The sequence below is a fragment of the Medicago sativa genome, chromosome 8 (genome assembly GCF_051527215.1).
Source record: "Medicago sativa cultivar Bolivia chromosome 8, Bolivia_mono, whole genome shotgun sequence".
In the NCBI taxonomy this organism is placed as follows: domain Eukaryota; kingdom Viridiplantae; phylum Streptophyta; class Magnoliopsida; order Fabales; family Fabaceae; genus Medicago; species Medicago sativa.
In genome coordinates, this window is record NC_140756.1 from 35311615 (window position 1) to 35383703 (window position 72089).

General features: G+C 36.4%; 1 long non-coding RNA gene, 1 other non-coding gene and 1 pseudogene across 2 annotated transcripts; 2 read left to right on the plus strand and 1 right to left on the minus strand.

Moving 5' to 3' along the window:
- Positions 1-30092: 30092 nt before the first annotated feature.
- Positions 30093-32330, minus strand: LOC146898772 (uncharacterized). Its single transcript, XR_015022926.1, has 2 exons — positions 31169-32330; positions 30093-30459 (listed from the first exon to the last, which is right to left on the minus strand). It is a non-coding gene; the product is annotated as an uncharacterized LOC146898772 (long non-coding RNA).
- A 19958-nt stretch (positions 32331-52288) lies between these two features.
- Positions 52289-58335, plus strand: LOC146898773 (plasma membrane ATPase 4 pseudogene; annotated as a pseudogene).
- Positions 58336-69025: 10690 nt separating this feature from the next.
- LOC146898774 (small nucleolar RNA R71) lies at positions 69026-69132 on the plus strand. The gene has a single exon (XR_015024396.1). It is a non-coding gene; the product is annotated as a small nucleolar RNA R71 (small nucleolar RNA).
- The last annotated feature ends 2957 nt before the right edge of the window (positions 69133-72089 follow it).

Here is a 72089-nt window from a genome sequence, read left to right on the forward strand (position 1 = left end):
AGTTTTTTATTATTTTCGAATCTTTAAGTTTTTTAGTCCTTTTAAGTCATTTTTTTTTAAAAAAAGTCCTTTTTGTCCAAAGTTTTGCAGTGGTCCTTTTTAATTTTGCAGAATAGTCCTTCAGAGTCTCAAAATTGCACAGAGGGCCCAAATCCAAATACAGCAAGGAACGAGTTTGTTACAGATCCAGGACACATGGCACTTTTTCAATGGACCTCAAACACACATGGCAGAATATAAATAGCACACAGTGTCAGCAGATACCATTCAACAGATTACACATCATCAATCACGCAACCACATTTCTCTCTTTCTCTCTCCACCGTAACAAACTCAAACCACCATCACAGAACCACCGTAACAAACCAAAACCACCACAACAGAATCAATCATCACCGCAAAAATCCTCAAATTCATATCAATTTTCTATCAGAAATTCATCATCTAGCATACAAAACAAATTCAAAGTTCCAGAATATCAAAATGGAAAAATGTGCTCAACTCAGCAAGAAGCGTTTCGAATTTGTGGAAGGTTCTCAGTGATTTTTCTGGAAAATCATCATCATTGAACCATCACCTTCGCAATTCAAGTAAGAATTCGTACGAAGACGAAGTTCCTACGATCACGAAGGGTTTTGAGTGAGAGAAAAGAGAAGAAGAGATAATCGAAGTTTGTTTCGAATCAGTGAAAGAGAAAGCAAGAAGAACTGATTTATTTTCAGTCTCTTCATAGAACTCACCAGAACGATCAAGAACAAACGCAGGATCTTCTTTGTTCGAATCTCCAAACAAGTCCAGGTAAATTCACGTAGACCTTCTCGTTTTCGTTCGTAATCATCATCGAAGGTGCTAAGTGAAAGATTAAACGGTGAATTGAAGTGGAAGTTTGAAAAGATACAAAAAAATTGAAATGAAACCCTAATTTCGAAAATCATGAAGGTTCGCCGTTTATTCTTCGAAATAAGGCATAAATTCGTCATCAGTGTAAAAAATAAGCTAGGATAGGGTTTAATTTCAAAGAGATTAGAAGAAAATTTCGAAACCCTAGGATGTAGCTTCAAGTGTAGATCTGTTCGAATCCAGGCCTCTTTTCAAAAAATCAGTTTCGAAATCGTAAGGAGGAAGCTCAGGTGAACACAGCGGTGTAAATTTTTTGCAGAAAACGTTCAGGTGTGGTGGCGCCGCCGGCGAACCACCACACCTCCGCCGCTGTGTCCATCGGAGAAGATGAAGGTCATAAGGTGAAAAACGAGAGCTTCTCTCTCTAAGGTTTAACTTAGAGAGAGAAACGAAGAAGCAAATGAAACGAACCGGTCCCCAATCCTTTTTATAAACCACTGAACCGGTCTGGTTCAGTCCTGGTTCGTTTGATTTGCATCTTAGCCGTTAGATCTAAGGCTTGATCCAATTGGATCAATCCAACGGCTGTGGTTTCTCCCTGTGATCCAAGTCTGTTAGGGTATGGGCCTGGACCTTGGTTCCTTGCAGATTTTCGTTGTTCCCTGATTTTCTTGCTATGTACACCCCTGGACTCTGCTTCCTGCACCTCCTGTGCATCAAAATTTTTTGCAAAAAATTCCAAAATATTTTCCTTGATTTCTTGATATTTTTTTTGGTGTTTCTCTAATATTTTTTACACTGGAAATTTTGAAAAAAAATATATAGACAATCTTAGTGTTATTTCTTGAATTTTATGTTAAAAAAGTGGTGAAAATTGGTTCAACTTTGTTTCTTGTCCTTGATGCATACTTGTGATACATAATATGTGCTCCTATAATTTTCAACCACTGTTTGGGCATGATTTTGATACTTGTGTGTGAAATTTAGTTAGTTGCTTAGCTTACAAGTTAGTTGTGTAGTTAGATAATGCAAATATGCTTAAAATTTGTTTTAAAATGCCAAGTAAATCATGTTGCCTTAATTCCCATTCCAAGGCTTGGTTCTAAACCTTTAAAAATGTATTGGGATGTAAGAATTATAGGTCACTTGGTTCTTGCATTTTATGAACAAATTTTAGCCATGTTTGCCTTCATTTTGCCTATGTTTTCTATCTTTTGTGTTATAATGTTTCTCTTGCTTTATTTCTTTTGATATTGCCTTATGCTACTAACCTCTTCATTTCATGTTTCATATTCATCATAAGCATCTCCATTTCATCCCATATTCATTTCTATTTTTCTTGCAATTTAATTTGTACCAAAGTTAGAATGTGACACTTAAGAATTTTGTAATATTCCTATGCTTTTAATTTCTTGGCAAAGGGGCCATAGAATGTATCTAGGGTATAATGTAAAGGACAATGGACTCTAATGATGTACACCGACACAAGCACCGACACATGCACACACTTCACTTTAGATATATAGCTAGAATATGCATGTTTAGATGTATGTTTAGGATTGTATGTTTAGATGAATGTTTAGGCTTTATACTTAGAAAAATCATTTTCCAAAAATATATGAACAACATCACTCAAACTCTTTTTCATAATAAACCTTGGGATCAAAATCCCATTGTAATTTTCCCTTTTATTTTCTTAATCAAATTTCAATGAAAGTAATCATGTTTAGACCACATTTTGCAAATGACTAATTCAACCTCACAATTTCCTAATCTCATGCCCTTGAGGCCTCTTTCTCTTATTCTTCAAAATTCCAATTTTCAAACATAAAATCAACCAACAAAAACAAAAACATTTTTTGGAAGAGAACTACGGTGGATTTGATCCCTTAAACGGGTACGTAGGCAAGGAACAAAATTCCTTCAATTCAACTAAAATAAAAATTCAAACACATTCTTCTCCCTCCAATTCTTCACTTAGAATAACTTTAGGTTTAAATAAAACTTTCAAAATAGCATTTAAAAATAAAGCGCGCACGTAGAAATTAAAGACGGTTCCTATAGGATACTATAGTCGTTATGGGTGCCTAACACCTTCCCGTAGCGAAAACAACTCCCGGACCTCGATTCTCAAGGGTTTTGCTTACTTTTTCCCTTCCCAAGAAAAAATAAGATATCACCGGTTTAAAAGGTTCAAACGTAATCAATGTTTGACACCCGAAAACCAAGATAAAACAGCTGGCGACTTCACTGGGGAGATTCGAGAGTTACGCCTAGTCTTTATTTCCACGCTTGCGCTTGTATTTTTACTTGCTTCTTTTACTTGCTTTCCTATGTGAATAAATGTTTAATTTCTTGCAAACGTGTGGGGTGAGAATATCAAAAGTCCTGCACCCGGGCTGAGTGAACTTAGGATTTAGGAGGGATATAATCGACAATTCATTCCGGGGTTGCCTCGTGTTTTGGATTATGCGATCAATCCCACATAGCTGAGGCATTTTGGGGGTGATGTTGTCGGCGCGTGTTGTCGCGTTTAGGCCCTTTACTTCTAATTGTTCTATGACGCTATGAACCGTAGATAACCAAACCCATCCATGGCCATTTTCTAGGACGTAGTGCGGAGGCTAAACCGAGTGTTGTCTCGAGCTTTAGTCGTCACGCGATACTACACTCAAGTTAGACCTTCCACGTATAATCATGGGGCGAGTGTTGTCTCGTGACACCATGAGATACGTCGGAGAGGTTGCAACTTGGGAACTTTTTTAGAACCCGGTTACTATTATCCTAAATCCCTAGATTCACCGGACACCGTGTCCACCCATGACTCCTCGACTTTGAACTTTAACCCACCATGTTTTCTCCGAACTTGAACATAATCATGCATTCATGCATACATGCATACATGCATAAAACTTTTTCCATGCATTGTTATCGAAGGGCTTAGACAAATTAAATTTGTAAACATTGTAGGAATGAAGAGGACTAATTCCTACAAGTTCAAGGAAGTGGATTTGGCTAGTTTGAGAGATTTGGCACTCAAGATTAAGGATCCGACTGGTTTCCGACGTCGTTACGGGGCTTTACTTACTATTCTTCATACTAATGTGGATGAGAAGCTTGTGCACACTCTAGTGCAATTCTATGATCGGGACTATCGGTGCTTTACTTTTCCGGACTTTCAGCTAGTGCCTACTCTAGAGGCTTATTCTTCCTTGATGGATCTGTCTATTGCTAAGGGGGTACCTTTCTCAGGACCTGAAAATCCTCCTACTCCATTGGTTATTGCTAAGGATCTCTATCTCAAGACCACCGATGTCTCCAAGAATCTTGTTACTAAGGCACGCATCCGAGGGTTCACTTCAGAGTATCTTCTTTGGAAAGCCAACCTCAATACTACTTGTCAGGACACTCTTGAGGCTATTCTTGCACTCCTCATCTATGGGCTTATTCTCTTTCCGAATCTTGATGACTTCGTGGACATGAATGCTATTATGATCTTCCACTCCAAGAATCCGGTTCCTACTTTGCTAGCTGACACATACCATGCTATTCATGATCGTTCCGGCAAGGGTCGTGGATACATTCTTTGTTGTGTACCTCTCCTCTATAGGTGGTTTATTTCGCACCTTCCGCAGTCTTTCCACGACAATCCGGAGAATTGGTCTATTTCACAGAGGATTATGGCTCTCACACCTAATGAAGTGGTTTGGCTCACTCCCGCTTCTAGGGTTAAGGAAATTATCTTTGGTGGTGGTAAGTTTCTTAATGTACCTCTTCTTGGTACCCGGGGTGGAATTAACTATAACCCGGAGCTTGCTTTGCGACAATTTGGTTTTCCGATGAAAGATAAGCCCATCAATCTTGCTACAGCTCCTTACTTCTTTCACTACTCCAATGCTCCTACAGGCATAAGAGAGGATTTCATGGAAGCTTGGACTAAGCTTCGGAAGAAAGAGGTGAAGCATATGGGTGTAAGGTCCGGAATTGCTCATGAGGCCTATACACAGTGGGTGATAAACCAAGCTGAGGAGATTGGTATGCCTTACCCCTCTATGAGATATGTGTCTGCATCTGTTCCTACCATGCCTTTGCCTCTACTCCCACCTACCCAGGAGATGTATCAGGAGCATCTAGCTATGGAGAATCGGGAGAAGCATCAGTGGAGGGCTAGATACTATGAGGCTGAGAACTTGATCATGACTTTGGATGGAAAGGATGAGCAGAAGACTCATGAAGTCTTAACACTAAAGAAAGAGCTAGCTAAGGCTAAGAGAGAGATTGAAGAGAAAGATAGGATGCTTATGAGAGACTCCAAGAGGGCTAGGGGTGCCCGTGACTTCTACGCACGATACTGCAGCTATGAGTCCGACTCTGAGGACGACGCTTCCACTTCCTATGCTTGAGGACCTCCATTTCCTGTTGTTATTTCCATTTGTTTATGTTGAGATTGTCTTGTAAAACTATATGTTGATTGTTTGTTTCCCGTTCATGTTAATTGCTGTTTAGTAATGTTTACGAGTTTATAATTTGTCTAAAACCCTTCGATAATCTAAAAAGAGTCTTTTTTGCATATACATTAACACATTTCATGCATCATATGCATTCATTGGTCACAAAATTTTTTTTCTCGTGCTCATTGCCTCCTGGTTTTGTCCGCTGCAGTCTGAAAAGTGGCTCGTGTTCGCAAAGTCTACCAACCAGATAGAATTCATCAGACAAGATTTCACAAGAGAAGGATGATGGCTAACTTTGAAGAAGAAAATGCTCAGCTCCGTGCCGAATTGGCTGCTATGAAAGAAGATTTGGCCAAGGCTCATGACGCTATGTCCGCTATGATGGCTGCACAGGAACAACCAGCCACTTCTGTTCCAGTTACTGCTGATGTAATTCCCTCTATCCCACTATCTACCGTGGCTACCGATGCTCGTTTTGTTATGCCCAACGGCCGTCCTTATGGCCTCTCAGCTTACTATTCTCCTAATACTGCTGCTGGTGTCTCTGGTTTTGCTGGTCAAGGACAGATTCCTTTATCTACCGCTATGCCTCAGGTGACTACTGTCGTTACCGATCCTATTGTCCACACTGTGCAACAGGTGATTGATGTTGACACTCCGCGTGGACAAGATCCCGCAATGGAAGCTATGAAAAGACAGTTGAGGGAGTTGGCTGGAGAACTCCGTGAGGTCAAGGCTAGCCGAGGAAACAATGGTGCTCCTGCCAAAGCTCGTGATCTATGCTTGGTATCCCGATTTGAGGTTCCTAAGAAATTCAAAGAACCAGAATTTGACAAATACAATGGGACTTCTTGCCCACATAACCATGTTATCCGGTATGTCCGAAAGATGGCTAACTACGCAGACAATGACGCACTGATGATCCATTGCTTCCAGAGTAGCTTGACAGATGATGCAGCAGATTGGTACACTAGTCTGAGCAAAGACAACATCCATACTTTTGAGGAACTCGCTGCTGCTTTTGAAGGTCAATATGAGTTCAATACCCGTCTGAGGCCAAACAGGGACTCTCTTAAAGCCCTATCTCAGAAATCAGATGAAACCTTCCGAGAATATGCTCAGAGGTGGAGAGGGGCAGCTGCCCGTGTTTCTCCTCGACTTGATGAGGAAGAGTTAACACAGACATTCCTGAAGACTCTGAAGAAGGAATATAAGGAGAGAATGATAGTCTCTGCTCCGAACAACTTCTCTGATATGGTTACAATGGGAACTCGTCTAGAGGAGGCTGTCCGAGATGGTATTATTGTCCTTGAGAAAGGTGAATCTTCAGCCAGTGCACCAAAGAAGTACGGTAACGGTCATCACAAGAGGAAAGAATCTGACGTAGGAATGGTGTCTGGTAACCCATCTGCAGCTGCTACACAATTACCTCTGCCTTATCACTACATGCAATACTCTCAACACCCTTTCTTCCCACCATTTTATCAGCAATATCCTCTACCACCGGGTCAACCACCAATGCCCGTCAATGCCATTCCTCAGCAAGCACAACAACAGCCTCCTGCTCAACAGCAACGGCAGCAACAACAGGGCCCCTGACCCAAACCTTCTTTTCCACCAATACCAATGCGGTATGGTGAGCTGCTCCCAACTCTGCTGGCAAAGGGACACTGCGTCACTAGACCAGGCAAGCCTCCGCCTAATCCATTGCCTCCCAGGTTCCGACAGGACTTAACATGTGAATTCCATCAGGGTGCTCAAGGCCACGATGTTGAAGGTTGCTTTGCTCTGAAATATATTGTGAAAGACCTGATAGAAAAGGGACGGTTGACTTTTGAGAATAGTGTTCCTCATGTTCTTGACAATCCACTCCCAAACCATGCTGCTGTTAATATGATTGAGGCTTTTGAAGGGGTCCCCGTTCCTCAAGAGGATCCCATGTTGGATGTCCGCAATGTCGTTACTCCCTTGGTGCCATTACATGTCAAACTTTGCCAGGCTTCTTTGTTCAATCATGATCATGCTTCCTGCTTAGGATGTCTTCAGAATTCCATGGGCTGTTGTGTGGTGCAAAGTGATATTCAGAGCTTGATGGATGACAAACACTTGATTGCCAGTGACATATGTGTGATTGTGCCAGTGTTCCATGACTCTCCTGTTGAAAGTGCAAAGAATGTTGAACCTTTGGTGATCAGGTTACCTGGTCCGGTATCTTATACCTCTACCAAAGCAATTCCCTACAAGTACAATGCAACCATGATTGAGAACGGAGTGGAGGTGCCTCTGGTATCCCCAGCTACAGTTGACAATGTTGCCAGTGAAGTTACAACTCTGAGAAGCGGAAAGGTCCGTCCACCCTTGTTTCAAAAGAAGGTAGTTACACCCATTGCCACGGTAACTCCACCAGTTGTTCCTCCTGTTGACAAAAACACTGGCCCAGCAGGCCAATCTATTGAAGAGTCCAATCTGGATGAAATCCTGAGGCTTATCAAGAAAAGTGACTATAAGATCGTTGACCAGCTGCTACAAACCCCATCAAAGATATCCATCTTGTCTCTACTTATGAGCTCAGAAGCTCACAGGAAGGTGTTAATGAAGATACTGGAGCAAGCTTATGTTGACCACGAAGTCTCTGTGGAGCAATTCAATGGAATAGTGGGTAATATTACTGCTTGCAACAGTTTGGGATTCGGTGATGATGAACTCCCCGAAGCAGGGAAGTATCACAACTTGGCTCTACATATCTCGGTGCACTGTGGGTCTGATATGATATCCAATGTTTTGGTGGACACTGGATCGTCTCTGAATGTAATGCCTGAGTCCACACTAAGGCAATTAAGCCATCATGGAATTTCCCTGAGGGGTAGCAGCTATCTGGTTAAGGCTTTCGATGGATCTCGCAAGGATGTTCTCGGGGAAGTGGACTTGCCAATTACTATCGGTCCTGAGACGTTTCAGATTACTTTCCAAGTTATGGACATCAATGCTTCCTACAGTTGTCTCCTCGGAAGACCATGGATCCATGACGCTGGAGCGGTAACTTCCACTTTGCATCAGAAGCTCAAGTTCATGAGGAATGGTAAGATTGTCACTGTGCATGGTGAGGAAGCATATCTAGTTAGCCAAGTATCATCGTTCTCTTGTGTTGAAGCAGGGTCCGCTGAAGGGACATCATTTCAAGGATTGACTGTTGAGGGTGCAGAACCCCGGAGGGCTGGTGCTAGCATGGCTTCATTGAAGGATGCCCAGAAGGCTGTTCAAGCAGGGCAAGCTGCTGGCTGGGGCAAAGTGATTCAGATTCTGGAAAGCAAGCGTAAAGAAGGCCTTGGATTCTCCCCGACATCTGCTGTTTCAAAGGGAACCTTCTACAGTGCTGGGTTCATCAATGCTATTGCTGAAGATGCTGCTGAAAGAAGCCATGTGCCTACATTTGTTATACCAGGAGGCACCGTGAGAAATTGGGAAGCCATTGATGTTCCCTTAGTCATGCATGCTTCCATGTAATGTGTCTTGTTGCTCATGTTTTCTTGTTTTCAAAATAACAATCCTTTCGCTCTGCCCAAGGCGAAAGTGATGTCATTATAAGGGCGTGTTTGTTTCGGCATTGCCGTTATCAATAAAAGTTGTCGTTTTTCTCACGACTCTTTGTTTTTTTACTTTTTAGTGCCTTTTTCTTGGAAATAATGGTAATGCCAGAAAAAACCAAAACATCTGTATTTTTCTTATTAATTTCAAAAATCTGCATGAAAAACCTTTTCTAAAACCATCCCAATCATATTATGCAGATTGAACCATAATAAACCCGTTGAACACAGTGACCCTATGGTTCCTCCAAATTTTGAATTCCCTGTATATGAAGCTGAAGATGAGGATGATGATGATGAAGGGATACCATATGAGATCACTCGACTGCTTGAGCAAGAAAGAAGAGCCATTCAGCCTCACCAGGAAGAGATTGAACTCATCAACCTGGGTACTGAAGAGAACAAGCGAGAGATCAAGATTGGTGCTGCACTTGAGCCAGAAGTGAAAAAGAAGATCATTCAACTTCTCCATGATTATCCAGACGTCTTTGCATGGTCCTATGAAGATATGCCGGGTCTAGATCCCAAGATTGTGGAACATCGAATACCGACAAGACCTGAATGTCCTCCTGTCAAACAGAAATTGAGAAGGTCTCGTCCAGACATGGCTCTTAAGATCAAGGTTGAAGTACAGAAGCAAATTGATGCGGGTTTCCTCATGACAGCTGAATACCCTGAGTGGATTGCCAATATCGTACCAGTACCAAAGAAAGATGAGAAAGTTCGAATGTGTGTTGATTACAGGGATTTGAATAAAGCCAGTCCAAAAGACAACTTCCCATTGCCTCATATTGATGTGCTTGTTGACAGTACTGCTCAATCCAAAGTGTTCTCCTTTATGGATGGCTTCTCTGGTTATAATCAGATACGAATGTCACCTGAAGATAGAGAAAAGACGTCCTTCATCACTCCATGGGGAACGTTCTGTTATAAAGTGATGCCGTTTGGCTTGATAAATGCTGGTGCTACCTATCAAAGAGGTATGACAACTCTATTTCATGATATGATTCACAAAGAGATTGAAGTATATGTTGATGATATGATTGTGAAGTCAAGTGATGAAGAGCAGCATGTTGTGTATTTGAAAAAGATGTTCGAAAGATTGAGAAAGTACAAGCTGCGGTTGAATCCTAACAAGTGCACGTTTGGTGTAAGATCTGGAAAGTTGCTAGGCTTTATTGTCAGCCAAAAAGGCATTGAAGTTGATCCTGATAAAGTCCGAGCCATCAGAGAGATGCCGGCCCCTCAAACCGAGAAGCAAGTCAGAGGTTTCCTCGGACGTCTGAACTATATTTCAAGATTCATATCTCACATGACTACTACCTGTGGACCAATTTTCAAATTGCTCAGAAAGAATTAGCCTGTTGTATGGAATGATGAATGTCAGGAAGCTTTTGATAGCATTAAAGAATACCTGTTGGAACCACCTATCCTTGTCCCACCAGTGGAAGGAAGGCCCTTGATTATGTATCTGTCAGTGTTAGATGATTCAGTGGGCTGTGTTCTCGGTCAGCAAGATGAGACTGGTAAGAAAGAGCATGTTATCTACTATCTGAGCAAGAAATTCACCGACTGTGAGACTCGGTATACGATGCTTGAAAAGACTTGTTGTGCTTTAGCTTGGGCCGCCAAACGCCTGCGTCATTATATGGTGAATCATACAACTTGGTTGATATCCCGAATGGATCCAATCAAGTACATCTTTGAAAAGCCTGCTGTTACTGGAAAGATCGCACGTTGGCAAATGTTGTTGTCTGAATATGATATTGTGTACAAAGCTCAGAAAGCAATCAAAGGAAGCATCCTTGCTGAGCATCTTGCTTGTCAACCTCTTGATGATTACCAGCCAATTAAATTTGATTTCCCTGATGAAGAGATTATGTACCTGAAAGCAAAAGACTGTGAAGAGCCACTGATCAATGAAGGGCCGGACCCCAACAGCAAATGGGGATTGGTGTTTGATGGTGCTGTTAATGCTTATGGTAAAGGAATTGGGGCCATCATTGTAACTCCACAGGGGCACCACATTCCTTTCACCGCTCGAATAACTTTTGAATGCACGAACAACATAGCTGAGTATGAAGCATGCATCTTGGGCATTGAAGAAGCCATTGATCTGAGAATTAAGCACCTTGACATCTATGGAGATTCTGCACTTGTTATTAACCAGATAAAAGGTGAATGGGAGACTCATCATGAGAAGCTGATCCCATACCGTGACTATGCAAGACGTCTGTTGACATACTTTACAAAGGTTGAACTGCACCACATCCCTCGGGATGAAAACCAGATGGCTGATGCTCTCGCTACTTTGTCTTCCATGTTTCGTGTGAATCACTGGAATGATGTGCCTGTAATCAAAGTACAGCGTCTTGATAGACCCGCTCATGTGTTCACTATTGAAAAAATACCAGATCAAACTGATGAAGATGTGAATGGTAAAAAGCCTTGGTATTACAATATCAAACAATTCTTGCAGAATCGTGAATATCCACCCGGTGCTTCCAGCAGGGATAAAAAGACTTTGAGACGATGGGCTAGCAAATTCCTTCTGGACGGAGAAATCCTATACAAAAGGAACTATGACATGGTCTTGTTGAGATGTGTTGACAAACAAGAAGCTGAGAAGTTGATGCATGATGTACATGACGGCACTTTCGGGACCCATGCTACGTGTCACTCCATGTCGAGGAAACTGTTAAGAGCCGGCTATTACTGGATAACTATGGAGCGTGACTGCCACAAACATGCTAAAAGATGCCACAAGTGTCAAATTTATGCTGACAAGATTCATGTGCCTCCACATGCCCTCAATGTTATATCTTCCCCATGGCCTTTCTCTATGTGGGGCATTGATATGATCGGAAGGATTGAACCGAAGGCTTCCAATGGACATCGTTTCATTCTAGTGGCAATTGACTATTTCACCAAGTGGGTTGAAGCTGCCTCCTATGCCAATGTGACCAAGCAAGTGGTTATCAAGTTTATCAAGAATAACATCATCTGTCGATATGGTGTTCCCAACAAAATCATCACTGACAATGGTTCCAATCTGAATAATAGCATGATGCAAGCTTTATGTGAAGAATTCAAAATCGAACATCACAACTCTTCTCCTTATAGACCTCAGATGAATGGTGCAGTTGAGGCCGCTAACAAGAACATCAAGAAGATTGTTCAGAAGATGGTCACCACTTACAAAGACTGGCATGAAATGCTACCGTTTGCCTTGCATGGTTACCGTACTACAGTGCGCGGTTCAACCGGGGCAACCCCTTTCTCTCTGGTGTATGGCATGGAAGCAGTTCTCCCTCTGGAAGTGGAGATTCCATCTCTTCGAGTGATCATGGAAGCAAAGTTAACTGAGGCTGAATGGTGTCAAAGTCGGTATGATCAATTGAATCTGATTGAAGAGAAACGTATGAATGCTTTGGCGCATGAACAGTTGTATCAAGTGCGAATGAAGAATGCTTTTGACAAGAAAGTCCGACCTCGAGAATTCAAGGAAGGCGAACTTGTATTGAAAAGAAGAATAAGTCAGCAACCCGACCCAAGGGGCAAGTGGACACCTAACTATGAAGGTCCTTATGTTGTCAAGAAGGCTTTCTCCGGTGGTGCTTTGATTCTTACACACATGGATGGTGTTGAACTCCCAAATCCTGTTAATGCCGATATAGTCAAGAAATACTTTGTCTAGAAAGAAAAGAACAGCGTGGTAGGTCGAAAACCCGAAAGGGCGACCTAGGCAAAAATGCGCTTCCCGGTGGATCGAAAACCCGAAAGGGCGATCCAGGCAAAAGTTAGGGACAAAAAAAAATGAATATGAAAGAGCTCGCTGAGATTGTACGCAACTCAGGCAAGAATGAGCGCCTCGATGAGCCGAAAACCCGAAAGGGCGGTTCATGCAAAAATGAGGTTGATAAAAGACAAGTAACTATATCTGGCGAATCACCATCACCCCTTGGGGCATCTGCAACTGTCAATGATCGTCTTCATCAGAGGCTTCTGTACTTGTGAATTCAAGATTTCTATGAAATGTAGCGGTCATCGTGTTCAATGTATCACCAACCAATAAAATTACCATTTTCCAAGCTTTGTAAATCCGTGAAGTCATGCCTTTGGCTGACTCTCACTCTTTTACATCAATTTGAGCCTTTCTATTGTTTGAAATTCTATTTTCTTTCTACTTTCAATGCTTTATACAAAATATTTTCTTTCTATTTGATAATGTCAATGTCTGAAACAAACATCTTTGAAAATTGAAGAAAATCTTTTCCTGTCTATTTTTGAAAGCAAACCTGAGCAACAGGGTACATTTCAATGAAACATGCATGAATGAATGAGTGTCAATGTCTATTTCAATACATGTTACAAGCAGGTTACTCCCCAGGATGATCTGTGGTCAATGGCAAGAATGAAAAAACAGAATGAAAACGAAAAATGGAAAAATACAAATGAAAAGCTCGCTAAGTTGAAAACCCGAAAGGGCGGCTTAGGCAAAAATGAGCACCCCGCTGATTGACAACCTATGAAGGCAATTCAGGCAAAAATGGGGAATTGAAAAGAATATTTATTCCCCGGTGAATCGAAAACCCGAAAGGGCGGTTCAGGCAAAAATGGGGTTTGAAAATGAAAAATGAAAGAATGAAATATTGAAAAGCATTGACCACAGATGCGAACATCCAATGTTTACCCAGCACTGACACGCCTAGCAACGGCGACTTGTATCCAAGAACCTTCCAAGGGTCCCTCCTCTACAAGTTTTATTGCCCTCAGCCATGGTTTTGATACGTCTCTCAAACGACGGTCTCTCCAAAGAGGTTTTCCCCTGTGAATATGTTGCAGCACGAGCCACTACGTGCCCAAACTTCCAACGTTTTGTCTATCCCTGTGAAACTTTCTCTGTCAAATTACAAGCCAATCATGCATTTCAAGCATTCATACATGCATAATCATGCATTTTATGTGCTCATACATCCAATAATCTTGCTATACCATACATACATGTTGCATATCCAACTGTCAACTGTCAAATTCAATGCCAATTTCGATTTCAATTCCAAATGTCAAACTCAATTTCAATTTCAATTCCAAACCATGTCAACTGTCAAATTCGAAGCAATCTCAAATCCAATTCCAATTCAATGTCAATTCGAAGCAATTTCCAATCTCCAATGTCAATGTCAATGTCAATATCCAATGTCAATGTCAATGTCAATGTCAATATCCAATGTCAATGTCAATTTTCAATCCAATTTCAATCCAATTTCAAATGTCAATTACAACTCTCCAATCTCAATGTCAATTGCAACTCTCCAATCCAATGTCTATGTCTATGTCTCTGCTCAATCTCAATTTTCAATCTCTCTTTCAATGTCAACTTTCAATTCAAATCAATGTCAATTCTATCTCAATTTGCTTTTGGGCCAACAAAAATGGTCATGTCTATTTTCAAATCAAGTCAATGACAATTTACCCTCAATTGGTATCTTGCTAAACCAGACTTTCAATTTGTATTCCGTTACTGGTCAAGTGCCAGGTTCGATCCAAAAAAAACCACTTGTACCTGCTTATATACCTATGCTTCCGGACAAACGACAAGTTCGATCTAAAAAGAACAGTTTGTACCCAGCTCATGCTTTGTTATCAGTCAGACGGCAAGTTCAATCTGAAGAACAGTTTGTACCCAGCTTATGCTTTGTTATCGGTCAAACGACTAGTTCGATCTAAGAGAACAGTCTGCACTCTCCCACATGACGTGGTGATAATCCTACAAGCAAGTTCGATCCAAAGAAACAGCTTGTATCAACCCTTTTTGTCTATGTCTCCAGCCAAACGGCCAGTTCAACCCAAAGAACAGTTTGTGTCTGCCTATCTGTTTGTATTTTCAGTCAAGTGCCAAGTTCGATCCAAAAGAACAGCTTGTATCTGCCTATATGTCTATGTTTCCGGTCAAGCGCCAAGTTCGATCCCAAGAATAGCTTGAACCTATCTCTTGTTTTGTATTCCTCGGTCAAATGGCTAGTTCGACCCAAAGAACAACTTGTACCCTATTTTCTATCCCTGGCTTGTCTACCCTGTCAGTGTCTATCTGAATCCCCAGTGACATGATAGGTTCCATAGACTCCAGTCGTTTGTCTTGCATTCATAATCAAAGTATTGCATGGCATTCATTCTTTTGAAAATCTGAAAGCGTATTTTTATGTCCAAAAGCAGTGCAAATGTTAATATTTAAGTATCTTCGTCCCGTCAACTCTAAGACTTCGTCTCTTGACTCTCCGGACAAAGAAACTTAAATAGGGGCAGCTGTTATACCCTAATTTTGGACCTAAAAATACTTGCTCAATTCTTCTTTTCTTGCATTTTAAGTCATCTGAACTGTCTCTGATCAATTGCATCTTTCTCTGCATTTTATTTCAATGTTATTTGCAAAATTCACAACAGAAGGGTATTTTAGTCATTTCCTATGTCAAAATTTCTCTCAGTCTTTTAAAATTTTGTTTGAATCCTTTCAAGTAGTGTAAATAAGTCTCTGTTTCATTCTATGTCAAAACCCTTTCCAAAATTGCAGTTGAAGTCATTCTGAGTCAGTTTTGCCCCTAAGGGCATTTTGGTCTTTTCATGTGACAAAACCCTGTTTAAATCCTAAAAATTGTCTCTGAGTCTTTTAATTTTGCTTGTATGAGTCTTTGCTTCAATTTCTTGTTAAAAATCCATTTTAAAGTCTGTATCTGAGACATTTTCAGTCATTTTAGCCTCAGGGGCATTTTGGTCATTTCACACGAAATTTCGGTAGAGAGAGGTTACTTTAAAGTACCTCATTTAGGCCATTGGTTCGTTTTAGTCCGTTTTGTCAAATTTTAGTTGTTTCGCTTTACGTTTATTTCAAAATTACGTTTTTTAAGTCAATTTTATTATTTTTTTTATTGTAAGTCCAAAGTTGCCAAAATTTGCATTCAAGTCCTCCTAAGTTTTAAATTTTACTTTTAAGTTTTTTATTATTTTCGAATCTTTAAGTTTTTTAGTCCTTTTAAGTCATTTTTTTTAAAAAAAAGTCCTTTTTGTCCAAAGTTTTGCAGTGGTCCTTTTTAATTTTGCAGAATAGTCCTTCAGAGTCTCAAAATTGCACAGAGGGCCCAAATCCAAATACAGCAAGGAACGAGTTTGTTACAGATCCAGGACACATGGCACTTTTTCAATGGACCTCAAACACACATGGCAGAATATAAATAGCACACAGTGTCAGCAGATACCATTCAACAGATTACACATCATCAATCACGCAACCACATTTCTCTCTTTCTCTCTCCACCGTAACAAACTCAAACCACCATCACAGAACCACCGTAACAAACCAAAACCACCACAACAGAATCAATCATCACCGCAAAAATCCTCAAATTCATATCAATTTTCTATCAGAAATTCATCATCTAGCATACAAAACAAATTCAAAGTTCCAGAATATCAAAATGGAAAAATGTGCTCAACTCAGCAAGAAGCGTTTCGAATTTGTGGAAGGTTCTCAGTGATTTTTCTAGAAAATCATCATCATTGAACCATCACCTTCGCAATTCAAGTAAGAATTCGTACGAAGACGAAGTTCCTACGATCACGAAGGGTTTTGAGTGAGAGAAAAGAGAAGAAGAGATAATCGAAGTTTGTTTCGAATCAGTGAAAGAGAAAGCAAGAAGAACTGATTTATTTTCAGTCTCTTCATAGAACTCACCAGAACGATCAAGAACAAACGCAGGATCTTCTTTGTTCGAATCTCCAAACAAGTCCAGGTAAATTCACGTAGACCTTCTCGTTTTCGTTCGTAATCATCATCGAAGGTGCTAAGTGAAAGATTAAACGGTGAATTGAAGTGGAAGTTTGAAAAGATACGAAAAAATTGAAATGAAACCCTAATTTCGAAAATCATGAAGGTTCGCCGTTTATTCTTCGAAATAAGGCATAAATTCGTCATCAGTGTAAAAAATAAGCTAGGATAGGGTTTAATTTCAAAGAGATTAGAAGAAAATTTCGAAACCCTAGGATGTAGCTTCAAGTGTAGATCTGTTCGAATCCAGGCCTCTTTTCAAAAAATCAGTTTCGAAATCGTAAGGAGGAAGCTCAGGTGAACACAGCGGTGTAAAATTTTTGCAGAAAACGTTCAGGTGTGGTGGCGCCGCCGGCGAACCACCACACCTCCGCCGCTGTGTCCATCGGAGAAGATGAAGGTCATAAGGTGAAAAACGAGAGCTTCTCTCTCTAAGGTTTAACTTAGAGAGAGAAACGAAGAAGCAAATGAAACGAACCGGTCCCCAATCCTTTTTATAAACCACTGAACCGGTCTGGTTCAGTCCTGGTTCGTTTGATTTGCATCTTAGCCGTTAGATCTAAGGCTTGATCTAATTGGATCAATCCAACGGCTGTGGTTTCTCCCTGTGATCCAAGTCTGTTAGGGTATGGGCCTGGACCTTGGTTCCTTGCAGATTTTCGTTGTTCCCTGATTTTCTTGCTATGTACACCCCTGGACTCTGCTTCCTGCACCTCCTGTGCATCAAAATTTTTTGCAAAAAATTCCAAAATATTTTCCTTGATTTCTTGATATTTTTTTTGGTGTTTCTCTAATATTTTTTACACTGGAAATTTTGAAAAAAAATATATAGACAATCTTAGTGTTATTTCTTGAATTTTATGTTAAAAAAGTGGTGAAAATTGGTTCAACTTTGTTTCTTGTCCTTGATGCATACTTGTGATACATAATATGTGCTCCTATAATTTTCAACCACTGTTTGGGCATGATTTTGATACTTGTGTGTGAAATTTAGTTAGTTGCTTAGCTTACAAGTTAGTTGTGTAGTTAGATAATGCAAATATGCTTAAAATTTGTTTTAAAATGCCAAGTAAATCATGTTGCCTTAATTCCCATTCCAAGGCTTGGTTCTAAACCTTTAAAAATGTATTGGGATGTAAGAATTATAGGTCACTTGGTTCTTGCATTTTATGAACAAATTTTAGCCATGTTTGCCTTCATTTTGCCTATGTTTTCTATCTTTTGCGTTATAATGTTTCTCTTGCTTTATTTCTTTTGATATTGCCTTATGCTACTAACCTCTTCATTTCATGTTTCATATTCATCATAAGCATCTCCATTTCATCCCATATTCATTTCTATTTTTCTTGCAATTTAATTTGTACCAAAGTTAGAATGTGACACTTAAGAATTTTGTAATATTCCTATGCTTTTAATTTCTTGGCAAAGGGGCCATAGAATGTATCTAGGGTATAATGTAAAGGACAATGGACTCTAATGATGTACACCGACACAAGCACCGACACATGCACACACTTCACTTTAGATATATAGCTAGAATATGCATGTTTAGATGTATGTTTAGGATTGTATGTTTAGATGAATGTTTAGGCTTTATACTTAGAAAAATCATTTTCCAAAAATATATGAACAACATCACTCAAACTCTTTTTCATAATAAACCTTGGGATCAAAATCCCATTGTAATTTTCCCTTTTATTTTCTTAATCAAATTTCAATGAAAGTAATCATGTTTAGACCACATTTTGCAAATGACTAATTCAACCTCACAATTTCCTAATCTCATGCCCTTGAGGCCTCTTTCTCTTATTCTTCAAAATTCCAATTTTCAAACATAAAATCAACCAACAAAAACAAAAACATTTTTTGGAAGAGAACTACGGTGGATTTGATCCCTTAAACGGGTACGTAGGCAAGGAACAAAATTCCTTCAATTCAACTAAAATAAAAATTCAAACACATTCTTCTCCCTCCAATTCTTCACTTAGAATAACTTTAGGTTTAAATAAAACTTTCAAAATAGCATTTAAAAATAAAGCGCGCACGTAGAAATTAAAGACGGTTCCTATAGGATACTATAGTCGTTATGGGTGCCTAACACCTTCCCGTAGCGAAAACAACTCCCAGACCTCGATTCTCAAGGGTTTTGCTTACTTTTTCCCTTCCCAAGAAAAAATAAGATATCACCGGTTTAAAAGGTTCAAACGTAATCAATGTTTGACACCCGAAAACCAAGATAAAACAAGTTATACTTATATGTTAAAATGTTATGATTATTGATTTTTGGTATATTGTTTTCATTTTGTATATTAGGCGTTTTTACAAACATGACTTCCACTTTGGACCATTTTTCTGTTAATCTGGAAAGAAAGGTTTGTTCTTGCAGAAAATGGGCATTGACTGGTCTGCCATGTTGTCATGCCATTTCCTGCATGAAACACCAAAATCTTGAGATTGATGACTTTGTCCCACATTATTATAAGAAGGACAAATATGCAGCTTGTTATAGTAGTATCATATACCCAACAAATGGTCAAGATTTATGGGTGAGGACTGAATATAATGATCTCCAACCACCTCCCATTAAGAGACAACCAGGAAGACCAAAGAAGAAGAGAAGGTTGGAAGCAGGAGAGATGAGAAAAGATGCAAACCAGATGAGGAGGGCATCCTATGGAAACAAGTGCAGTAGATGCAAGAAAGATGGGCATAACAAGGCCACTTGCCCACTTCCACCACCACCACCTACAACTGATCCCACCACTGCTCCAGCTTCTTCAAGTCAGAACAACCCTCCAAGGACTACTACAAGTCAGACAACTACTGCTACTCAGGGGACTACTACAACTCAGAGGACTAATGCAAGTCAGAGAACAACTGCTACTCAGGGGACTACTACAAATCAGAGAACTAATGCAAGTAAGAGAACAACTGCTACTCAGGGTACTGCAACTCAAAGGACTAATGCTACTCAGAGGACAATTGCAACTCAAAGGACATATGCAACTCAGAGGACAACTGCAACTCAAACGACAACTGCAACTCAAAGGACTAATGCACCAGTTGCTGCTCAGCAAGCATCAACTCAGAATCCATCTGCAACTCAACAACAGCCCAACACTAGGAAAAGAAAGAGTAAGGAGAAAGTTTCATCTTCACAGCCCACACTAGCTACAAATAGAAGGAAGAAAACAAAGAAAGATGTTGGTCCATCATCACAACCAACCTGAGATGTTATGTCTTATGATTTATGCTTTAGGATTATGTATTCTGTTTTGGTATGTAATGTTGCAAACAGAATTTCATGATGCTTGACAATGTTTTGATTAGGTCTGTTGCAATGATATTTTGGTGTACTATTTGGGCCAAGACTTCAAACTAAAGGCCAAGTCTATTCTATTTTGGTGTAATATTTAGGCCAGCACTACAAACTAAAGGCCAAGTTATTCTATTTTGATGTAATATTTAGGCCAAGACTACAAACTAAAGGCCAAGTTATGAATTTATTGCTTATCAAATTTACAGGTTGTGTCTCAAATAATTACAAAGATACAAGTTTTGTGTCTCAAACATTCACATTTTATTGCTTTTCAAAGCATAAATTTACAGGTTTTACATGTCTCAAATTTACAGGTTTTGTGTCTCAAATTTACAGGTTTTGTGTCTCAAATTTTTATGTCTCAAAGTTACAGGTTTTGTGTTGCAAACCATTTCAAACATTCACATTTTAAGATACAAGCTCAACTAAGTTTATAAGGAAATTGCTATTCAAAATTAAGACAACATCAAAAATATTGAACAAAAAAAGCTAAACATTTCAACCATAATCAATTTCATTTCATTCATTTCAAATCAATAGCATTCCATTACATCTTCTCATAATCAAAACCCATGTCAATTACTTTCATTCCATTACAACAATTACAACTAAGAACCAAAACACATGTCAATTTACTTCAAATAAAAACCATTCCACGTTGATGTGCTTTTGCACATTAACACTGTCCCTAATACCAGCAACATCCCAAAGCACATCAAACCAAAAAACATAGACATTCTCAGCAATTTTCTTGTATTTTCAAGCTCCATCTTCAACTTTTTAATCTTCTTCTTCTTCTTCTGCTTCTCAATCTTTACATCCCTTTCATCAATAACATCTTCATCCAACAACTTAAAGAATCTACACCCTTTGTCAAATGAATTTTTGTAGTTCTTACAACCCCAAAACTTCTTTCCACAGTTGGGGTTACTCATATCAGCCACTGTTCGAATCACAGCTTGTTCTCCACACCAACATTCCTTGTTCGATCTCCTTCTCAGACTAGATCCAACTGAACCAATTGAATGTTCTTGTACCCATGATCGTGTTTGGCTTTTTGATGATTGGGCCGACATGTTTGCTCTAAAACGATTGAGAAGAAGAAGAAGAAAGTGAAATATGATTTTGGTTAAGAAGAGGAGGAGAGGGTAGGCCGATTTTGGAGAAGAAGAGGGGAGAAAATGACCAACATGAACCCTAATTTCAATCTTTGCACACCAATATATAGTGGTGACTCATCTTTGCCACATAACCAATTAAATTGCCACATCAAACGCCACATATACATGACTTAACGTTTTTGGACCCAAACTAACAGAAAGGACCTAAAGTGTTAACAGAGCAAAACTTTGAGGACCAATTTGGTACAAATTATATTTACGGGACCAATTTGGTACAAACAATTAAGTTAAGGGACTCGGGGACTAATTAAGCCATAAAAATAATATGGAAGGGACATGTTGACTTTATAGTGTGGTTGGTTTGTGTGTTCTGAGAGTCTCAAAGTTGTATAGACCTACTTTTTTCAAAGGCTATGACTATGTCAGTGAAAAGCATGTGTGTAATTGATTTGGGCTTATACTATAGAGATGGGAACGGTCGGGTGTGGGTACAGCGGTTTGGTTTTTTTGAAAACCGAGCCCGACCGTTGGAACCCATTCAGACCCAATTTTTTCACATTTTCCACCCGACGTCCGTTTCAACCCGACCCGATATACTCGCGGTTGGCTCGGATTGTTCGGGTTTCAGGCGGGTGTGGGTATCCTGCTCAGCCCTATTGAAAAAAAAATTGCCCCGGTTTATTTTTGTAAAAGATAAAACTGGTTACTTTTTTGTCAAGAATGATTTGTCCTCCATATTTTTTGTGAGAGACCAAAATAAGTTTTCAGTCTAATATTTAATGTAAACTGATACTCCCTCCGTTTCACAATACTTGTCCATTTTGGAGAATAATTTTGTTTCACTTTACTTGTCACTTTCAAGTTTCAGTGCAACATTAATTATTGATTTATCAATAATACCCTTACTTATTTATTGTAGAGAGAGAAATAATAGAATGAAATAATAAATGATTAAGGGTATTATAGAAAAAACACAAAGAATTTCATAAAAAATGACAACATTTATTTGATTCTTTGGTATGTGTAATTTCTAAAAGATGGACAAGTATTGTGAAACGGAAGAAGTATTAAATTTTAAAAACAAAACGTCTTTTCTCAAGATAAAAAACCACAAGAAAACATGTTTTTTCTGAAGTTTATATCCCAACGCAACATACCTCAATTCGGTTGCCCACGAATGAGGCATTCCATGTGGTAATGAACCCACCATTTATTCAATAATTGTTGATTGATAATGATCAGTGTCACATAAATAAATATGACAAAATTTAAATGCTTCATTATTTGTAGAACACGCTCTTAGTTTTACCTCCAAAATGTATTTATTGGTCTGGTTAAGAAAACGAACATGGTTGTTGTTTCCTTGAGCCTTTCATATGAAATTGTTGTGTTATAAAACTGAGTAAATGAATTCATTTCTTGCTTTCTATAATCAATTTAACTCATTTCTCACGAGGAAACATGTTATTGTTTCCTCGTCAGACTACGTCACGAATGTCAAATTAAAAGAAAGCCCTTCCTCGATTAATCACTTTTTGAATAGATGCACAATGCTTCCACTAGCACTCTTGGGTCATTTGGCATTACCATTAGTACTATTCCTAGTCATTGGAAGATTGTATTCCACACCGCAAATACAAAATTACATAGCGTTGTTATGAAATTATTGCACAAAAAGATTTTTTTTTTTAATTTGCTTTTTGTTTTGTCATGCTACCGTGCATGAAAATATTAATTGGTGGGAAGAAAAAAAATCATAAAAGCAGACTAATTGGTGCCAGCTTGCGTAGTTCATCGTTGGGTACATTATTTAGTTTGTGCAGCATATAAAACAAAAGGGAAATTACTTTATTTTTGTTATGAGATACTACTACTCATAGAAAATTTTAAAGTACAAAGTATATGACAGCATTATTTGTACCTTTGTACGTACAATTGATTTCCAAAGTATTTTTTTAAGATGAGTTACACGAACACAGTCGTTAATTTTCACATGTTTGTACCTTTTTTAATTTATTATCTTGTTTTTTTTTTTTTATAATCAATTTAATTAGTGTTTGACGACCCTTATAATTTATTATCTTGTTTTTTTTTTTTTTTATAATCAATTTAATTAGTGTTTGACGACCCTTACCAATGTGCAAACGTAAGTGTACACATACCATGTTGATGTTGGATTGTGTCTGAGAAATATATACATTTTTTTTATAAACCTGAAATTATTTCTAATTATTGTGATATTGTCAAAAGAAAAAAGAAAATATATCTAATTAATTTTTTTATATATAAATCATTATTTACACTTGAATAGAAGGCAAATGGGCAATAAGCTGCGCCGCTAGACCCTTTTGGATGACAAAACCAATTCTCGTGAACACAATATTTATGGACCTAAGAGACATGACATTGTTATGCATGACCTTTTGAACTCTATGTAGAAGGTCAACAACCTCTGGACCGAAAGTGTCAAAAGCAAATAGTATAAGAGCATGTTGATTGTCTGGACATGTTTTCTCATGTTTTCCACCTATCTAATTAAAAACTTCTCTTTTCTTTTATTTTTCAATAAGAATAAAACTTTTCCTTTTAAGTTTATCCCAATGAAACTTACATTGTTTCATTTGCGCATGAATGAAACATTCCATGTGATCAAGAACCCACCTTTTAATTCAATAATTATGATTGATAACTATGAAAATGATTAAAATGCTTGAATTTGAATATGCTTAGCCTGTTTGTAGCACACGCTCTGCTTCTTTCTTTCTGCATGTAATGTTAATTCTTTCTTAGATTAAAAAGCACATGAATGTTGTTTTTGTGGGTCTTCCTTCCATATGATTTTTTTAGACGAAGTGGTAAGCACCATTCAAACTCACACGTATTTTGGATTCGAATCCGAGTGAAGGTGATCAATTTATTAATTTTAACATTATCAGTTAAATTAGGCTTTATGGAGATCTTTTCTATCACAACGTTAAATATTTATTAATTTTCTTTCTCTCTTCAATCTGCAATTATTCTAGTTTTATTTCTTTGGGGCCAATTAGTATATCTTCTTTTGACAAATGCAACCATTACTTTGTAGGCTCAAACGCTATTCCATCCATTGAAATTTTTGAAAAATTTCACTTGTAAGCCAACAACTATTCATTCACCCTTTGCATTTTGCAGAACCGTCACTTTACTCTAATTCACTCCTTTCTTGGATTCTTTAAAGTTTTCCGAAGAGCAAAGAGATAGTAATTGTTCGAATACAAACTAATTTGGTGTATACTGGATCGTAGTTTATTCAATCAACGTAATCGTACAAGAGGTTCTCCGATGCGGCGGAGCTATGTGATCAAAGGACGCATGATCGCACATTAAAAGTTATCCAACTGCAGAAGCAAATATAGTTTTAGTTAGTCTAAAGTATTTAATATCCCAATCGTATCCCAATCGTTGCAATGATCTAATAATCTCCTAGGTAGGGCAAGTACATCGCGCTCAAAAATCCAAATTTAATCATCTTTGATTATTACATTTGGTATATAAGAAAATCATCCATATTTGTTATATATAAAAATATAATTAACTTAAATCATCCTTAAGAATTAAATGATAGTAAAAAAGCACCATGAAAAAATTCAACCTTTAATCTTTTGCACATTCAAAATGGCACAAAACCCATACAGATTGTACTCTAGCAGTAGAACAATGATAAACCCTGATCAAGGCGACAATCTATAAAATTAAACAAAGATACGATCAAGATTCAGGATAACAATAATTAAAAAACTCTGTAATTAGAAAAATATAAAATTGTGTATCAATGATATCATCGGTTTTTATGAATCAATTATATCATTGATACATGAAAATTCATAATTCATTATAAAATATAAATTATTATTCTCGTTTAATTTGATTATATGATTTCTTTATTAGACCATCTACAACGGTTTTTTCTTTCAACACCATTCAACACCCACTTTTTCAATTCCCAACATTACACATCATTTTCTCTCTCTTATTCAACACTCATTCAACAAATACCATCTCCAATGGTTTTTCATTCAACACTCTACCCCACCACTTTTTATTTCATATTCATATTTAATTTTATATTTTTGTTTTTATAATTACATAAAATTACAATTATCGATTATAATTAAATTAAAATAATAAACACTTAACAATTTATTTTTTAGTTTTTTGTAAAAACAAAATTTATTTAAAAAGAAGTTTAAATAATAAACACTCAACAAAATTTCATTAGAAGAATTCTGGGTGGTGAAAAGATTATTATTGGGATCCATTTCACTACAAAGAAATTTAAAACTTCAAAATAAAAGCTAATGGAAGGATAATAATAAGATTAAGATAGTGAAAAAATTTGGTTTTTTTTTTCTGTGTTCAAATCAAATGAATCAAGTCTCTATTTATAGACAAAAAAAAAAATCATGAATTTTGGTAAAAGAAAATAAAAAAATAAATAATTTAGAGTGAAATAATTGAGTTCAAATTATTAAAATAAGAAAAATTAAGACAGCCAATCAGAGAATAACACGTGTCCAACACTATCCTCTCCCATCTTCTCTCTCCGCGTCCTACTTGCCTCACTTTCCCTTGTCGGCAAGTGTGCCACACGCGCCCGTTTTGGCCAATAAAAAACTGACGCGTGGCGTCCCGGTCTGACAGTTTTCAGAATTCAACATAGTTGAATGCTTTCATCACCTCTTTCCTCCACGTTATTTTCCATCCAACTTCAACTCACCATTGGAAGTCTTCAACATGTTGAATGTGGCTTTCAACACTACCATTGGACATGGTCTTATGATAAAGTTGACGGGGACCACGAGAGTGAAGAAGTCGAGTGGATGAGAAATTTTATGTAAAATGAAAATGAAAAAAGTAAAGTAATGTAGCTAATGAATAGTGAATGAAAGTATATATAATGACAACTACCTAGGTTTTTTTTTTCTTTTCAATTTTCTATTTATGTTTTCCATTCTAAAGAATGTTTGTTTTGACCAAAATTCACCTAGAGAACTGAAAAATAAAAGATGACACAAAGTTTAATGTATTAAGAAATAAGCAAAAATCACAAGAAGAAGAGGAGGAAAAAGATGAAAGTACTTTTTATTTCTCTTCACAAGTGTGTCATTGCAATCCAATGAGCCCTATATATAGTACACAAGATGAGTAAGTGAGTGATCAAGACAATTAAAGTCCACTAACTATTCACTTACTAATGGGGGTTATAGGAAGGTGAAGAAGGATGGACATGGGGGTTATAGGAAGGTGAAGAAGGATGGACATCTACTAAGTCATTATTTCATAACACTCCCCCTTGGATGTCCATCAGGATATGCCTCATCAAAACCTTACTAGAAAAAAACCCAATGGGAAAAAATTCTAGTGAAGGAAAAAGAGTACACTATCCTTTTACATAATACACTTATTTCTCCCCCTCAACAATACAACCATCTCTGAGTCGACGAAGACCAATTTTTTATATCAGTTGTTCAAAAATTCTGCTTGGGAGTGACTTTGTGAAAAGATCTGCAAGATTATCACAAGACCGAATTGTTGAATGCTTATATCACTGTTCTTTTGATGATCATGTCTGAAAAAGAATTTAGGAGAAATATGTTTTGTTCGATCTCCTTTAATGTAACCTTCTATCAACTGAGCAATGCATGCAGTATTATCTTCACAAATAATTGTTGCATCTGTTCTCCCGATAGATAAACCACAACTCTCTTGTATGTGTTGAATTAGAGACCTTAACCAAACACATTCTCGACTTGCCTCATGTAGTGCTAAGAGTTCAGCATGATTTGATAATGTTGCTGTTATGGTTTGTTTCACGGATCTCCATGAAATGGCTGTACCTCCACAGGTAAACAAGTAACATGTTTGTGATCTTCCATTATGAGGATCTGACAAATAACCTGCATATGCATAACCCGTTAATTCAAATTTTGGTACTTTTGAATAAAACAAACCCATATCCATTGTACCTCTAAGGTAACGAAATATATGCTTGACTCCGTTCCAATGTCTCCGTGTAGGTGAAGAACTATACCTTGCTAATAGATTGACAAAAAATGAAATATCAGGACGTGTATAATTAGCAAGGTACATTAGTGCTCCAATTGCACTGAAGTATGGTGCTTCAGGACCAAGTATTTCTTCACTCTCTTCTCGATGTCTGAAAGGATCTTTCTCCACATCCAGGGATCGAACAACCATTGGAGTAGATAATGGATGAGATTTGTCCATATAGAAATGCTTTAATATTTTTGCATTATAAGCTTCTTGATGCACAAATATTCCATTATTCAAATGCTCAATTTGTAATCCCAAACAAAACTGTGTCCTTCCCAAGTCCTTCACCTCAAACTCTTTCTTTAAGCAATCTATAGCTTTTGGAAGCTCTTCAGAAGTTCCAATAATACTGATATCATCAACATACACAACAATTATAACAAACTCCTTTTCAGACCATTTTATAAAAATACATGGACAAATGGAGTCATTTGTATATCCCTCTTTAATCAAATATTCACTGAGGCGATTATACCACATGTGCCCTGATTGTTTTAGCCCATGTAAAGACTTATTCAATTTGATAGAATAGTCTTCTCGAGATCTAAGACAATGTGTCTCCAGCAAATTAAATCCTTCTGGGAGTTTCATGTAAATGTCACTATCAAGTGATCCATATAAATAAGCTGCAACGACATCCATCATGTGCAATTTGAGCCCTTCATGTTCTACAAGGCTAATTAAGTACCGAAAAGTAAATGCATCCACTACAGGTGAATATGCCTCATCAAAATCAATTCTAGGTCTTTTTGAAAATCCTTGGGCAACAAGTCGAGCTTTGTATCTCACAATTTCACCATTCTCATTTCGTTTTCTCACAAAAACCATCTATATCCAACGGGTTTCACACCTTCAGTGTTCGGACTACAGGTCCAAAAAATTTTCTCTTGTTAAGCGAGTTTAATTCAGCTTCAATTGCATCTTTCCATTTTGGCCAATTCTCACTTTGTCTACAATCTTTGATAGACTTTGGTTCATGATATGCAAAAGCATCGTCAACGTTGACTTTTTGTCGGTTCCATTGTATTCCATTATTGACATAATTTATTGAGATCTCTTTATTTTCATGAATTTCAAGTACCTGGTCAGCCTCTTCTGGAACAGAAATTTGAATTATGTCTGAAGACTCTTTCAGAGTTTCTACATCCTCCCTTGGGCCATCTTTCTTTTTAGCTCCTTTTCTCGTTCGAGGATTTTTATCTTTGGAACCGACTGGCCTACCACGCTTCTAGCATGGTTGAGACTCATTTGCAATATGAGATTGCCCAATTGTGACATCCATTTTTATTGGAGCATTAGCAGCTGGCATATATGATTTTGTCACACTTTTTGGATCAGAGAATGCATTTGATAATTGATTTGCTAGACTTTGCAAATGAATTATCATTTGAACTTCAAGTTCACATTGTTTAGTTCGAGTATCAAGATGAGACAATGATAATTCTTTCCAAATGATCTCTTTTGTCAGCTGCTTACTCTCTTCCCCTAATGTTGGAAAAATTGACTCATCAAAATGACAATCAGCAAATCAGGCGGTAAATAAATCTCTTGTTGTTGGTTCAAGATATTTTATAATAGATGGAGATTCATATCCAACATATATTCCCAACCTTCTTTGAGGACCCATCTTAGTGCGTTGTGGTGGAGGAATTGGAACATACACTGCGCATTAAAAAATTCTTAGATGGGAAATATTAGGTTCTCGACCAAAAACCAATTCTAAAGGGGAAGAGTTATGATAACTTGTTGTCCTAATGCGAATCAATGATGCAGCATGCAAAATTGCATGTCCCCGGGTGGAAATGGGCAATTTGCATCTCATGAGAAGTGGTCTTGCAATTAACTGTATACGTTTGATAAATGATTCCGCAAGTCCATTTTGTGTATGAACATGTGCTACAGGATGTTCAATGTCAATTCCAATGGACATACAATATTCATTAAATGATTGAGATGAGAACTCAGGGGTATTATCAAGTCGTATTTTCTTGACAGGATAATCAGAGAAGTGAGCTCTTATTCGAATCAGTTGAACTAGCAACCTCGCAAATGCCTGATTGCGAGTCGACAACAAACAAACATGTGACCATCTCGCAAAAACCATAAAGTATCTAAATGGTCCACATGGTGGGTGTATTGGCCCACAAATATCACCATGTCTTCGTTCTAAAAAAAAATTAGAGATTCACTTTCAATTTTTGTTGGTGATGGCCTAATTATCAACTTCCCTTGTGAACAAGAGTGATGACCTAATTATCAACTTCCCTTGTGAACAAGAGGTACATGAGAACTTATCAGATTGAAGAATCTCCTGGCTCTTCAACTGATGACCACAAGAATTTTCAATTATTTTTCGCATCATTATAGACCTGGGATGGCCCAACTGGTCATGCCAAACAACAAATTTATTATGATTTGTAAACTTCTGGTTTACAATCACATGTGCTTCAATTGCACTTGTATAAGTGTAGTACATACCAGAGGAAAAGGCAGGTAATTTCCACTACACTTATTTTATCCAAATTATGTGTCGTTATATAAAGATATTCAACATTTCCTTCATTTCTTGTTTCAATATGATATCCATTTAGACGGATATCCTTGAAACCTAGTAAATTCCTATGAGACTTGGGATAATATAATGCATTCTCAATGTTTAAATTTGTTCCTCCACATAATATTACATTAGCTCTTCCGGAGCTTTCAATTATTTTTGAACTTCCAGATATAGTACTAACACCGGTTTCTCGCTTTACTAAAGATGAGAAATATTTTTTATCCTTGAGAATCGTATGAGTTGTTTCACTATCAGCGAGACATGTAACGCCCCGTTTTTCAGCACCAAATATTGTGCGTCTGTTTTGTTTTTTTAAATGAAAGAAAACTAATAAACTTTATTAAACGAACAAAAGAATAAATAAAACCTTTATAAACTCAAGTCATAGAGTTTTATTCACAAAATACATTAAAGGTTCCTTTTCAAAATAGAGGTCAGAGTTATATAGAGCTTTGTAAGACAACTGAATAATTTACAAGACTCACTTACATCCCTACGCAGAGGGAAAGTTTCCTAACAAAAGTATTAACTAAAAATTAAAAAGAATCCTAAAGCTGATCCTTAACTCTAAACTGTTATGACTTGGTTTGAGACCTACTGATGACCTCAAGCTTGACTTCCCAATCTGCTACTCCTCCAAAGTCTTTGTCACTCCCGCTTAACGATTCCCTATTTGGATGTGGGGCAAAGCCCGATCCACGAATTAATGTAGAGGGTCACGATCTAAAAACAACATAATTACAGAAATACAACATGCATTGCATGTAGGCATGGTAAATGGCTTTAAAATAAACATTCAACATATAAACTATAACAATGCACATTTAGCCTAAAAATGCAGACTCTACATGAGTGTGAAGCCTATCACAGGACATCACATGCAAATGATTCCGGAATTATCACCGCTCCGCAGAGGGTTGTGGCCGCGCCACTAAGGAGATGAGTATCTACTCATCTATCAGACTCAATGATCCACTACGGGATAAGGTGGTTTAAAAACGCACCCCGTGCCACCTCTCCGGTGTGCACCTCGTGAATCGTCTCTGGTGGCCACGTTTACTATGAAATGCATGAGCATACGATTCCCCTTATATGCTAATGCAACATCTTACATATCTCAAAAGCATATGTAATATCAATAAAATGCTTGTTCATACATATATTCTTAATCATAATGTATAACCACATAAATTCATTAAGCATTTCAATTATTTTGAAAGCAAAGCACATCAATAGATCATAATCAAATTGATAGCATATCATCCCTAATTGGGCAAACATATTTACTCAAAATGTTTATTCACAAACAACACAAATATAAGCACATAAACCAACCACGCATTTAAGTAATTATAGTGTTTCGAGAGAGTGCCCTTACCTCGAATAGCTTTTCATCCAAATAAATAGTTGTTTCCATTTTATTTCTGTTAGACGTCAAAAACCCTCAAGAACCCAATAGCATTCGCAAAGGTGATATTCCAAATTTTGTTCTCACACTAATAGCCCTCCAAGTAAAGGCCTTTATTTATTATCTTACTCATTTCCCCAACTCTCGCTCCATCACTCACAATCTCACTTTACTCTCAAAGTTTACAACACCAATGCTCAAGAGAAACGGAAAAGGAAACTAAATGAGTACATAGAGAGATGATCAGACTCTAGAGAAAGCATGAAGGATAGAACTCAACTAGTTTCTACCCAAGGAGACCACGATGTTGAAGATCGAGAATAAGGCCAGGATTTATTGTTGCTATTATTATTTATTTTATTTCTCAAGGTAAAAGTTAAAATTATTAGAAGTCTTATTTTTCTAAAATAACATAACATGTCAAAATAACCTTTGATTAAGAAAAGATGCCTAGATTTAATTAAGGTTACCCTATTTCAACTGGTCTTGAATTATAACAATTCTTAACATCTTTATCTGAAAATTTTACGAAAAGTTCAACAAAGTCTCATTTGATTTTATGTCGTTTCTCAAACTTCTATAAGTCCGTTAATACTTCATACGCGATGTCTAAATTTATTAACAACGTCATGAATATTATTTTCCTTTGTTGTCTAATCAAATAAGTTCATCCTTAAGTCATTTAATTATTATTATTTCTATAGGAGTAAAGATACAATTGACAACAACAAATCGTCATCCAGCCCGTATATATTTATATAATCTTTATTCCGAAAATAGTATTTTTAGTATCTAACTATCCTTGTTGGCGTTACTAACTAAACCATTGATTTTAGACAAAAGTAGTAAGAATTTAATCAGACTTATTAATCTATTTTCTTACAAACAAAAGAATAAGTGTCCTTCTCAAAGTCCATGACTATAACCTATGAGTGTAATAAATTAACTTTGTATTTGTATCCCTTTTTTTCTTCTTTCGACAGTCCCATAGTTACATAAATATATATCTATATATATATTTAAAAAATACTTTAAAGTTCGTAGACTACATGTAAGGCTTATCTAAATGTCTGTAGATCACGTGGTTCTATTTTTTTTTCTTCTTCTTCATAGATAGATATTAATGGATATAGGTGTGTTGTTTTTGGATTTCCAAACTGTTGTATTTGGATTTCCAAATTCTATTATCTACCGAAGTTGTTACTAGGTTGAGTCACGACCAGGTCGCTCTCTTTAAGACGTTTCGTGGCACTGCCCAAAATTGTGCAAGGTAGACTATCAACCACGCCGCCTCCAGGATAAAACAAGCCCAGCTACAACTGTGCGGTTAACTACTGCACCGTAGAAAACCGTTCGAGAATTACACCTTCAAATATGGTACTAAGACCACTCATTAATACTGAAACCACTTTAATATGGTATTGTTACCACTCTATTATGGTGCTAAGACCACTCAAATATGGTGTTTCCACCATTCTAACTTTTAAGTTCTCCAAACTTTCAATATGGTACTACGACCACTCAAAATATGGTGATACCACCATTTCTCCTCAAATAGAAAAATATTTAAATAATTTATATACTGTTAAGATCATTCATAATTCCGACGGGACATTATTATTACGAAAGGGACTATGATCTTAATAGTACTCTCTATTCCGAAGGGACTTATATTATCGAAAGGGACTATGAACTTAAGACCACTCTTAATTCCGAAGGGACATTAAACCGAAAAGGGACTATGGTCTTAAGAACACTCTTAAAAATATGGTTCAATCGATTGATCGAAGCCACTCGATACGGTACGTAACCGCTCTATTTGAAACCGAAAGGGACAGAAAGGAGTAGAAGCAGGAGAAACTTGTTAACACAAGTCGGAGGGAGAAGAGAAGAAAAGAATTCCCGACAACTCAATGAAATTCTTTTCGGTGTGTGGAATGCACTGTGTGAGCTCTCTATTTATAGAGAAAATTCACAACTAATAAGTGAGAAACTTTGGGAACAAGTAATATGAGAAACTTTGGGAACAAGTAACATATTACTTTGCGATTAAGTAATTCACATATTAGATCTAGTACAAAAATATCTTAATTGAGTACTAAAATATATTAAATTTAGTACAAAAATATATCATATTATGTACCAAAATATTTTAGCAAAACTTGGGGATTAAGAAAGAACTTTCTAATAATGATTAAATTAATTATTTAATTTATCATTTCCAAATAATAAAATATATATCAATATATATTTTTTCTCTAGTGCTTATGTACCCCCATTAATTAGAGGTACACCCCCACTATATAAACACTACTAATGTGTGTGTTCCATCCGATGTGGGACTTCCACTTTTTTCAATTCACACAACACTAGTTCTACCCAACATGGGAATTTGTGTTTAGTCTTTTAACTCAATTTCCACACATGTTCCAACAATCCCCCACTTGAATTTAAAAAATGGTTTCAGAAGTAACGTCAAAAACGTCTCCATAAGATTTGCTAGTAAACAAAGGTGTCGCTTACAACTTGAACCTTTGCATAGCAAGTAAAATTCTGATTAACAAGAGTTGCTTACAGCATTGAACTCTATCTCAGACATAGAACCCACACACAAACCTTTTCATAAGGTGTATTCTAAAAGCCCGTGCGTTTATGGCCTTGCACGTGTATCCCGGTTTTAACGAACGCTCTAGGTATTCTGCCCCGAATCCCATAGGAACCGGCCCTTAGTTCCACATTCGTATAGGTGAGTCTATCAAGAGTACTCCTGTAGCTATGTACTCCACTCCAAATAGAGTATAGATCTCATTAAGAGTTTCTATTATCTCATCCTTCTATCACTGCAGGAATCATGCTTTCTTACTTTTATCATAACATGTTCTATCACTTGTGACTTGTTATTACCCATTGAACCTATTTCTTGGGATCTCCAGTCATGTAGGTCGGGTTACCATCACTTGTGACCTTTGGGCATAAGTCCCATCCTATTGGATGTGTTTAGGACTTTCTTTTTAGTAATTCCTTTCGTCAAAGGATTAACTAATTCTTTATCAGTACGTACATGATCTACTTTAACCGTTCCTTTTGAGAGTAGCTAGCTCTCTATTTCTCTATGTGTTCGTGCCTTAATAATCGCCTCTTACCATTGTGGTAACGATTCTCAATTTTGTAATAGCTGCAGACTATCACAATAAATTAACACTTCTGGAAACGGTTTTATCCACTAAGGGATTTCAACTAGCAAGTATCTTATCAACTTGCTTCTTCACTAGTTTTCTCTAGTGTTCTCATCTCAGATTCATTCCATAGTGGACTGAGTCAATATCATTTGTTTCAACAAATAACTCCTCTAGTGATGCTCAATATGCAAACACTAGTCGCTAAATATTCATCTGAAAGATGTTCTATTTTATATCTTGTACCATTTAAGTACAATAGGTTACTCCTCATGAAGTAATTCTAGAGTCATAGTCTTCTTAAGGCACCTCATGACTCTTTCTATAGCATGACAATGCTTCTCATCCGTCTACTAGTAAACTTGCACAAGAGTTTTACGACATCGACAATGTCGGGTCTAATACATTCAGTGAGATTTATCAAAAAGTTCTTTTTTTTTCGATCTAGTAATCTTGAAACCAAGAATTACTTCAACTTTGTCTAGGTCTTTCTTATCAATGTTGTTGATAAACAATGATTTCACATAATTCATAACATGAATCTTTAAATCAAATATGAGCAAGTCGTCTTCATAGAGACATATGATCGTGCAAATATTATTTGTCACTTTCATTCACTTTTTATTCATTCGATAGCATTAGAATGTCAAATTTTTCATGCCATTCCTCAGGAGTTTATTTTAGACCATACAAAGAATTATCTAACTTACAGACTTTGTTTTCTTGTCCATGAATCGCAAAACTTTTAGGTTGTTTCATATAGATTTCTTCTTCTAGTTCACCATAAAAGAGGCAACTTTCACATCCATTTGGAGTACTATCGAGTTATGAACGGCGGCTAAAGGGACTAGTACTCTTATGGATATGATTTTCGTGATTGGTGAATGAATGTCGAAGAAGTCTATATTTTTCTCTTTGTCTAAAACCTTTGACTACAAGGAGAGCCTTGTATTCATCAACCGTCCCGTGAGGTTTTAGTTTCCTTTTCCAAATCCAAATACAACCGATTGGTTTTGCAACTATGAGACAAGTCAACCAAGTGTCATGTTTTGTTAGACTCTAGAAAATCCATTTCATCGTTTATTGCTTCTTGCCATAATTCAGCATCCATTAAGGATATAGCTTTTTAAGGCTTTAATGGATCTTCTTCCAATGTATAAACCAAGTTCATACTCTTTAGCATTTTTAGCTTTCTTACCTCCTTGAGGTTCTATAACATCTCGTATGATGTTTTCATAACTATTTCTAATTACATGAATGTGATTAGATATAGTGCCCCCACTAGTTCTTAATATACAAGGGGAATTTTGTTTACCCCCACTAGTGCCCCCACTATTCTTTAATTTACAGGGGTACTTACTTCATAGAAATCAACATCTTTTAATTCTATGATCACTTTAACATTTATGTCATAAAACATATATGCTTCGTTATTTATAACATACCTAATGAATACACATTCATAGGCTCTACTAGTGAGTTTAACTCTCTTGGGGTCCTGAAGCCAAATATAGTCCGGACAATCCCAAGTTCAAAAATAAGACGAGTTGGATTGTCTTTTCTTCAAAATTTCTTAATTAGAATTTTTGTTCTTAGACTTGGGTTCTCCATACAACATAAATTTCAATTTTTGTTATAAAAATTGAACATATCAAGCGTATCAATTTTATTTTCCAAAATTCACAGTCATCAATAAATATGATAAAATATCATTTTATCATTTCTAATTTATGTGTCATCAAATTCACACATATCATAATTTATTATGTTTAGAGATTCATATTCTCTAAATTCTGATTTATATGAATTTTTGGTTCATATATCTTGACTGCAATAAATAAAATTGTCTAATTATATAACTTTGGAATTAAATCCAAGTTACTCAATTAAATGCTTGTTCACATGTCAAATATTAAAATCACACAACTAATAAAATAGAAGGAGAATTTTAATTCTGAACATACCATCAAAGGTGCAGTCTTTTCCCACAAGAATGCATGATACACAAGTCTTTCTTTAAGTCTGAGTCAACTCAGTCTTATTCAATAGAATCTAAAATTCAGATTCTTTCTGTTTTTCAGAGTAACTAACTTCCCAATTTTAGCACTCCCTACCGAACTAAAATCATTATAGTTCCTTCAATCAATTAACCAAGGACACAAATTTAAGAATATTAAATTTGAGCAATTTTTCATATGGTTATTCCAAGAGCAATTCACTAAAGTAGCAACTGAATTCATTCCAACTAATTGTATTCCAAGTACATTAGCATCCATAAGTTCGCTGCATATGTTGGTTTTTTTTAACGGCAAGAATGATGTCATACGTAGGGTTCAAAGTTTTATGCAATTGCATAAAAGATCTTTCACAACGTATTCTTTCATAATATTTAAGGTAAACAAGCCATGCCGAATCAACTGGAGCGAACATGGCTTTTAATCTCAAATAAGATCAACATTGCTCTTTGGTGAATTTTAGTGTTGTTGTTTGAAACAACAAGCACTTCATCGTTTCAGTCGAAATATGTAATTCAATAGCTTGATTTATCCTTCTTGTATTTAGGGACAATTGAACCTCAATAAGTAACTTCTTCGGTAGATATAGCAGTACCAGAACGTCTTAAAATTGTTGTTTTTGGATTTCCAAACTGTTGTATTTGGATTTCCAAATTCTATTATCTACCGAAGTTGTTACTAGGTTGAGTCACGACCAGGTCGCTCTCTTTAAGACGTTTCGTGGCACTGCCCAAAATTGTGCAAGGTAGACTATCAACCACGCCGCCTCCAGGATAAAACAAGCCCAGCTACAACTGTGCGGTTAACTACTGCACCGTAGAAAACCGTTCGAGAATTACACCTTCAAATATGGTACTAAGACCACTCATTAATACTGAAACCACTTTAATATGGTATTGTTACCACTCTATTATGGTGCTAAGACCACTCAAATATGGTGTTTCCACCATTCTAACTTTTAAGTTCTCCAAACTTTCAATATGGTACTACGACCACTCAAAATATGGTGATACCACCATTTCTCCTCAAATAGAAAAATATTTAAATAATTTATATACTGTTAAGATCATTCATAATTCCGACGGGACATTATTATTACGAAAGGGACTATGATCTTAATAGTACTCTCTATTCCGAAGGGACTTATATTATCGAAAGGGACTATGAACTTAAGACCACTCTTAATTCCGAAGGGACATTAAACCGAAAAGGGACTATGGTCTTAAGAACACTCTTAAAAATATGGTTCAATCGATTGATCGAAGCCACTCGATACGGTACGTAACCGCTCTATTTGAAACCGAAAGGGACAGAAAGGAGTAGAAGCAGGAGAAACTTGTTAACACAAGTCGGAGGGAGAAGAGAAGAAAAGAATTCCCGACAACTCAATGAAATTCTTTTCGGTGTGTGGAATGCACTGTGTGAGCTCTCTATTTATAGAGAAAATTCACAACTAATAAGTGAGAAACTTTGGGAACAAGTAATATGAGAAACTTTGGGAACAAGTAACATATTACTTTGCGATTAAGTAATTCACATATTAGATCTAGTACAAAAATATCTTAATTGAGTACTAAAATATATTAAATTTAGTACAAAAATATATCATATTATGTACCAAAATATTTTAGCAAAACTTGGGGATTAAGAAAGAACTTTCTAATAATGATTAAATTAATTATTTAATTTATCATTTCCAAATAATAAAATATATATCAATATATATTTTTTCTCTAGTGCTTATGTACCCCCATTAATTAGAGGTACACCCCCACTATATAAACACTACTAATGTGTGTGTTCCATCCGATGTGGGACTTCCACTTTTTTCAATTCACACAACACTAGTTCTACCCAACATGGGAATTTGTGTTTAGTCTTTTAACTCAATTTCCACACATGTTCCAACAAGGTGTGACTTCTTTTAATAATAAATAAACTAAAGTGGTAGAAAACCAAATGAAAAGAGTGAACAATTTAAACCAGGTTACTACAAGTACAAAGAGAATAAAGAACTTGTAAACTAGTTGTTTCTAACAGAAAACGTGAAACAAGTTTCCTAAATAAATAAAAGAAAAAGACAAAGAACATGGTATGTTAATTTTTAACCAAATAATGATACATTAGTTAAGTTAAACAAAAAGGGTCTTGTGATAATATTGGCTTAGACGAAAAGAGAGAAAAGAAACAATAGTTCCAAAGTACTCTTGTAGCATCAAAGCCATGGTTAAGGTTTCACTTCCAAAAATTAAACAAGGAAACAAAAGAAATAAATTGGAGAAGAGGTCCTTACAAATCCAACGTATGGCAGCCAAGGGAGGAGAAGAGTAATCCACCACACTTTTCTATATCTCTCTATAAATCTATCTTTCTTTAACAATTTTCATGTCTAAGTTCTCTTAGCTTCTCTCTAATTATTTATTTATTTTATTTTCCTTCAAGCCATTATACACAAATTAAAAATGAAAGTTCTTGGTTCCTAAAGGAGAAGGAAGTTCGTAACCAAAAAAAAAGGAGAAGGAAGTTCTAGGCCAAAAAGAAAGAGGAGGATGAACCCTTGCAAAATAATTTGATTCCTATCCTTGTTAGAAGTTTATGTTTGTGTTTATGATTCTTTATACAATTTTTGAGTGATGGAAATTAAAATCAAAAAGAATGAGCATGGAGTTTTCATGAGTAAAGGTTTCATGGAAATTAATTTGAAGGAGTTCTAGGTATTGAAGAGAGAAGAAAGGAAGAAGAATGAAGAGAGAATAACTAGAGAGATGAACTAGAGAGAAGAGAGAAGAATGAAGAGAGAATAAGATGATATGAGGGAGGAATTGTTTTTCTCTGATGGTGTGAGTTTTTTGAGAGAGACCAAGACTTCTATATAGACAAGTGGGAGTGGCTAAAGTAAAAATATCTTGCCCTATTTTTTTGTTTTTATTTTTACATTATTTTTCTACTTCTATAATACTAACAAGATAAGAACAAGGGAAAAATAGTTAAAATAATCTTTTGTTGAAATATCAATTTACATTTGGTTCTTATGAGAAAATTTTCGATGGGAAAAATATTTTTATAGCATAAATCTATCATAAATAATTTTATGAGTCTATACAAAAAAATTCATACAAAACGGAGTTTGTTTTAAAACTTAAGCGCGGTAAATTTTCCGTTTGTGGAAGAGACTGAAAATTAAATTCTCGAGAAATTTTCCGAAAAATTTATCATGAGTCGCTATCGCGACAAAAACTACAAAAATATTCGACTAGCAATAAAAATTCATCGTCGAAGGTATTATTTATTTTTATTTGATCATATTTTAAAATAGACGAAGTAACTAAATATTATATTATTAATATTTATTTATTTTCAAAATTACAGGTCTTACAAGACACATATGTCCATTATTGAGGTTAACGTTAATACTCATTCTATCTCAGATTGTTAGAGCCTCGTGCTGATAACGTATTAAAAAATAAGTAAAAGCACAAGAAGAAGAGGAGGAAGACGATGAAAGTAATTTTTATTTCTCTTCACAAGTGTGTCATTGCAATACAATATGAGTCCTATTTATAGTACACAAGATGAGTAAGTGAGTGATCAAGACAATTAAGGTCCACTAACTATTCACTTACTAATGGGGGTTATAGGAAGGTGAAGAAGGATGGACATCCACTAAGTCATTATTTCATAACAGAATGGATGGAAATAAGATTTTTTTTTTGTGAGTATTAATTAATAATTTACACTAGCATCCAATATGAATAACTTGTTTCTCCACGTCATACCATTAGAGTGTAGTGTCGTTGGGGGACCGGACAAAATCCACTCTACCGCATCACTCCTATGGTCCCCAATTCATTTCTCTGCATAATTTCCCCCCTCAGTTTTTGAATGTAGTATTTATCAATTGTTCCTTTCATGTTACATATATTCCCTAAAAATGCATCACTTCTATAATCCCCAATTCATTTCTCTCTGCATAAATTTTCCCCCTCAGTTTTTGAATGCAGTATTTATCAATTGTTCCCTTCATGTTACATATATTCTCTAAAATATGTGCTTAGCAATTGTCTATCTAAATTTTATTACAATATTTTTTCAAAATTATGCCTATAATAAAGAAATCATATAGTCAAATTAAACAAGAATAATAACTTAAATTTTATTATGAATTATGAATTTTTATGTATCAATGATAGAGTTGATTCACGGTTAAAAAAATGATATAATTGATTCATAAAAATTGATATGTAATTATATATTTTTCAAATTACATGGTTTTTCAAATTATAGTCATCCCAGAATCTTGATCAGATCTTCCACTACAAGAAACATTGCAATTTGCCAGGGGCATATTCCCTGAGAAAAGGGAAGAAAGCCTTGTCAAAACGACGTTTGTGACGAATTTTGCTATGTGCGGAATCCCTGGGAAATCTGCTAATCGCAAACCATTTGTGAGGGGTTACACCGTTGGAAAAAAAACGAGGGGTTATACCCCTATCAAATTGCATGGCTTTATCCATGTCATAACCCCCTGTCAAATGTCGTCACTTTTTTCTGTCACTATGCAGACTGCTCTGACTAACTACTGATCTGACAAAAGGTCAAATCTGAAGGTGATTTAGGCGAGGGGCTTTGCGAGGGGTTCAGCCCCTGTAAAACCCCTGTCATACTGTGCTTCCAGCTTTTTGCAGACCTTTGTCAACTCAAACCACAACTTTTGCAGGAATCTCTTATTTTCGCAGGAATCTCACAGTTCTTAGGGCCTATCCATGTCATAACCCGTCATATTTTTTCTGAAAAAGCCTGCACTAACAAATTCTTTGAATTTTAAAATTGGCGCTCAAATTAAAGACAGGGGTTGTGTGTTTTTGCGATGGGCAAGCCCCTGTCTTATGGTAAGTGGTCCCCACATTTCTTAAAGTCCATTTGTGAGGGGTTTCCTTGGCATTATTCACTTCAAGACATTTGGAGGTGAAATGAGATTATTCACTTCACTTTGGAACCTTGATTAACCCCGACCAATTTCCTTGAAAAAACCAACGTACAATCCCTACTAGCACCCTAGCAAATCAATGTGACTCAATGTACAAAGTGATTCTAAGATAAAGTGTTTAATCTTGAAGAATTTATGAACAATGAGTTTTTGAAACCTAGAGAGAATATAGGCAAATGATTCAATTATTTTAGGTTTATGAGGAGGTGAGTATATATAGAGAGGAGTGGCAAGTGTAAAAATTCGGCCAAAAACAACATAGTGAATCAATTCACTAAATATGTGAATCGATTAAAACAGCAAAAATACAAGCCAGAAACCTATGAAGATTGATACGATTCAGTGGAAATGTGAATCGATTCATGTGAGCCCAAGATGAAGAATGATGTGATTCAACCTTTTATGAATCGATTAAGTGCAAGTCAGAAAGATTTTATATTGCGATCCAAAATATGATGAATCGATTCAATACTAATTCGATTCAAATTTTTGTGAATCGTTTCATTTGAAGTCAGAAACTTCAGATGATAACGATTCAAGGCATGATGAATAGATTCAGTCAGTGAAAAATGAGACATGGCTAATTTTCAAATAAGCAAGCAATGCCCATGACACAATTGAATCCTAGGATACTGAGACATATATGCTGGGTGTTTTATCATGCTATATATATGCTAGAAAAATGAACAACAAAACGATCAACAAAAGGTAAACTAAGGAACATCATCAAAAACATATAAAGTAAAACTATATAGGCTTCAGATTTAAGGAGCAAGCAATAGATTTGTTGACTCTAAGTTATGCTTTGTCTCCTAAGGATAAATATAAAGCTTTTGACGTTGACACCATATGTACTCTTGTTGAAAAATATTATCCCATGGATTTTAGTGATCAAGAGAAGATTAATTTGTCATTTCATCTTCGACATTTCCTTTTTGATACTCGCAAATCATCAACTTTAAAGAATTTATCAACTATTCAAGAATTGTGCTCATGTTTGGCTACCACTAGACAAACCAAAAAATACTTCTTGGTTAATAAGCTGTTGCGCCTTATTATGACTCTTCCAGTTTCTACAGCCACAACTGAAAGATCTTTTTCAACAATGAAAATTATCAAGTCTAAACAAGATATGACATGGGTTTCTAGCTAATAACATGTCAGTTTTTATTGAAAGGTAAATTAGTGCATGTATTAGTTCTGAATCAATTATTGATGATTTAGAGTCACTCAGAAAGCGTAAAGTGTCACTTCGATTATGTAATGATCGACTTACTATATTATGTAGTTTAAATTTTGAACAATTGATTTATGGTTTATAACAACTTAAATGTGTTGTATGCAATATGATTTAAATATTTTATTTTATTTTGATTGCGACCAGCCTAAACCTTTTTGTCTGGCTACATCAATGATTGGAGCAGTCATCATGGAAAAAATTTATACTGATTGCTCTGAGACAAATCTAGGAGCAACTTATGAACATAATGAAGAACATATTTTCTTTGAAAATCGTGAATATGATATCGCAAAACTTGATGATGAACTCAATGACAATTCATTTGTAATCAAAGGGAATCATATAAATGAATCCATTTGGTTTTCTATATGAGGTAGCCGCCATCAAAATATTAAGCAGTTTGATGGCGGCGACCTCATGTAGAAAATCAAATGGATTCATTTATATGAGGCCCTTTCATTACAAATGAATTGCCATTGAGTTAATCATCAAGTTTTGAAATATCATATTCACAATTTTCAATGAAAATATGTTCTTCATTATGTACCATATGTATATATTTCATTGTTTATTTCTCTAGATTATCATTTAATAAGTTAATACCAATTCCCATAAACCAAATAAATTATGTGTAAAGATAATGTGTAAAATTATGAATTCTATCATCAAGACGTAACATACATGTAGAAAATAAGTGATTTTGCTCATATAAGTAAAAGAACTAATTTGAGAAAGTAATAATCCGTGACAACCACATTATTTTTCACCATACTCACAATAATCTTCTTTGAGCGTTTAATTTGTTTTATGATGACATGCTGTCATTACGTAATTTTTAGGACTTATTGTGACATTTTGATAGAGTTCTCATGCAACTTATACTGTTATGGAGTGCAAAAAGCTGAAATATTGAAGTCTGTTTGAAGCAAATCGCGCCACGCCAATTTCCAGCCTTGCCGCGATTTCAGAAGCAAAATTACAACCTCCCTGTTTGAGGGAAATCGCGGCACGCCAATATACAAGGCGCGGCGCGATTTTGATGGGTCAGGCCCATGACTTCTATAAATACTGCACTCAATCTGAAGAACAAGGGTGACGATTTTGGAGAGCAAAGTGCGATTTTGAGACATCGGAGACGGCTAGAAGGGCGATTTCTTCAACCTTTTACCAATTCATGTATGTTTTAATTATTTCATTGATTATGCTATTTGTAAACTCGATTATGAGTAGCTAAATCTCTTAGAGATTAGATCCGAGATGAATCTTTGTAACCCTAATTGACACATGTTGCTGTGAAACTCTATTTTGTTTATGAATTCAATTCTAGTTTATTCAATTCAATTGTTCTTAATTCTTTTTATATCTTGATCACATATAACCTGATTTTGTGAGAATGAATGACCACTGACCATGGCTTTCGACTTATACCTAATTGAATTGTTCTAATAAACAGGGTTAGTCTAGGAATAGATAATCGTTTGTTAGTGATAATAGGTTAACGTTCGGTAAAACCTTCAAGAATTATTAGATCACCCAAGGGATTGGGGGCTGTAGTTTGAGAAGAGGGTTCTAACTCAAGGGATTGATTAGAGCTATTTTGTTAATCATCGTAAATTAGAAGAGGATTCATAACAAATAGGTGCAGTAGACCAATTAGGGGAACTTAGAGGATTCGACGGATCTGATCTCATCTCTCTCCATATTTTCTTAATCAAATCTCTTCTCTTTTATTTGATTTCATAAAATCAAACCAAATCTACTCCCTAGTGGCAAAACTAAAATTAACTTTACACACCCTATTTCTATAACGCGATTGAATTATTGAAGTTAAAAACAGTCCTCGTGGGATCGATATTTTTACTACTTCGATAGTTATTGGTATACTTGCCAAACGTCTATCAAGTTTTTGGCGCCGTTGCCGGGGACTGTTAGATTTATTTCAACAAGGCAATTACGTTATAATTTAGGGTTTTTGCAATTTAATTTTCTGTTTTTATTTTAAAATTTTCTGTTTCAGTATTCATTTGATTACTCTTTATCGTGTAGCGCTACTAAGGTATTTTGCTGTTTATGCGAGGTAAACAGAGCTCTGACGACTTAGAGTACGATCCGGAAATTGAAAGAACTGCTAGAGTACTTCGGAAAGCTGTCCGGCTGCAAAGGTTGTCTCATTCCTTTCCACCGGGTGTTCGAGAACAAATACCGGAGCCACTCTCAACTGAATCTGAAACAACTGCTTCTCCTAAATCTGCTATCATGGGAGAACCTGCACCAAGACCTAAGCTAGGAGACTACGGGTTAGCAACTCATCGCGGTCAACTGACCCACACTTTTCAACCAGCTAACCCCGTTGCTTTTGACATCAAGACAACTGTCCTCAACGGTTTGAGGGACAAACAATTCGATGGGACTGAAGCTATGAGTCCACATGAACACTTGAGCCGCTTTGCTGAAACGTGCGAGTTTTGTGTGCAACCAGCCACCGTGACTGAAGCACAAAAGAAACTATGGCTATTTCCTTTCACCTTGACGGGAAGAGCAAAAGATTGGTTGCTAACAATACCAAACGGGACTGTCCAAACATGGGAAGATTTAGAGCTGAAGTTCTTAGAGAAATATTTCCCTATGTCTAAGTATTGGGAAAAGAAGATGGAGATCTCTAACTTCAAGCAAGGAGAAGGTGAATCATTGTATGATGCTTGGGAGCGATTCAACTTGCTTCTTAAGAGATGCCCTAATCATGAGTTCACTGAGAAACAATATCTCCAAATCTTCACTGAGGGGGTAACACCAAACACAAGGATGTTCTTAGATGCTTCCGCGGGAGGTAGTCTCAAGAGCAAAACTGATCATGAAGTCCAAGCTTTGATAGAAAACATGGCTGGAAATGAGTATCGTGCTGAAGCTAAGAAGAAGGAAAGAGGAGTGTTTGGGGTTAGTGAACAAACTGCTATCCTTGCTAACCAAGCAGCTATGAACAAACAAATAGAGGCTCTAACTAAGGAGTTTCAAGGCTTCACTTTGGCCCACAAGCAACAACAAGTAGCTGCAATCAAGTGTGACTTATGTGGTGAAGAACATCCCAATGGTGAATGTGTACCAGAAGGATCTAGTGAGGAAGCTAACTACATGGGAGGATATCAAAGGCAAAATCAATACTACACTTCAGGAATCAACAAGCATCCCAATCTAAGCTACTCAAATAACAACGCTTTGAACTCTCAAATGCTTGCTCCTCCACAACAACAACAAAGAAAGCCTTCAGCTCTTGAGGAAACTATGATGAACTTCATGAAGATGACTCAAGGCAACTTTGAAGAGATGAAGAAAAGTCAAGAAGCTGAAAGAAAGAACAATGAAGCTTCCAGGAAGATGCTTGAAACTCAGTTGGGGCAATTAGCTAAGCAATTGGCTGAACAAAACAAAGGCGGATTCTCAGCTAACACTAAAGAAAACCCTAAGAATGAGTCTTGTAATGCTATTGAATTGAGGAGCAAAAAGGTTTTGACACCTTTAGTTCCAAAAGCTCCAAAGAAGGTTGATGATGTAGTAGTTGAGATAGAGGAAGATGGTGAAGTTGAAAAAAATAATGAAGGTGTAGTTGAAAAAGAAGATGATCATGGAGTAGTTGAAAACGAAAGGAAGAAAAAAATAGAGGGAGAAAAAAGTGAGAAGTTAATTGATGAAGATTCAATCTTGAGGAAGTCGAAGAGTCAAATCTTGAAAGATGGAGATAAACCACAAGTTATTCCATAATATGTGAAGCTTCCATACCCTCACTTAGCCAAGAAGAAAGAAAAGGATGAAGGTCAATTCAAGAAGTTCATGCAACTTTTCTCACAACTTCAGGTGAATATTCCTTTCGGTGAAGCTCTCGATCAAATGTCGTTGTATGCTAAGTTCATGAAAGACTTGTTGACTAAACGAAGGAAGCCTAAGGATGATGAGAACATAACACTTTCTGAGAATTGTAGTGTTATTATTCAAAAGAAGCTGCCACCTAAGCTGAAGGATCCTGGAGCTTTCACTATCCCTTGTTCAATTGGACCGGTAGACATTGGTAGAGCTTTATGTGACTTGGGAGCAAGTATCAATTTGATGCCTCTTTCAATGATGAAAAAGATTAAGTGTGGGGAACCAAAACCAACAAGAATGACCATTACTTTAGCTGATCGGTCAATCTCTTATCCTTTCGGTGTGCGTGAAGATGTGCTCGTCAAAGTTAATGACTTGGTGTTTCCGGCAGATTTTGTGATCTTAGATATGGCTGAAGATGAAGAAATGCCACTCATTCTAGGAAGACCTTTCCTTGCAACTGGTCGTGCTTTGATTGATGTTGAACGTGGAGAGTTAATGTTGAGATTCCATAAGGAGCAGGTAGTTTTCAATATCTTTGAGGCAATGAAGCACCAAGATGAGAACCCCAAGTGTTACCGGATTGACGTTGTTGAAGAAACAGTCGAAGATAACTCCCTTGAATCTCAACCTATTCAACCTATGGAAGGAGAAATTGTTAAGTCTAAAAAAGTGGTTGAAGATGTTGGGGTTAAAGAGTGTGTTAAGCAACTTGAAGGAAGCACAGATCAAATGCAGCAAAAATCATCAGGAGACATCCTTGACAACAAGTATGGAGGATTGGAAACTTGGAACAATATAACGAAAACTACTCTCGCTGGTCCATGTGGTATATTTGATTACAAGAGGATTCCCTTTGGTATGCGTAATGGGCCGGCTACTTTTCAATGGTGTATGCTTTCAATCTTCTCTGATACAATAGAAAGAGCTAGGAGATACTATGACAAAGGGGTGGTAAGGAACAAGCCGTTTGATAAAGCTGTGGATCTAAGGAAAGCTGGTGCACAAGGAACTTTCAAGGGTAAGAAACAACAGCTGAAACTGTACCGTGAAGGTGTACTCCCAAACAATGAAGAGGGAGAGATATCAAATGATCCTTAGGGATCGTCATCAGTCAAGCTAGTGACGGTAAAGAAGCGCTGAGTGGGAGGCAACCCACTATTTATTTTTCAGGTATGATTTTATTGCTTTCAAAAACAAAAACACAAAAATATTTTTCTTTTCTTTTCTATACGAGGCAGGAAAGTTTAAAAAAAAAATTGTTCAAGTGTACCTCCTGCCAAGAAAATCATGTAAGGTACTGATGTCTTGCATGATTCTCTCCTCAAAAGTTTTTCAAAAATTCATTGACCTCAGGCACTTTTCAAGAAAACCAAATTTTTGGCCTGAGGGAGCCCCCTGTTTTGGCAAAATCGCGTCGCGCCTATATATGGCCGCAGCGCGATTTTCACAAGCAGCAAACAAGACTCCCTGTTGTGCCAAAATCGCGGCACGCCTAGCCTTAACCGCGGCGCGATTTTGGCTGTTATGTGAAAAAAATAGTCGTTGGAACTATCTGTTACTAGCCGTTACAAATTTTGCCCGTTATTGACCGTTGCCACTTGAAATCGCGATGCGCCTATATATTGGCGTGCCAAGATTTTGCCCAAACAGCCTATAAATCCTTCACTGTTCATCATCATTTTCATTCCATTCTTCCTACTTTTCTCTACCAAAACTTCCCTAAACTTCCCAGTCACGAATTTTTCACATCTTCATCTACTTTATCACTTCTTAAACATCATCAAACCACAATCCTATCACAAATTCATCAATCCAAACCACCATCAAACCCCAATCATTCCCAACTTTCCCAAACTTCACAAAACTTCCCTTTCACCATCTTCCTAAACCACAAATGGCCTCCAACCAACGAAACACCCGCTCAAAGAAAGCCACCAACCCCAAGCCATCCACAAGCAAATCCAAACGCCCTCGTACCGCATCCGAACCACCCGAAAACGCCATTCATTTCATCAATGACCAAGCCCAAGAGTTCCATCAATCTATGAAGAGTTTCGAAGTCATAGGGGAGAGGAAGTTTGATTTCACAAGGCTTGTGAAGTATCCATTCTTTGAGGCCGAATTACGAAGGAGAGGGTGGACGAAGTTGAATGAGATGATCGATGAAGCAAACAACAAAACGGTGATCGTCGAATTCTTCGCAAATGCACGGGTTTTTGAAACACCCTTCCAATCTTTTGTTAGGGGCAAATACATTGATTTCAGCCCGGATGCTCTTAATGCATGGCTGAATGTTCAAGCACCGGAAGAGTGTTGGGTTGAGAAATTGAGGAAGAAGAGATTAGGCATTACGGAGGATACTTTTGATGAGATCATCACCACAATGTGTAGGCCTGGGTCGACTTGGAAAAAGTCCCGGATGCTTACTTATGTTGAGATGTTACCGATACCCAAGGTGTGGGTGTCCTATTTGGTCCAAACTCTTGAAAGTGCCTCTTGCACTTCTGAAATTCCTCTCAAGAGGGTGCTTGCTGCCTATGCCATCATCAAGGAGTACCCTATAGATATTGGCCGCCTCTTGGCCAATAGTCTTCATGATCTAGCAACCGGTAACACCACACAATTGGGGCATGGAAGCTTAATTAATTGGTTGTGTGAGCAAGAGTTTGTGTCGGCATATGATAGTGATCTCAACACCAGCAACATGAAGCCGATCACCGACTCAGTCATGGATGGATTCGTGAAGAAGTATGAGGGCTACATGAAAGAGAGAGAGAGGGAGGCAGCAAGGCAACAACAAATGGAGCAAGGAGGGAGTAGTAGCCAAGGGGGTTATGCTCCTCTTCACCCAAAGCTTGAGGAATTCATGCATGTTCAAGCTAATTGGATGACGGAGACTTCGGACCAGCTGTGGGTGAACCGTCCTAGGTTCTCAACTGCGTTTGCTGCGGAGGCTCAACTGAATATGGGTCCGATTAATGGGTCTTATGAGAGGTTTGGAGGCTCCCGAGAGCGCATGGAGCAGTATTTTACACATCAAGAGGAGTATGGTATGCGCATGAGAAGGGAAATCACTGATGATTTCAATGCCACCGAGCAAGATCAAGGGGATGGCATCTTTGAGGGATTGAGGACACCAAGGGCTGGACACTCGGATGATGATGTGAACATGGGCTGATCTACTGATGGATTAGCATTTTCTGCTTTGTATTTTATTTTCAGTTATTTTCTTTTGATGTATTTTCTTTATTTTCTTTTTATGTCGAAGTCCATTGAACTTATTTCCCTATTGTAATTGCTCCTGCACTTGTTTAATTAATGAATTTGTTTTGTTTCATGTGACCTATTCCAGTTTAGTAACAGTTGTTTGATGAAACGGTATTCCAAAAATTTGTTTTGTGAGCCTTTTTGAAGCCTACCCTGTTTTCATTTATTGAATTTATCCTTTCTTAACCAATTGTGAGCCGGTAGGATTAGAACTTTTTGTTCGGTGACAAACTACAAATGAAGCCTAGAGCCTTTTTAGGATGATTACCTTGAAATTTTAAATTTGAGTTAGGCTATGTAGGATGTTGCTTGATATTAAGTTTGGGGTTGCCTTTGGAATTTGCAACCTACTAAGTTTGGGGTGGGGGTATTAGAGAACAAGTGATGAAAAATGATGAAAAATGAAAAACATACACAAGGTGTATCAAAAAAAAAAGAAAAGAAAAAGAAGAAAGAAATTGAAAAAGGGGCACACAATGTCATTTCCGAGTAACTTCAAACTCGATGTGTCCCAAGCTTTTGATAAAGTTATTGAAAATGTTCTCTAGGTACCTAAGTTTTGTTTCAAATAGGGATTGGGGGATTGAATCTTGTTTTACACTTGTAGGAATGCCTAACTCAAATTTTGTGTAGCCTACTTATCCAAATATATCCCACCTTTCACCTAAGCCCCGTTATAACCCTAAAGACCTCAAAAGTGTGTAATGATATTGACTTTGATTGATGTTTAGAAACTTTTCAAGCGTATGGTAATATGTAGACCTGCATGTCGACTGGTAGAACCCTATTTTAATTTGATGTGAGGAGTTGTGAATTGGTGGATGCGAACAAGTCAAACTAGCTCATCTTTAGCTAGAAGGAGAATGAACTTTTGGGTACTATCGTTTTGTTAGGTAACTGTTATTTTACTGTCGTTTGTCACTGTTGCAAGCAAATTCCTTGAGGACAAGGAATGGTTTAAGTTTGGGGTTGTGATGACATGCTGTCATTTCGTAATTTTTAGGACTTATTGTGACATTTTGATAGAGTTCTCATGCAACTTATACTGTTCTGGAGTGCAAAAAGCTGAAATATTGAAGTCTGTTTGAAGCAAATCGTGCCACGCCAATTTCCAGCCTTGCCGCGATTTCAGAAGCAAAATTACAACCTCCCTGTTTGAGGGAAATCGCGGCACGCCAATATACAAGGCGCGACGCGATTTTGATGGGTCAGGCCCATGACTTCTATAAATACTGCACTCAATCTGAAGAACAAGGGTGACGATTTTGGAAAGCAAAGTGCGATTTTGAGACATCGGAGACGGCTAGAAGGGCGATTTCTTCAACCTTTTACCAATTCATGTATGTTTTAATTATTTCATTGATTATGCTATTTGTAAACTCGATTATGAGTAGCTAAATCTCTTAGAGATTAGATCCGAGATGAATCTTTGTAACCCTAATTGACACATGTTGCTGTGAAACTCTATTTTGTTTATGAATTCAATTCTAGTTTATTCAATTCAATTGTTCTTAATGCTTTTTATATCTTGATCACATATAACCTGATTTTGTGAGAACGAATGACCACTGACCATGGCTTTCGACTTAGACCTAATTGAATTGTTCTAATAAACAGGGTTAGTCTAGGAATAGATAATCGTTTGTTAGTGATAATAGGTTAACGTTCGGTAAAACCTTCAAGAATTATTAGATCACCCAAGGGATTGGGGGCTGTAGTTTGAGAAGAGGGTTCTAACTCAAGGGATTGATTAGAGCTATTTTGTTAATCATCGTAAATTAGAAGAGGATTCATAACAAATAGGTGCAGTAGACCAATTAGGGGAACTTAGAGGATTCGACGGATCTGATCTCATCTCTCTCCATATTTTCTTAATTAAATCTCTTCTCTTTTATTTGATTTCATAAAATCAAACCTAATCTACTGCCTAGTGGCAAAACTAAAATTAACTTTACACACCCTATTTCTATAACGCGATTGAATTATTGAAGTTAAAAACAGTCCTCGTGGGATCGATAGTTTTACTACTTCGATAGTTATTGGTATACTTGCCAAACGTCTATCATTTTACACCACAAGCCAAACGATTTTCAATAAATAATTGTCACTTGAAACACTAACCATGGTCTATGACAGAAACACATTCAACAAGGCATAACTTAACCAATAATACTTAGGTTATTCAGACTAAATAAATGGACAAAGTTTAATTAGGTGAAGTTTTTCTGCAAATTCAAGTATTTAACAAAGTATAGCATGGAAATCAAGTCAGAATCATAATAGAAGGAAATTACATTCAATTTCAAACACTAATTTTGGTTTCAATTTCCCTTTTGTTTTGATTAGGGTTATGTAAAATTGAAGGTGAAAGCAAATTTAAAACCAAATTCATTAACAAATAGAAGGAAATCAAATCGTAATCAGTACCAAACAAAAGGAAATTGAATGAATCAGTACCTTACAACAATTAGGGTTTGTGGAGTCAGATGAAGATAGCTCTGAACTGAAGAATCAATACGAACAGAGGAATTGTGGAAGCAGTGGAGGATGGAGTTGGATGCGGCGGTGATGGATGGAGGAGGAGGAGTGGTCGCGCTGTCGCGGTGGATGGAGGAATGTTACAAAGAAAAAGGATGGACGGATCGCGCACAGGTTTTTTTAGAATGGAGAAGAGGAAATGAAAAGGGCATTGATAATTCTCATAATAATCGAAGGGCAATATGGTAATTTTCTGAATATAAAATTATTATTTTTTAAATGGGGTTGCCATGTCTCCCCCTTGCACCCCTGCTTCGGCCACCGCCTCCAATTGAATCATTGTTCCGTCAAAGAAAAAAAAGTAAGATAACCTAGTTATTTTTATTACATTGCAATTAATACACAAATGTCACAAAGCTTCCGTATAAATAGCTTCAAAAATCATAACTAGCTTGCACAATGAAACTAGTTAATTTTAGATCAAGATAGTATATCAAACTTCATAGAGCTTTTACATACCAGATCCAAATATAATCATCATTACTTTTTTATATACCAGATCTAATCATTTTTTTGTTTACCGTCATGTTTATTAAGCTAACTAATTAAAACAAATTGAAAAGGAAGAAAAGCTTCGGTTTTGAAAAAGGATGAAAACTGTTAGAAAAATTAGGTTTTACATATATCTGATTTCATAAAGCAAAACAAGTCGTTCTTATTTTTTGTTATCTATACTATATATAAAGAAAACAAACTCTTTCAACACTTTTGGGTTGATTTTTTTTCTTTCAAAAATGCCCTCAAATTTTAATACAAATAACACATGTAACAATATATATATATATATATATATATATATATATATATATATATATATATATATTCTCCTTTATCATTTAAAAAGTGTAACAAACTAGCGGAGTATATTTATAATTACTTTTCATTATCCCAAAATATACCCTTAAACAACTTTTTTTATAAGATTATTTTTAGTGTCATTGAAAACAAATTAGATTTTTTTTGTTATATTGTTAGTGTCATTGAAATAAATAATCATAATTAGTTTGGATTGTTATAACTTGAAAGAAACAAATATTTATATTTTTAGTTTTAATACAAATCAAAATTTCATAAAAAAATATCGTTAATAATTTTCAAACGTTAGCGTAATAAAAAGAGCGGAAATAAAAGTTTAATTAAATTAAATCATCCTCACGAGATAGTAAAAAGCAGCATGGAAAAATTAAACCTTTAGTCTTTGCACATTTAAAACGGTACAAAACCCATATAAATTGTACTCCAGCAGTATAACAATGATAAACCCTAATCAAGATTTTATAAAATTGGACAAACATACAATCAAGATTCAAGGATAATTATAATTAGAAAAATATAAAATTGTGTTTCAATGATATCATTGATTTTTTATGAATCAATTATATCATTGATACATTAAAATTCATAATAAAATAAAAATTATTATTCTTGTTTAATTTGACTATATGATTTCTTTATTATAAGGATAAAGTTGACAAAATATTGTAATAAAAATTAGATAGACATTGCTAAGCAAAATTTTCAGATAATACATGTAACATGAAGGGAATCATTGATAAATAATTTCACCACGAAAATCAATTGTTTCAGTTACAAAGTTGATTTCTATCTATCAAAACCGGATCAGTGATGAAACTCTATCATTTAGAAATTAGAAAACTCTACTATTTAAGTAACTTGAATTCATAATCCTTCAACTCAATAAGTGATGAAAATCTGAGTTTTGAAATCAATTATCTCAAACTTTCAAAAAACCCAAAAGTGTCAATTCTCAATTGTTTCCCATTCTGTTCGCTGTCGTGGATTACCCAACTCGAGGAGTGTCACCGTATTGTTTCTTCTCATCCATCAGAATCATCCTTTGATCACTAAGATTTATGTTTTGATTTTATTTTCAAAAATACACTTTTTTTTCCGTATTCTTATCTTTGATGCATTCTATCAAATCTTTCAAAACGCTGGAGTCATATTCTGTCAACACAAGTCTGATCAAGTATGTTAGACACAGTTGACAAATTATACTTTGATTCACAAAGGTATCATGCCTCAACAAGATGTTCAGTGAGTCTCATCGTTTAGGAGACAATCTAAAATACAACCATTCAATGTCAAAAAATGTCGAGGTTCTAGAGTAGTCTAAAGCCGTCCTTGGCATTTCAAATATCCACAAAGACAAGGACTCAAGGAGATCCTTCTCCGGGAACAAGCTCATAGTGATAATTATATGTCAATTCTTCACCCAAAGCAATCTGCTAACAAGTTGCATCATGTTATTTTTTTGTCTTATCAAATCAATGCTCACCTGTTATTGATGAAACCTAGACACATTTCCATATGTAGTAGAATCAATGACATATCAGGAATGTTCCTCGACCAATCTACTCATATGGTTAACACAAGCATTGATGTCAAAGAAATAACTGCAATTTTCTTTGCTATATTCGGTATTAACACATGCCAAGTAAGTAAAAAGGAAGAAACATCAGGCAACCAAAAGAAGAAACTACATCTTGCAAGAAATGTAAACCTTCCGCGTCTGTTGTGAGCCTCCTGCTCTTCTTAAATTTCACCAATGTACTCATACATGAACGTGCCACGCAAAATAGCCTCACCAGCCCTTACTCCCCATCCCTGTGAATCGGATAACAATCGTCAACATAAAAAGCCTTTTGAGAGTGATTGTGAATTTATTAAAACAAGAATAGTTGCCACCTTTTTCTCTGTTATAAAGACTTCTAATTTAACGCGAATTCCATTCTGCAATATTTTGTTTGGACAGGTTTTATTGCATCCTCACTTATCGTTACACTCAGACAATATTACCTTCCTAAAGTTTTCTAGAGAAATTTAGCCTTGTAAAAAATTAGTTATAAACTAATAAATACAGTAATAGAAAAGAGAAATAGAACACACACATTAGTAGTGTTTAAATAGTGCTATTTAATTTTAAATACTCCCTCCGTCCCTATATATAAGCACCCTTTGCCTCTAATAAAAGGATGCTTATATATAGGGACGGAGGGAGTATTAGGTAATTCTAAAAAAGTAAATAAAATATCCTACAAAATGAATATGTTAGGATTTTAGCATACTCTTGATATGGTGTTAAGAAACAATTCTTAACCAACATATTCAGAACTGCTTGGATTAGGGAAATATTGTAGTTTACAATTAGTGGAAATAGTTTACCTCCAATATGATTCGACCATTTACATCGTATGTGAACCTTCCGGCCATTAGTTTCCCGGATATGTCTTTTTCATCATCAAAATGGTATACATGACAGCAAGTAGAAGATAAGCAATCACAACACAGTTGCAGACCCTTCAAACAAAATAGTAGTTTAAAATTGTCGGTAAAAAAAACTATAAGAATAAAGTGTTTTTTCTTTGAAAACATTCTCTAGCTTCAATTTTTTTTTTAATGTCAAAATCTGTATGCTTGTGAGTTCTCGATGATAGAATTCCATCCGATTTAGCTCCTTTATAATACACATAGAAGCTATTTATGAAAATAAATGAAACAAAAAACATTTATTTTCGTATACTAGAAATGAACTCCTGTATCATTAGTGATTGAACGTAGAAAAATTAAATCAAAGATAAATACATCATAATCAAGATTAGGTGATCGATCAAGCATCGGCTTTGTCACATAGGTAAACATTTCCCAAGGCTTAGGAAAATTTACATATTGCTCTTGCTCAAAAAGATAATTTAGTACTTTTTGATCTATTACACATATAACTGGAGTGGATATAACTGGTGTTATGTCCTTACATAACACCATAGCCTTTTGTGATGACCCTAATCTGATACAGTGTGCATTGACGACAAAGTGAAACTCATCTCGCTCCAATTCATTGGTTGCAAGATCTGATGTAGTTGCCGATTTTTCCTTAAGGTGATCATTTGAAAGTGATGCCAAGGGAGAGACTAAGATTTGTGCGTTGCATCCTCTTGGAATCACAAATTTCTCCTTCAGTGAGGCTTCAAGATTGTCTTTGCAGCAAGCAGTGCAAGCAAATGATAAAATATTAGAAGAAAAAAAATATTTTCAGCCTCTAAGCATTGAGATTTTTCCACTTTAGCAATATTTGTGTTGAATTGTTTGGTGTTCATTATTGTCATTTGGATTTGTGTTGAATTGATTGCAAATTGAAGGATTTCAATTGGGTAGGCATACTGCTTTTTCAACTGTTATTCTCCACTGATTCCGCAATACTGATTGGTTTCTACCACCGATAGATTTCAATTCAATTGCTTGTTCTATTAATTGGTGACATCGATTTGGGTTAGAATTTGTGGGCATTGAGCGCTGCCATTCACTATTGCTTTGATCGGTGAGTACCATGGCCGAATTATGTGTAGCCAAAAAATCTTTTATGGAGATTGTCTTGAATTCTAATGTTTGGTAGAATGAGCCATTTCCGCTTCCAGAGGTTAAAGGCAATTCACTTTGTATCAAGATAACTCACCAAGAGTATGATATTAATCTGAAGGATTGTCAACAAAAACTTCATGGACGATTGGTGCTTAACAAAGGAGACAAACCATATGGAGCAAAGGAAGTCTCGGTGAAGTTACTGAAAATTTGGAAAACATAACATCTTTGGCGTCTCATCTCACTTGGTAGGGGTTTCTTCGAATTTATGTTTAGATCAGTGGATGATCTGAGGACAGTTTGGTCACAAGACACTGTCAATATAAAAAACAGGTTTGGTTCGGCTCTCAAAATGGACAAGGGTGTGGTTATGGTGCATAAGCAATCCTTATGCACCATACATAAGTCTTGCATAAGTCCAGCCCATTAACCAACTCAATTGCTTCCTACACACACCCCCAAAGAAAACCCAACCCGGAAACAAACAAAACCACCAGAAATAATGTGTTGCAATTGCGACGTCGTTCATTCACCTGTGTTCATTCATTCATCATCATCATCATCATCTAACCATCGGAAACAACCGTCGTTCACCACCGTCATTCATCATCTAACCACTGGAAACAAACTTCCAACACCGTTGTTCACCACCTCCAATTGCGACGTGCTCCGACGTGCTGCCAAACTTCCAGACGTGCTTCGATGTGCTGCCCCTTGCTCGCCGCTCCGACGTAGTTTATCCGGCTAGGTCACAGCGTGATTGTGACGTGATTTCACCGGCGAGGTTGCACGAATTTCACCCTTGCTCGTGCTCCGACGTGATTTCAATTTATGCCTCGTTTAGTTTAATTGTGTTGTTTCACTGATTACTTCCTTAATTATGCCTTTTTTAGTTTGAATTTTCAATTTTCCGTTTTAATCAAGGGTTTATGTCTTATAGTGTTTGTGTAAGTAATACATTGATCTTCACTGCTTGGAATATTGGTTTTGATTTGTTCTTATTATCTTGAATATTTAGTCATTATTTAGTGTTCTATATCTTTATTTATTTTTTCTTATTAATTGATGATAATTTACATTTCTTGCTACAAAACATGTAGATTCTCAGAGATGGTAGGTGGTCTAAAGAAGATGCTGCAATTTTGGTCCCAGGTGATATCATCAGCATTAAATTAGGAGATATCATTCCTGCTGATGCTCGTCTGCTTGAAGGTGATGCTTTGAGTGTTGATCAGTCTGCTTTAACCGGAGAATCTCTTCCGGCAACAAAGAATCCCTCAGATGAAGTGTTTTCTGGTTCAACTGTTAAGAAAGGTGAGATTGAAGCAGTTGTCATTGCTACTGGAGTGCACACATTTTTTGGTAAAGCTGCTCATCTGGTTGACAGCACCAATCAAGTTGGTCACTTTCAGAAAGTCCTAACATCAATTGGTAATTTCTGCATTTGCTCAATTGCTGTTGGAATACTGATTGAGCTCGTTGTCATGTATCCGATACAACACCACAAGTATAAAGACGGAATTGATAATCTTTTGGTTCTATTGATTGGAGGAATTCCAATTGCTATGTCAACTGTTTTGTCTGTTACCATGGCTATTGGTTCTCACAGACTTTTTCAATGCTTGGAGTTGTGTTGTTTCACTGATTACTTCCTTAATTATGCCTTTTTAGTTTGAATTTTCAATTTTCCGTTTTAATCAAGGGTTTAGTGTTTATGTCTTATAGTATTTGTGTAATACATTGATCTTCACTGCTTGGAATACTGGTTTTGATTTGTTCTTATTATCTATGAAACACGGTCGCACCGGACACGAAACTGACATGTTTACACCTACAAAATTTTGATAAAATGACATTATACAATGAAATCACATATTATTGGTACATTTGTTGTTTGTTACGTATTGATGATTATATTTTGTTACAAAACCATTAGACAATTATTTTGGTTTCATATAGAACACTATCAAAACCATTAAACCATACTTATGGTTTCAGTAAAAGTCATTATTTAAAATTGTTTATCAATAATAATTTTCATTATTCTTTTATTTTATAAACCATTAGACCATTATTTTTCTTTCAACTACAAGTATATCAAAATCATTAAACCACAATTATACTTAGACAAAGGCAGAAATTCGTTTTACAACGGAAGAAACAAAAGAGAGACGATGGAGCTTATAAAAAAAAGTGGTTACTGATTGATTAATTCACATTAGGTAATTGTTTTAAATATTATAAGTGTAGACTATAGTTAGTGAATAATGGTTTAAATGTTTATCACATTTTTTCTTCTATTTTATTACAAAACCATTAGACAATTATTTTGGTTTCACATTGAAAACTATCAAAACCATTAAACCATACATATGGTTTCAGTAATAATTTCAGTGTATAACATCATAATCATTATTTAAAACCATGTACCAATAATAATTTCATCGTTTAAAACCATTACACAATTATATTGGTTTCACATACAAGACTATCAAAACCATTTAACCATACTTATTGTTTCAGTAATAATTCCATCATTTAAAACCATTACACAATTACATTGGTTTCACATACAACAATATAAAAACCATTAAACCAAACTTATTGTTTCAGTAATAATTCCATCATTTAAAACCATTACACAATTATATTGGTTTCACATACAAGACTATCAAAACCATTTAACCATACTTATTGTTTCAGCAAACCATAGCCCTAAGTTTGTCTCAATTCATCAAAATTCAGTCATCATAGCCGTAATAAAATTAAATTACTTGTTCATTCGTCATTCGTCTTCCAGGCTGAAAAATCTATTTAAACTCTAAATTGAACATTCTTGGACAAAAAATAAAATAAAATGAACATTATATGAAACATATAAAAAGAAACTACTCCGGATATATAGTGTCACTTTCATCATAAACTTGATACAAATTCAGAAATTCATCAACATCTTTATACAAACTCCAAAAGAAATATTAAAACTCCATAAACTTGATACAAATCTAGAAATTCATCAACAACTTTATACAAACTCCAAAAACAACATTAAAACTCCAAAAAAAAAAACATTAAAATCAATCACTACAATTTAATAGCACAAAATTCTCAATCAGGTAAAGATCCCCAGAACCGCTACACCAGAAACATTCAACCCCGGAAAATGAAACCGTTGCAACACAATTGGAAACACAATGAAAACTCGCTCCCAACACACCGTCTGCAAAACGAAATCACACTGACAAACCTCAATGCACAGTTGCAGATATGCAACATTCCTCCTAAGCCACTGTCATTCAAAAGCTCAATTATCTCCTCTTTTCTTCTTTTGCCATGTACTGAATGCATAAGCTCATATCCTTAGGTCTTTGCTTTGCATTTTCATCTTGTGCCTCAGTCTTTGCTTTGCATTTTTATCATCTGATTTTCCTTCATCAGAATCTTGTGCTTCATTCTGTTGTTTCTTTTTTTCATTCTTCTTTATGTACTGGTTCTTTTCTTTTCCCTTAGCCTCGTCTGATTTCCGCTCCTTATTTTTATCACCACTGGATGATGAAGCAGTGACATTCCTTTGCTCCTCCTCCGATTGTGTCAGTCTAATACTGAATGATGGCAATGGCCCTAGGTCCCTGGTTTTTTTCATCTGCATGATCACAGAAAACTATTAAGTACATCTAATGGTTTTGGATTACAACTCACAGAAACCATTTCCACAAAAAAATGGTTTTGGTATAATTTTAATGATGTACGGTGATGATGATGAAATATTTGACAAATGCAGGTGATTTTCTACAAATGTGGTACATTCTTCAAGCATAATATTTTGTAGTAATGTAACATGATCAACATTAAGCAAATTTCACATTATTCTACTAAACTATAGGTTTACAATTTTTCATAAATACATCAAAAAAACTATAGGTTTACTAAACTATTCGACTAAACTATAGCATGAAACTAATGCTTCCTATTTCTAGATGTAAAATTTTGGCTCTCAAATTATTGACTTTAATTTCAACATTATTTGGTAAAATGAGGGAATATGTGACATTAACAGTTGCAAATAAATTTCTCCTACGTCACTCGTCTTAGTACTACTCTCGCTGTATATTGCTTAATTGCACAGTTTTCATGAAAGGATATGACACATTCTTGTACTTTCAAGAATGTGCTGCAAAATAATTTGTAGCTAGTCTGAGTTTTTCTGTTGTGGAAAGACAGAATCTGTGACAGAAAATTGTTTTTTTAATCAATAGTGTCCCCATCAAATTCCATGTTATTGCCTTAGACCATTTGCAATGGCTCATTTAATCTGAGTTTCAACAAGCTGTGCCTTTCCAATGGTGTATTGAAAGTCTGTTGAATATCTTGATTCTCAAATTAGAGTTAATAATTTTCATTGCTGAAAAAGATATTTCAACTGTGGCCGTAGAAACTGGAAGAGTCAAAATAAGGTGCAACAACTTAGCAACCAAGAAGTGTTTTTTGGTTTGTCTAGTGGTAGCCAAACATTATCACAATTCTTGTATAATTGATAAAGTCTTCAAATTTGATGTTTGACGAGCATCAAAAAGGAAATGTCGAAGATGAAATGCCAAATTAATCTTCACTTGATCACTAAAATCGAGGAGATAAATATTTTTCAACAATAGTACATGCAGTGCCATTAAGCTGCTCTTGATCGCTAAAACTGAATGACAATCATTGAGGCCAAGAATCTCAATACCATGCTCTTCACAAAATGACACGACATTGGCAAACAATTACAAGTGTTGAATAACAGATTTAGTGCACAAGCATAGATTTGTTAAATCTAGGTTGTGCTTTGTCTCCTGAGGATAAATATAAAGCTTTTGGTGTTGAGACTATATGTACGCTTGTTGAAAAATATTATCCCATGGATTTTAGTGATCAAGAGAAGATTAATTTGCCTTTTCATATTTGACATTTCCTTTTTGATGCTCACCAATCAACAAATTTGAAGAATTTATTAACTATTCAAGAATTGTGCTAATGTTTGGCTGCCACTAGTCAAACCAAAAAATACTTCTTGGTTGATAAGTTGTTGCGCCTTATTATAAATCTTCCAAGTCCTACAACCACAATTGGAAGATCTTTATCAACAATGATAATTGTCGAGTGATAGAAGATTGGCAAGTGCACCAATAACTATCGAAGTAGTAAAAATATCGTTCCCACGAGGACTGTTTTTAACTTCAATTATTCAATTTCGTTATAAAAGTAGGATGTATAAAAGTTTATTTTGTTTTGCCACTAGGCAGTAGATTTGGTTTGATTTTAAGAAATCAAATAAAAAAGTAAAGATTTGATTAAGAAAATAGGAGAGAGATGAGATCAGGTCTTCGAATCCTCTATGTTTCCCCTAATTGGTTACTGCACCTATTATTACTAATGATTCTCTAGTTTCACGATAGTTAACAAATTAGCCCTAATCAATCGCTTGAGTTAGGACCCTCTTTTTAAACTACAACCCCTAATTCCTTAGGTGGTCTAATAATCATCAAAGGTTTAAGCACGTTAACCTAATATCACTAACAAACGATTATCCATTCCTAGACTAACCATGTTTATTAGAACAATTCAATTAGGTCTAAGTCGAAAGCTATGGTCAGTAGTCATTCGATCTCACAAAATCATGTTTATATTTGATCAGGATATAAAAAGCAGTAAGAACAATTGAATTGAATGAAAACTAGAATATCATTAATAAGTAATAGAGTTTCACAGCAACATATGATCAATTAGGGTTACATAGGTTCATCTCCGACCTAATCTCTAAGAGATTTAGCTACTCATAATTGAGTTTACAAATAGCATAATCAATGAAAGAATTAAAACATACATAAACTGGGTTAGAGATGATGAAATCCTCTCCGCTGCAGCCTTCTGGGTGTTAAAATCGCACTTTCGTTCTCCAAAATCGTAACCCCTGTTCTTCAGATTGAGTGCAGTATTTATAGAAGTCATGGGCCTGACCCGTCAAAATCGCGCCGCGCCATGTATATAGGCGTGCCGCGATTTCCCTCAAACAGGGAGGATGTAATTTTGCTTCAAAAATCGCAGCACGGCTTGAAATTGGCGTGGCGCGATTTCCTTCGAACAGACTTCAAATTTTAAGCTTTTTGCACTCCAGAACAGTATAAATTGCATGAGAACTCTATCAAAATGTCACAATAAGTCCCTAATATTACGTAATGACAGAATGTCATCACAACCCCAAACTTAAACCATTCCTTGTCCTCAAGGAATTTGCTTGCAACAGTGACAAACGACAGTAAAATAACAGTTACCTGACAAAACGATAGTACCCAAAAGTTCATTCTCCTTCTAGCTAAAGATGAGCTAGTTTGACTTGTTCGCATCCACCAATTCACAACTCCACGCAACAATATGAAATAGGGTTCTACCAGTCGACATGCAGGTCTACATATTACCATACGCTTGAAAAGTTTCTAAACATCAATCAAAGTCAATATCATTACACACTTTTGAGGTCTTTAGGGTTATAACGGGGCTTAGGTGAAAGGTGGGATATATTTGGATAAGTAGGCTACACAAAATTTGAGTTAGGCATTCCTACGGAAATTAAAGCACAAAATTCAATCCTTCGATCATTCACCTTGTGGAAATACAATCAATGCAAAGGTACTAGAGAATATTTTTAACATTTAGGGACAATCGAGTTTGAAGTTACTCGGATTTTCAATGTTTTGTCCCATTTTCATCATTCAATTTCTTTCTTTTTTTTTTTTGATACACCATTTTTATGTGTATATTTTGCATGACAATCTCATATTTCTTTCATTTTTTTGTTCTCTTATTCTCTAGTACCCCCACCCCAAACTTAGTTGGTTGCAAATTCCAATAGCAACCCCAAACTTAATCTTTAGCAACATTCTACAATGCCTTAACTCAGAAATTCATTAAGGGACAAGTCCTAAAAGTCTCTAGGCTTGTAATGTAGTTTGTCACCGAACAAAAAGTTCTAATCCTACCGGCTCACAATTGGTTAAGAAAGGATAAATTCAATTAATATCAGGGTAGGCTTCAAAAAGGCTCACAGGACCAAGCACTTTTGCCTCAGTGTGTAATTGACAAACACCAATCAATAATAGAGAAACAATGCAAGTTCTAGAAATGTAGTTGCATGGAAAACTAATCTAAATATAAGTAAATTGAAAAACAAATTTGGCAATGAACCTTATGGCTGAGATTTCTGGGAGTATGTGACTACCTAGCAACGCCGTACACTTCGCCTTTGAATCAAGTCACCCCTCCTTTAGAACTTTTGGAATATCGTTTCATCAAACAACTGTTACTAAACTGGAATAGGTCACATGAAACAAAACAAATTCATTAATAATAAACAAGTGCAGGAGCAATTACAATAGGGAAATAAGTTCAATGGACTTTGACATTAAAAAGAAAATAAAAACTGAATGTATTGAAAAACAAAGTAAATCTAGTGGGTTGCCTCCCACCCAGCGCTTCTTTATCGTCACTAGCTTGACTGCTAAGGATCCTCAGAGGTCCTTCAGAATGAGTGCCACCCTTCCTTTAGGTAGGTCGCCACCTAGGTATGGTTTAACTCTTTGTCCATTAACTTTGAAACTTCGATCTCCTTCAGGTGTCACTAGTTCAACAGCTCCATATGGTGACACACTTTTGACCAAGAATGGTCCAGACCATTTTGACTTGAGCTTCCCAGGAAACAGCTTCAACCTGGAATTATACAACAAAACTAGTTGTCCACAGTTAATATCCCTAGGCACTAAGTTTTTGTCATGATACCTTTTTTTCCTGGCTTTATAGATGAGTGCATTTTCATACGCTCTAAGCCTCATCTCCTCAAGTTCATTAAGTTTCAAAATTCTTTTCTTACCAGCGGCTACTTGATCAAAATTCAAGGCCTTAATGGCCCAATAAGCTTTATGTTCCAGCTCGACTGGAAGATGACATGCCTTCCCATATACTAACTGATAGGGTGAGAACCCAAGATGGGTCTTAAAGGCTGTCCTATATGCCCACAGTGCGTCATCTAATTTCCTAGACCAATCTTTCCTATTTGACGCAACTGTCTTCTCCAGAATCTGTTTCAGCTGTCGGTTTGAAACCTCTGCTTGACCACTAGTTTGTGGGTGATAGGGAGTTGCAACTTTGTGCTTAATGTTATACTTTTTGAGCACATTTTCAAGAAAATTATTGCAAAAATGCTTCCCCCCATCACTGATCAATACTCTAGGGGTTCCAAACCTAGTGAAAATATTCTTTTGAAGGAAGTTGACAACCGTTTTGGCATCATTAGCAACACATGGTATCGCTTCAACCCACTTTGTGACATAATCAACACAGACTAGAATATGGAAATAAGAGTAAGAGGAAGGGAATGGTCCCATAAAATCAATACCCCAACAATCAAATGGTTCAACTTCAATGATTCCTTTTAGGGGCATTTCATTCCTCTTTGATATGTTACCTGTCCTTTGGCATTTGTCACATCTTGTGACGAAGTCGTGGCAATCTTTGAAAAGGGTGGGCCACCAGAATCCACTTTGCAAAATTTTTGCAGCTGTTCTTTCTCCACTGTGGTGGCCTCCATAAGCTGAGCTATGGCAGTGCCACATGATACTATGTGCTTCCTCACCTGCAACACAACGTCTAATCAAACCGTCAGTACCTACCTTAAACAGATAAGGGTCATCCCACAAGTAGTGGTTTGCATCTTTGAAGAACTTTTTCCTCTGAGGGTAGGTCAGATCATCAGGAACTATGTTGCCGGCCTTAAAGTTTGCCATGTCAGCAAACCAAGGTCTTTCTCCAATAGCAAACAGCTGTTCATCGGGGAACTCGGCCTTGATGGCCTTCTCCTTCTTTGTTACCTCGTCATTCTCCAGCCTTGAGAGGTGGTCAGCTACCACGTTCTCGACTCCCTTCTTGTCACGAATTTCAAGATCAAATTCTTGCAATAATAGGATCCACCTCAACAGTCGAGGCTTTGAATCCCCTTTTGTTAAGAGATATTTGAGAGCTGCATGATCTGTAAAAACAATGACTTTGGAGCCTATTAGATAAGAACGAAATTTTTCCAATGCAAAGATTACCGCAAGCAATTCCTTTTCAGTTGTGGAATAGTTAACTTGATTTTCATTTAAAACCTTGCTTGCATAGTAAATTGCATGAAAAAATTTGTTCTTGCGTTGGCCTAGGACTGCACCAACAGCATAATCACTTGCATCACACATAAGTTCAAAAGGTAAATCCCAATCGGGTGCAATGATTATTGGTGCAGTTACCAACTTGTTTTTAATCAAAGAAAAAGCATTTAGACATTCAGAATCAAAATTAAACTCGTTTTCTTTGACCAAGAGGTTACAGAGGGGTTTGGAAATTTTAGAAAAGTCTTTTATGAACCGCCGATAGAAACCGGCATGCCCCAAGAAACTCCTCACTCCTTTAACATTGATTGGTGGAGGAAGTTTCTCTATAACCTCTATCTTAGCTTGGTCCACTTCAATGCCTTTAGCACTTATCTTATGCCCCAAAACTATACCTTCGGTTACCATAAAATGACATTTTTCCCAATTCAAAACAAGGTTAGTTTCGGTGCATCTTTTAAGTACAGCATTTAAATGGAACAAGCATTGATCAACAGACTTACCAAAAACAGAAAAGTCGTCCATAAATACCTCAATGTTCTTCTCTATCATATCAGAGAAGATGGAAAGCATGCACCTTTGAAAGGTTGCCGGCGCATTACACAGCCCAAAGGGCATCCTTCGATAAGCAAACACACCGAATGGACAAGTGAAGGCAGTCTTTTCTTGATCTTCCGGAGCCACTGCAATTTGATTATACCCTGAATACCCATCCAAGAAGCAATAAAAGGCTTGGCCAGCCAGTCTCTCAATCATTTGATCCATGAATGGTAATGGAAAGTGGTCCTTTCTTGTTGCGGTATTCAACCTCCGGTAGTCTATACACATTCTCCAACCAGTGATGGTGCGGGTAGGTATCAATTCATTTTTTTCATTTGCTACAACCGTCATTCCTCCTTTCTTGGGTACCACATGAACTGGACTTACCCATGAGCTATCTGAGATAGGGTAGATCATACCTGCATCTAGTAACTTCAGCACCTCTTTCTTTACTACTTCCTTCATTGTTGGGTTAAGTCTCCTTTGAGGTTGAACCACCGGTTTGTATTCAGCCTCCATGTGTATTTTATGCATGCAATAAGCTGGACTAATACCCTTTAAATCAGAAATGTTCCACCCCAAAGCTCCTTGATTGTCTCTTAACACCCTCATCAATTTTTCTTCTTCCAAAGGTGTCAAGGTATTGCTGATGATTACTGGTTTAGAGGCATCCTTAGTGAGAAAAACATATTTCAAGTGAGAAGGGAGTTCTTTTAATTCTGGATTTTTCTCTCCTTCTCCACTCAAAATAGGGGCATCTATAGAGTGCTTACCCATTAATTCTTCTGTTTTTACCGGACCCAACTCTTGCTTGCTTGCTGCTAGTTGCTTCACACAATCACTTACTTCAAGATCTTCATCATCTTCACCTTTTTCTATAGAATTCACAATTGCACGTTCAAGAGGGTGTGTTGGTTGATGTTCACAAGAGTCATCTTTAACTATTTCTTCAACAATGTCAATCCGGTAACACTTGGGATTTTCATCTTTGTGCTTCATGGCCTCAAATATATTAAACACTACTTGCTCCTTATGGAATCTCAACATTAGCTCTCCTTTCTCAATGTCAATCAAAGCACGGCCAGTTGCAAGGAAAGGTCTTCCTAGAATGAGTGGCATGTCTTCATCTTCAGCCATGTCTAGGACCACAAAATCTGCTGGAAATACCAAGTCATTAACCTTGACTAGCACATCTTCAAGTATACCGAAAGGATAAGAGATTGACCGATCAGCTAAAGTAATGGTCATTCTTGTTGGTTTTGGTTCCCCACACTTAAGCTTCTTCATCATTGAAAGAGGCATCAGATTTATACTTGCTCCCAAGTCACATAAAGCTCTTCCAATGTCTACCGGTCCAATGGAACAAGGGATAGTGAAAGCACCAGGATCCTTCAACTTAGGTGGCAGCTTCTTTTGAAGAATAGCACTACAATTTTCAGAAAGTGCTATGTTCTCATCATCCTTAGGCTTCCTTCGTTTGGTTAACAAGTCTTTCATGAACTTAGCATATAACGGCATTTGATCAAGAGCTTCGCCGAAAGGAATATTCACCTGAAGTTGTGAGAAAAGTTGCATGAACTTCTTGAATTGGCCTTCATCCTTTTCTTTCTTCTTTGAAAGGTGAGGGTATGGAAGCTTCACATATGATGGAATAACCTGTGGTTTGTCTCCATCTTTCAAAATTTGACTCTTCGACTTCCTCAAGATTGAATCTTCATCAATTAACTTCTCACTTTTTTCTCCCTCTATTTTTTTCTTCCTTTCGTTTTCAACTACTCCATGATCATTTTCTTTTTCAACTCCACCCTCATCATTTTTTTCAACTACATCATCCTCCTCTACCTCAACTACATCATCAACCTTCTTTGGAGCTTTTGGAACTAAAGGTGTCAAAACCTTTTTGCTCCTCAATTCAATAGCATTACAAGACTCATTCTTAGGGTTATCTTTAGTGTTACCTGAGAATCCGCCTTTACTTTGTTCAGCCAATTGCTTAGCTAATTGCCCCAGTTGAGTTTCAAGCAGCTTCCTAGAAGCTTCATTGTTCTTTCTTTCAGCTTCTTGACTCTTCTTCATCTCTTCAAAGTTGCCTTGAGTCATCTTCATGAAGTTCATCATAGTTTCCTCAAGAGCTGATGGCTTCCTTTGTTGTTGTTGAGGAGGAGTGAGCATCTGAGAGTTCAAAGCATTGTTATTTGAGTAGCTTAGATTGGGATGCTTGTTGATGCCTGAATTGTAGTATTGATTCTGCCTTTGATAACCTCCCATGAAGTTAGCTTCTTCATTTGACCCTTCTGGAACACATTCACCGTTGGGATGTTCTTCACCACATAAGTCACACTTGATTGCAGCTACTTGTTGTTGTTTATGGGCCAAAGTGAAGCCTTGAAACTCCTTAGTTAGAGCTTCGATTTGTTTGTTCATAGCTGCTTGGTTCGCAAGGATAGCAGTTTGTTCACTCACCCCAAACACTCCTCTTTCTTTCTTTTTAGCTTCAGCACGATACTCATTTCCAGCCATGTTTTCTATCAAAGCTTGGACTTCATGATCAGTTTTGCTCTTGAGACTACCTCCCGCGGAAGCATCTAAGAACATTCGAGTGTTTGGTGTTACCCCCTCAGTGAAGATTTGGAGGTATTGCTTCTCGGTGAACTCATGATTAGGGCATCTCTTGAGAAGCAAATTGAATCGCTCCCAAGCATCATACAATGATTCACCTTCTCCTTGCTTGAAGTTAGAGATCTCCATCTTCTTGTCCCAATACTTAGACATAGGGAAGTATTTCTCCAAGAACTTCAGCTCTAACTCTTCCCATGTTTGGACAGTCCCGTTTGGAATTGTTAGCAACCAATCTTTTGCTCTTCCCGTCAAGGTGAAAGGAAATAGCCTTAGCTTCTTTTGTGCTTCAGTCACGGTGGCTGGTTGCACACAAAACTCGCAGGTTTCAGCAAAACGGCTCAAGTGTTCATGAGGACTCATAGCTTCAGTCCCATCGAATTGCTTGTCCCTCAAACCGTTGAGGACAGTTGTCTTGATGTCGAACGCTACGGGGTTAGCTGGTTGAAAAGTGTGGGTCAGTTGACCGCGATGAGTGGCTAACCCGTAGTCTCCAAGCTTAGGTCTTGGTGGTACAACTCCTTCTCCTTCCATAGTTGCAGATTTAGGAGAAGAGATTGTTTCAGATTCACTTGAGAGTTGCTCCGGTACTTGTTCTCGAACACCCGGTGGAACGGATTGAGCTAACCTTTGCGATCGGACAGCTTTCCGAAGTGCTCTAGCAGTTCTTTCAATTTCCGGATCGTACTCTAAGTCGTCCGAGCTCTGTTTACCTCGCATAAACAGCAAAATACCTTAGTAGCACTGCACAACGCAAAGTAATCAAGTGAATATGAAAACAGAAAAATAAAAAATTAAAAACAGAAAAATTAAATTGCAAAAACCCTAAATTATAACGTAATTGCCTTGTTGAAATAATTCAACAGTCCCCGGCAACGGCGCCAAAAACTTGACAGAAGATTGGCAAGTGCACCAATAACTATCGAAGTAGTAAAAATATCGTTCCCACGAGGACTGTTTTTAACTTCAATTATTCAATTTCGTTATAAAAGTAGGATGTATAAAAGTTTATTTTGTTTTGCCACTAGGCAGTAGATTTGGTTTGATTTTAAGAAATCAAATAAAAAAGTAAAGATTTGATTAAGAAAATAGGAGAGAGATGAGATCAGGTCTTCGAATCCTCTATGTTTCCCCTAATTGGTTACTGCACCTATTATTACTAATGATTCTCTAGTTTCACGATAGTTAACAAATTAGCCCTAATCAATCCCTTGAGTTAGGACCCTCTTTTTAAACTACAACCCCTAATTCCTTAGGTGGTCTAATAATCATCAAAGGTTTAAGCACGTTAACCTAATATCACTAACAAACGATTATCCATTCCTAGACTAACCATGTTTATTAGAACAATTCAATTAGGTCTAAGTCGAAAGCTATGGTCAGTAGTCATTCGATCTCACAAAATCATGTTTATATTTGATCAGGATATAAAAAGCAGTAAGAACAATTGAATTGAATGAAAACTAGAATATCATTAATAAGTAATAGAGTTTCACAGCAACATATGATCAATTAGGGTTACATAGGTTCATCTCCGACCTAATCTCTAAGAGATTTAGCTACTCATAATTGAGTTTACAAATAGCATAATCAATGAAAGAATTAAAACATACATAAACTGGGTTAGAGATGATGAAATCCTCTCCGCTGCAGCCTTCTGGGTGTTAAAATCGCACTTTCGTTCTCCAAAATCGTAACCCCTGTTCTTCAGATTGAGTGCAGTATTTATAGAAGTCATGGGCCTGACCCGTCAAAATCGTGCCGCGCCATGTATATAGGCGTGCCGCGATTTCCCTCAAACAGGGAGGATGTAATTTTGCTTCAAAAATCGCAGCACGGCTTGAAATTGGCGTGGCGCGATTTCCTTCGAACAGACTTCAAATTTTAAGCTTTTTGCACTCCAGAACAGTATAAATTGCATGAGAACTCTATCAAAATGTCACAATAAGTCCCTAATATTACGTAATGACAGAATGTCATCATCGAGTCTAACGTGAGAAACAAGACGGGGCATTTGGTTCTAGCTGATAGCATGTCAGTTTATATTGAAAGGGAAATTAGTGCGTACTAGTTCCGAGTAAATTATTTATGATTACAAGTCGCTCGGAAATAAAATGTGTCACTTTAAGTATTATTCACCGACTTTAAGTATTATGTAGTTTAAATTTCGAACGATTGATTTTTGGTTTATTACAACTTAAATGTGTTGTATGCAATATGAGTTATATATTTTAGTTTATTTTGATGACGGCCATCCCAAAATTTTTTTGTCTGGCTCCGCCACTGATTGGGACAGTCATCATGGCAAAGCTTTAAACTGATTGCTCTGAGACAAATCAAGGAGCAACTTATGGACATAATGAAGAACATATTTTCTTTGAAAATCATGAATATGATATATCAAAACTTGATAATGAACTCAATGATAACTTATTTGTAATGAAAGGGCATCAAATAAATGAATCCATTTGGTTTTCTATATGACGTGGCCGCCATCAAAATAAACTAAAATATATATAAATTAGTGGCATAGCATTTGAAAATATTGAGAATTTAGACGCCATCAAACTAGTGGTAGCTAGTAATTAATAATTTTCAAGTGTTCCACGACTGATTTACATATTTTAGTTTATTTTGATGGTGGCCACCTCATATAGAAAACCAAATGGATTCATTTATATGAGGCCGTTCCATTACAAATGAATTGTAATTGAGTTCATCATCAGGTTTCGATACATCATATTCACAATTTTCAAAGAAAATATGCTCTTCATTATGTCCATAAGTTGCCCGTTGATCTGTCTCAGAGCAATCAATATAAAGCTTTGCCATGATGACTGCTCCAATCAGTGGCAGAGCTAGAAATAAAAGTTTGGGTTGGTCGCAATCACAATGAACATAAATATATAAATCATATTTCATACAACACATTTAAGTTGTAATAAACCAAAACTAAATCGTTCAAAATTTAAACTACCTAATGCACAAAGTCAGTCATAAATTACTGAAAGTGACACTTTCTTGCCGAGTGACTTGTAATCATCAATAATTTACTCGGAAATAATACATGCACTAATTTTCCTTTCTACTAATGCATG